This window comes from Melospiza melodia, unplaced genomic scaffold, assembly GCF_035770615.1.
Source record: "Melospiza melodia melodia isolate bMelMel2 unplaced genomic scaffold, bMelMel2.pri scaffold_18, whole genome shotgun sequence".
NCBI lineage: Eukaryota > Metazoa > Chordata > Aves > Passeriformes > Passerellidae > Melospiza > Melospiza melodia.
This window is the reverse complement of record NW_026948525.1, coordinates 3702092-3772385: the sequence shown is the minus strand read 5'-3', so window position 1 is coordinate 3772385 and position 70294 is coordinate 3702092. Positions and strand designations below refer to the sequence as shown.

Below are 70294 nucleotides of genomic sequence, written 5' to 3'. Positions count from 1 at the left end.
TTTCCCTGCTGTTCTTCCCTTGGTGTAACATCGAGCCGCTCGTGCTGGCTGCTCTCCCACACCTCTGCCAGCCTCGTGCTGCGCTTGCCATGGAGGTGGTGATTAAATCCCTGCCTCATTGTTTTAAAAGCCTTGGAGAACACTGGAAGAGGGTGGAGAAGAGGATCCTCACATTTGTATCATGTGGGCAGCTCAGTGTGTTTTTTCTTGTGTCCTATTTTGGAAACAGTTGAACTATTTTAGGTGAAATCTTCTCCAAGCCTGAAATAAGTGCATTTAAGAAAAAGAAAAAATAAAAACAACCCAACAAAACCGAAAAAAACCCACCAAACCCCAAACCAACCAACAAGCCTTGAGGCATTCCACTCGTGTGGAAAATTTCAGCTGAAAAAGTTAAAAGTTTGACATATTTTTAGGCAAGGGAAAATGGGGTCTTACAATGTTATACAACCCTAATAATAGCCCGGGCTCCTGCCTCTGACAGGAGGAAATACAGGTAAGGCTCTGTGAGAGCTGGTTTGAAACCTGCAACCTGCTCTGGAATAGGAAATAAGCTGCGTTGCTTTGTTCAGCATAAATGTCATGCTAGTTATGCATGTTTAACCTTTAATATACTTTAAATCTAAATTTAACCATGTGGAAAGAATCTCAGATGTCAAAAAAAAAAATATCTGCTGGCGAGGGAAAAAATTTTGTATTCTCAGCCAGCACTAAATTACCCAGATGCAATTGCTAATGAGCTGAATCTCTTCTCTCCAAAAGGAGTTTGCCCTTACAAAAATAGAAGAGAGCGACATAAAAGATGGCAGTGGGAAGGTGCTGGGGACAGAGGATGACGCTGATCCTGAAGACCTGGAAGTGTTTTACCCCACGGGTCAGTGGCAAACCCTGCGTCCAGGTAACTGCTAATTATAGCATGCCTCTGGAACCCACCTGCCAGCACTGACAGGAGCCTTGCAGATGCTCCAAGAGCTGTTTGTTCCCATGACAATGTGTGCTTTTGCTGGTGCTCACACAGAGAGGAGGACTCGGTGACCCAGTGCAGGGACTGGAGGTGGTGAGCAAAGCGTCCAAGGAGGGGAGAGGTTGCTCCAGGGCTTTCAGGTCACTGGAGCAGGAGGAGTGGGCTGCCAGCCCCCTGTGGGTGGGGGGCTGTCTCTGTCACTGGCTCCACAGCCCTTTCTCTCTTCATTTGTCAAGGGCCAGGTTTTATAACGTTTGTTGGCATGTGGATTCCCAGGTCTGCTGTGCTCCGGTGTGATGCTGCTCAGTGGCAAGCTGATTAGGAGCTGTCACTGGAGCACTGCACAGCTTTTTAATAATGGCTTTTCTGTTCCTCGCCTGTTTGAAAGCTAGCTTTTATTTCCATCTGTGCAAACCACAAAAACTCTCTTCCCTTTCTTTGGGTTGGTGTCTTTCATTAGACATGCCTGGGACTCTGTGGTGAGAGGAGCCCAGCAGAGCAGCTTGGCCTCTGTGTGCTGAGAAGGCTCTGGAGGGGCCAAACCCATTCAAACACACACAGATGCACATGTGCATACATATTTCAACAATTAGCCTGTCTCTGGGATCCTGAACGAGCTGTTTAATCCACTTGTGCTTTGGTGTCCTCATGTATATGCAGGTGTAATACTTTCCCACCTCACAAGGGTGAACTAAGTAGTAATTAATTTTTATAATGTGCTCTGAATTTAAGAGCTTTATCCTGTGCTCAGTATTATCATTGAAAGAATAAGTATGGGTTCCATTTGTCTTGAAATTTCTGCCAGATATAGCAGAATGACTTTTCCAAATGTAAATCTTTGTATAACATAAATGGCTACAAAAGCCCCTGCGTTCCACAGAGCTGCAGTATATACTTATATTCCATTTCTGTACCATTATGTATGGAAGGCGTGTGGTGTCCCTGCTCATTATTCAGCCTGGCAGATCCCCACCAGCTTTGTTGGAGCAGAACAATCATTAGAAACCTCATTGCAGGGTTTGTTCACAAGCACCTTCTCCACTGCTCGGGTGCCTTATTCCGCTTCATTTTTGTAGTTATTCCATGTTGGGCACATGCAGTGAAGGGCTTGTGGAAGTGGGGAGCTTGTCAGTATTCACAGAGGAGAGTAATTTTGGTTACTCTTGTAAAGACTTAAATGGTGTCCTGCCTCATGTTCTGACTACAGACCCCAGCACTGGGGACGTGGCACAAAGAGGAGCCGGCCTTGGTCTCCTGCTGCCAGCCTGGGTTTCTGTCTCCTGGGGTTCTTCTGCAGTGAAATCCCTGTGAGGACTGGCACTGACACCTTCAGCACGTGTTAGCCAAGGCTGGGGCCCTGCTGCCAGCATGAGCCCATCCCTGCAGCCTCTGGCCACACTTTCCCAGTGTGAGCTCAGCTCTGGCTGGCAGGGAGCTGACCTGGCACAGCTGCTGCTGTGGCTGCACAGGGATTCACCTTTTGGTGCTGCAGCAGAGCCACGCAGCTTGGCAGCGTGTCCATCCCACTGGTTCTGCATCTTGCCATGTTTTCCATGTGGCTGCACTCACTGGCAGCTGAGCAGAGCCTGGCTGGGCTCAGGGTTTGCCTGCTGCTGCCCATGTCTCCAGGACACCCCCACTCCCTCTCCAGTTGTATCCCTGCGGCAAACTAGGCCAGTCTCTCTGGGGGAAGCAAATTCAAGTGTTTGAATTTAGAATTTGGATCTACAGTTCTGAGCACTGGGAGGGAGCTTGGAGCTGCGTTTGCCCCATCTCACTCCTCTTTCAACTTGTTCCTGTTCTGAGCTCACGCAGGATTTTGTGCTTCTCTACAATGGTGCAGCAGCTCATCTTTTATAGATGTGTTCCCAGTTTTCCTCTGCTGAGTTTCCAGTTCCCTGTTGCTAATTGCATCAATCCACATTTCCACCGGGACTGCAGCAGTGTCATCAACCTGTAACCTGTCAAATCCCTCCCCAAATTCGATTGTTGTTGTGTCTGTAATGCTTTGGGCGCTTGTTCCTCGCTGTCTACAGTGTGAGCTGGATTTTGATCAAGTGCTTCCTTGCACTATGAGCACACTTCAAGCTGCTGGAGGTGGCTGGATGCAAACACAGAGAGACAGTTGCCCTAAGAGCTGTGCTGCCTGTGATCTGGAAGCAAGATCAGTTGTCTCTTCTGCCAGGCAGCCGGAGCTGACGGCTCTGGAAAGGTTGGTGAAACTTCCCAAAGCCCTTTAACACTTCGTTAGGCATTGCTTCTTTCTTACTTGGCACTAAATAATGCACCAGGTGCAGGCTCAGACTGAAGGGAGATGTGTGCCCCAGAGAGGCTTCCAGCACCTCTGCTCTTAGACTTTTGGGCATCATCTGTGGGGCTTTTCCTTCTGTCCATGTTTGGAGTCCACAGGAACCTGGAGGTTTTTTGGGGTTTAGTGAGTGGGATTGCTGTTTCCTCTGAATGAAGGTTCACACCCCTGCTCTGACTCCTCATGGTCAGGTAACAGAGTTTGTTTGAAGTTGTGCTTCCTCTGCAGTCTTTTTTCTTTCAGAATACACTTTCTCCATGTGACAGTACCCTTGGGAGCTGGAACATATTTTACTTTTGTTATTTGGGCACCAAATTTCCCAATATTTTGTTCAGCATTCCTGATGATGATTGGAAGTTGGATTTCTCTGGCCATCTAGTTGTATCACTGAGCAGCAGATTTTCCACCCAGCAGTGGTGGGAAATTTTCCACGCAGCAGTGGCGCCTCTGGGGGGAGTTTGCTGTGAAGATTCAGAGCAAGGATATTAGAGGCAGGGGTTTAATTGGGAAAGGAAAAGGGCATTAATCACCCCCCAGCAGTGATGAGTGGAGAGCTGGGGCTGCACAGGGCTCTGCTCTGCCCATCCCCGTGGCAGCAGTCCTTTGCTGCTCCCTAATGTGGCAGAAACCCTCTGGCAGCTTTTCCGGCTGACAGTTGGGAGTTAATGAGTCCAGTTTCCAATTCAGATGGACAAGTGAGAACCTCCACTGCCCAGATATCAAAATATTTACAGATTGCTCTGCAGAGAGGTGGCCGTGGGGCACAGAGGCTGCCTTTGCTGCAGAGCAGCTCCCTGCAGACTGGAGGGATGGAGTAGAGCCTGGCACTGTGACTGGCACGGTGCAGCATGGATCTCTCTGGGCTTTGGATGGATGTCTCAGGGCAGAGCAGGGAGCTCAGCTGGCCTGCACCTTCAGCTGTGGTTAAAGCTCTGCCTTGCAGAGCTGAACCTGCAGTGACTCCCCACTGTTTGTGCTGCCCAGAGTAATTTTCTGCAGTGCCCAATGATTTCCCAGTTAAAAACCAAGGAGCCACAGCTGCTGCTGCTGGTCAGGCTGCCAGAATGAAGCTGATGTGAGCATGCTGTTGGTGCTGCTTCTGCAAAGATGAAACCATCTCATGTTCAGCAGGGAGCCAGTGATACATTGCTTGGCATTTAAATATCCATGGCTGCAGCTCCCAAGGATCCTCAGGCTACCTTTGCTGCTCCTGCTTGTCACAGGTCTTCTCCCGTCTCATTTGCTGCTCAAACAAGGTTTTACACCTGTGGGAGCCCAGTTCTGCAGGCAGCCACGGCAGGGAGGCGTTTTCAGGGCTGCTTTGAAGGGCTTGTTGTGCAAGGACAGGGCTGAGGATGGGCAGTACCTCGGCCCAGCTTCACTGCCAGTCTGTCCTCCAGGGGATTCCAGTGGCCAAATGAGGCAGCACTGATTTGGCTGACAGGAGGTTCCTGAGGCAGGGGAGGCAGGAGGCAGCATGATCTGTGCCAGGCCTGTGCCACAGCCTGTGGGGGTGACCTGGCTCTGCTGAGGGTCCCCTCACACCTTGTCTGCTCCTGCTGCTCGCTGGGATGTCCTGAACTGCAACAACTCTTGCTAATTGCTCTGCTGAATTCATCACTGTCCAAACCATTGGCTTCTCACTGACCCAGACCTAACTGAGACAGTGGTGGGCAGGTCTCTGAAATATTTATGGCAGCACAGTCAAGAGAGGGCTGTGAAATACAGAGTGAAACCACCAGGGTATGCTCGTTTTTGCAAAGTTTGACATGTCTAATCCAGGAAATAGGAGCCTCATCAGATCAGCACGGTTTTGCTTACAGAGGGAAGGCAAATGGAATTTTAAAAACCTCATCTATACTAGATGAAATGCTTCTTCTCCACGTTTCTTTATAAAACGACTTGTTAGTGATGTGCAGATGGGAGGAATCTCGACTCTGGAGTTGTTATAATCTTGTCTGGCCAGCAACAGGAGAGCTGGAGGATGATTCCAGCAGGTAGGAAAGGCCAGGCTGCCTTGAGAGCAAATGTTCAGTGCTTGGAAGCTGAGTTATGGTCCCTGGTAGTTCTCCCTCTACTTGTTTTCAATCTGACTTCTAGCATAGGAGGCTTTCCATCTCCTTAATTTATCTCCTGCCTGTCCTTTTTATTGCCAGCTGCCTTCATGGGCTCCTCTCTCAGCTTCCTACCCTTGTGAGCTTCCCTTTGCCCCTCATCCTCACATCACAGGCAGCACAGTGTCCCTAACACTTGTGCCTAATTCCAAGTCCTTGGCAGAAGTGCCAGGGCTGAAGTTCCAGGTGCTGCTCCTGCCCGGCGTGTGGGGCAGTGCCAGGCAGGTGGGGCTCACCAAGCACACCCTCCATGCCCTGGTCCTGGTCTGGGTAAGAGGGATGGTGATGTTTCCCTCCAGCTGTTGGTGAGAGACAGGACTGGGGCTCAGGAGATGCTGGGACAGTGAGCAGACAGGGGTTCCCAGCCCCCTGCTCCAGCAGGAGGATGTGTTTGAAGGATGCCAGCTCTGGGCAGGGAATCACAGCACAAATGTCCTGCCCTGCAGCTTGGTTTCAGCATTTCTGTACAGAATTGGGACCCCCAATTCCATGAATTGGGAGCCAGCTTTTGCTCCCCAAATGCAGGTAAAACTTCTCTTCTGTCATGTGCAGAAGTGGCAGTGTCCTGGCAGCACTGGTGTGGTGAGGAAAAGCCCTACAATGCTTGCTCAGGTTTAGGAGCAGAGTGGGCTTGGGGTGGGTTTTTGGTGTGTCAGGTCAGTCCTGTCCCTTGCTGGCCATGATGTTCTGGTTTCAAACTGGTTACAAAAGACTTTGGCAGGGATGCTCCTTCTGCCAAAAACTAACTGTGCTTCTGAGCAGCCAGAATAAAATCTGAGCTTCTGTAACACAGAGCCATGGGCTAGGCTGTGGGCACTGCCAAAACAAGGGTGCAGGGCTGTGTTGTCATGAGCCAAGCCATGACTCCTGCTAGTGGTTTGTGGAATTCTGAGCCCTGCAGGGTATTCCAGGTGGTCAGGAGTGGCCATAAACCAGGGGATGAGGTGCTGAGAGTCAAGCAGTGGTTTTAGTGCAACAGGAGGAGGTTAAGTTGCAGCTTTCAGAATAATTTCAAACTTCACTTTAATGATGCTCAGGCTGCTGGTGGTGTAATAGCAGCAGACATCAGCAGTGGAACCATTCCCGTGGATAAATGTACATTGTTTGGTGGGGGAAAAGTGCTTTGAAGGAAGAGAGACTGTTTCCCAGGGAAGACATCTCTCATTCCTTGCTTTTATCTCCTCCCTGCCAAGCTGGGAATGCCGTGAGCCTGTGAGCTGCTGAGAGGTGCTCAAATGTGTGCTGGGTGATGAGGAATATCTTGCTCTGGTTTTTATGTGCAAGTAGGCTGGATTTGCTGCAATAGCTCCAATAACCTTCGAGTGGCTGTTTAGAAGGATGAACCTCATTAAAGAAGAGGTATTTAATAACAGGCCTATTTTTATCTCTCTCTTTATCTAACAGTCTGCACATTTATTTCAAGCTTGTAACAGTGCTTTGGAAAAAAAATGTTTTCCCTCCTCTGAAATGTTTTGGCAGTGCCTCCAGCCTTGGTTATCTTGAATTTCCAGTCTGGCTAGCATCTCTCCTCCTTCCAAAGCCAGCAAGCCACAGCAGGCCCAAAGCTCCAACATTTTCCTTGGGAAATGGGAAATTCCTGGGGGAATATGTTTTCAAAACATGGGACTTGGGTCCCAGGGTCACTGAAACAGTTCTGAAGGTTTGATCAAACAATCACAGCAACTGCCTCAGGCTTCAAATGTGTGATCTTGTGTGGGACAGGCACTGCAGTGTTTGGTTTTTGCTGCAGGATGTGACTGACCACACGCTCTGGGAGAGACTGGCAGCTCTGGGGTCAGGCATTCCTGCAGAGATTTTTTTGTCCTAAATTTGTCAACTTTATTCTGTAATGTCATAAATTCGGCCCTGACCTATAGATATCTTGCAGACATTGTGTGTTCAGCCCACTCTCCTGTGTTTGCTGTCATTTGCTGGTGGTGAAGGAGGCAGCCCCAGCCCTGAGGGGTTGCACCATCTTTCCACCTCCTTCCACATCTGTCCCTTTGGCATTGCTGTCTCTGTACCCAGACCCTGCCCTGACTGAAGGTTTGCTGGAGCACAGGTGTCTGAGCCTGTGGCCAGGATGACCATTTCTGAGCCCTTTTCCCAGGATACTTGTGGCCATATGCTCCAGGAGATGCTGGATTTGGGCCTTGGGATGTGTGTGGCAGTTGTTTCAAAAGAACTTGGCTCTAGGGGCTAATCCCTGGTTTTTCCTTGCTGTTCAGTCTGCATCATATACATCCCTTACCCACAGTTTTGCAGCATTATCTTTTTCCATATTTAGGGAGTGTTTTCCATGGTCTTGCTCAGGCCCTTCCTCCCTGCAGTTTCCCCTGTGGGTTAAAGCCTGACTTACTGAAACTTCCACAGAGCTGATTCTGGGCGGGCAGGGACAAGGCCAGAGGGTTTTCAGCAGTCAGCACAGTCAGATGGCTCCTGCGAGGAATATTTCACTTGCTCCTTCACAGCTCTTGCCGGCAAATTGTCCTCTTGCTCAGATGGGGCTCCAGTTTCTTTTTTTTTTCTCCTTTTTCTTTCCTAAGTTATTCAGTTTTCCACACATTTATTTATAGGGTCACACATGCAACAGGTCTGCTTTTTCCACAGATCCTTCCAGAGCCACGTGCTGTGCCTGCTCCATTCTGGTGCAAAAGCACCTTCTCCTCTGAGGAAAACTCAGAATATCCCTCCAGCTGTCTTGACTGAGCGAGGCATTTTCTCTGAACCCTGCCCTCTGTTCATTTCAGAATCTGCAGGAAATTTGGGACATAAATTAAAAAGGTATTTGATGCTCCTTGAGGTCTAGAAGCTGGTTTTGCATTTGTTTTTACTTGAATGCACACTGAGATAAATGGCTCTGCTTTACTGAAGCTGCTTCCTTTGGCATCCTGAGGAAGCTTCCTAGCTAAAAAATAAATATGGCTCTGTTTTTCCAGCCCTGCTTTACCAGCAAAAGCTGGGGAAGGAAATGTAATCTCCTTGGGTCTGTCCTGATTTTTTGTACAGCTAATTCCCATTTATTGAAAGAACTCTTCCATGCCAGATTAACGTTTAATTTTTTATTATGTGTTTACATTTTGGAAGGAGTAAGGGTGGTGGTGTTGGAAATTCTAATGAGGGACAACATTTCTGATTGAAAAGACTCAGGCTCCTCTCTCCTGATTTTTCTGCCTGATCCTTCAGACTGCAGGAAGTTTTGCTTGGGTCATTCACTTGTGACAGGATGTTATGTGAATACAGAATTGATGTGTGCAGCCTGTCACTTGGAATTGCTGCTGTTCCGCTGCTGGAGAGCTCCCGTGGTTGCAGAGTCCTTGCAAGCAGCAATAACAGGAATGTGCCAGTGATCCTGCAAAGCCAGAGGAGGAGCAGGGAGCTGCAAGTCTCCCCCATCACTGCGGGGTGTGAATAAATAGATCTAATCAACAATTTACATGTTAGCCCTGGACCAGGGTTTATTTTCCGGATGTGTCATTCAGCCCAAGCAAAACCTCTGCATCTCAGGCTGGTGGTGTTTCTAAAAGCACCTCTAAGTGATCACTGAGGCAGGATTTTGAGCTGCATTTACATTTTGATAGAATCTGCTGCTTTCCTTATCTGAAACAAAGCCTACCTGATCTTCATTAATTACACTATCATTTCACCTAACCAGGGTGCTACTAATTACAGTTATCTGTCTGTTCTTCACCAGATAATACACAAAAAAATTGTTATCCCTGGCTGTATCTGGATTAGCTTGTTGTATTCATATTGTTGCATAATTATATTTCCTGAGTCTCATACCTTCTCTCAATGGTCTTCTCACGGCAGATCTTCACAGCAGTGGTGTTGTATTCATATTGCTGTACAATTATATTTCCAGAGCCTCATACCTTCTGGGTGGCTTTCTCATGGCAGATCTTCACAGCAGTGGTGTTGTTGCTTCTCGGTCAGGGCTCCTCTCCCAGGCTCTCCCTGACCACCCTGCCCCCTTTTATCTCAGCTACCTCCATGGGCTACAGCTGCTGCCCAATCAAGGACATCACAGCTGCAGCCCATTTACAATAACTAGAATCAGGGCAGGGTCACTAATACAATACAAAGATCTTTCACTGCCATACATATATTTGCAATACATAAGTTAACTCAGGCCCCCACATTAGCTGGAGCTGTAAGGGGGGTGCACATGGTGATGGGTTTTACAGGTGGAGTGCAGGTATTTATAGACTGTCTGAGGAAATGCTGGATGAGTGGCTGCTGCCCCACTGGCTGTGCTGCCATCCCAGCAGCAAAACATACAGAAAACACTGCTTAAACACAGAAAAATGGTTACTGCAGGGTGGCTGGAGCAGGCCATCTCCACAAGAGAGGTGATGGAGTCCTGGGACATCCCAGACCCACCTGAGCACAGCCCTAGGGCTGGAGGGGACACTGCTGGAGCAGAGGTTGATCCCAGAGGTGTTTCTGGGCTCAGCTATCTGGGACTGTCTGGCAGTGCCTTTTTTGAGACAGAAAATCTCACGGGGGCTTCACAGAGGGCTGCAAGCCCTGGTGGTGGTGCTGACTGCTGCCCCACTAACATCAGCTGCAGTCTGAGCAGGGCAAGCACAGAAAGGGCTCCTCTGAAAAGAGGCAGCAGGAAATGTCTGAGCTGCTGGGGAGCTGCGGTCCAGAGGGCTTGAGCCGGGAGCCAGAGGCTGCAGGGAAGGGGGTCCATGAGGGCAGAGCCTTTGCTGGAAGAGAAGCCAAGGGGCTTTCACTTGACTCTTGTTTCATCATCCTTCCACACACTGATCTCTTCAGATGCTCTCTAAACCTTTGGTTTGCTTTCTGAAGGGGAAAGGACTTGTCCTGGAGGAGGAGCAGAGCCAGGCTGCTGAGGAGAGCTGGTGGCTGTCAGCTGGAAAGAGGGGAGGGACATGGAGGCCAGAGGGGGGACACTGGGTGAGGAGATGTTCACACTCATCTCCATCCACTGTGAGTGCCAAACACACCTGCACTCCTGTTTGTATGGCTTGCTGTACTTGATAAACTGATATATGTGAATTTGGGGGTTTTTGTTACCTTTTTGTATTCTGAAGAGAACTAAAGATGGTTCACATGATTTTTTTTGTGCCTTCTGCAGTGCAGGTGATACAGGCAGGGATGGAACAGCAGCATCTTTATACTTGTCAAGTCTCCATCCACACCTACGGTACTGCCTGAAGCTCAAAGTGATTTTCTTGCAGGCTTAGAACTCTACACCAGCAGGGAGAGCAAGAAACTCAGTGGAGATTATGCTCCAGAAAAACTGTATGCGTGGCCCAAAAGCTAAATATGGAACCATGGAAGTGCACACTGCAGTGGTAGGGGAGGTGGGAATGCTGAATGGGGAGGTTTCCTGCCCTTCTGGCACCAGGAACCAGGGGTCCTCTGGTTTTCTATGGTTCTCCTTGAGGATCTCTGGTTCTCTATGGTTCTCCTTGAGGATCTCTCGTTCTCCATAGTCTTCCTTGAGGATCTCTGGTTCTCCATGGTTTTCCACGAGGATCTCTGGCTCTCCATGGTCTTCCATGAGGATCTCTGGTTCTCCATAAGGATCCCTGGTTCCCCATGGTTCCCCCCAGGGCTGTGCTGGTGCCTTGCCCAGAGCTTGCTGTGTCAGCAGGCAGCAGTTTCAGGTAGGGCTGCTCTGCTGGCAGGGCCTTGGTGTTCCCAGCAGGGCAGGGCAGGGATGCTCCTGTCCCAGCAGGACACTGGGCATGCAGGTACCACCCTACAGCAGCTGCTCCTCCTCTGCATCACTTCCAGGGACAGAACTCCTGTCCTGCTGCGCGGCAGGGAGCCCTGCAGAGCCAGCACGGAGGGGACAGGCTGGGCAGCAGCTGGGCAGCACTGGTTTAATCCTTTTTGCCTGTTCCTGCCATGGAAGCTGTGTACTGGGTGAGATGTGTGTGTTTGGGGAGGGCTGGCCCGACCATTAGCCTGTCAGGGTTTGCAGCACTGGCAGCTGGGGAGAAAACTGTTATTAAGTGTAACGTGGCACCTTGGAGACGGAAGCATGGGGAGACAATAAATACAGCCTTCCAAAATGCCATTTTATGGTGTCATTCTTCAGAATTTATTAAGACTTAGTTGCAGCCATGCCTGCAGCCTCCTGTGCTGGAATCCATAAATTGTGTTCATTATCTCCAGCACTTGCTCTGACCTGCTGTATTTTACAAGGGGGGAGACACTGGAGGCGTGGGGACACCCCAGCTGCTTTCTGCAGCCATTCCCCTGGTGCCAATCCAGCTTTTCTGGGATTGCTGGGACACCCCAGGCAGTGCTTGGCTGCGTGGATGGACCCCAGGTGTGATGTGGTGGTTGAAGAGAACACTGAGGGACTGAGGAGTTGCCAAAATCACCACAGCTCCACGGGGAGCAGGGAAGCAGCTGGGTGAGGGGGGAGCCATGGGCATGTTGGAGCACACTGGCACATTTGTCACTCCACTGTGGGGCCACCCCAGCAGTCTTGGATGTGCTGAGGATGCTAGAGGTGGAAAAGGGTTCACAGGAGCTCCCTGAACTGCACACAGGGAGATGCTACACCCCTGCTTGGTGTCCTCTTGCACCAGTGTTCTCAAATGAAAACACAAATGAAATTGTGCTCCTTTCGCCCACTTTTTGTCATGACAAATCTCAGCAGCAGCATGTTTGTGTACCCTCATCCTTATCCTCAGCATTTAGGTCCAGGATGGAGGAAAACAAGTTCAAGCCCAACCTCCTGATAATTTATTATGTTCCTTATGCTTAAAGGCAAAATTTAAGTTGCCAAATGCAGATGTTTGCATGCTCATTTTTTAGCTCTCAAAGTACTTTCTGTGTGCTTGATTGATGGATATCCCTGTTACATTAATAGCTGTGCTTTGCAGAAAGCTGTTATTACCAGGACAATCTGGTGTGGGTTTCAGTTTTTCTTCTTGCATTTAAAATCCATTATTAATGTCTTTCTGAGGGAAAAAAAAAAGTTTCAATTCAGGCATTTTGCTTTGCTTTCTCAGGCTTCTTCTCAACTGTCTTTACAGTGGTGCTTTAAAATCAATATTACAATTGTTCTTCATATTTTACTGAGTGGTTGAGGGTTTCTGCATCTTGTTATTGATTTCTGATTGTACTGCAGGACATGTAGGTGCACACAGGTTGTTCTGTGGTGGATAACTTCATATGTGTCTTCCTAATCATCACTGAGTTGCCTTCTGCATGTTCCCTGTTGCTGGATGCGGCTGCTGAGCGTGGAAGGCACCAGGAGAGCTCTGAGTGCAATCCTGAGACACCAATCTTGTGACTTCTCATTTAATTCAGTTTGGTTTTCAATCAGACACAGGGGTCACATGAGGCTTCTGGGGTCTCCTCTTTTGTGTTGTCTTTGCAGAGTTCTTCTGCCCTGGCTTTTCAGGCAGCTTCATGTTCTGTGTTGTAGGAGCAAAACAAGTCATTGTCCTGGCTTTGTGTGGGGTGGTCATAATGCACCTTTAGCTTCCAGCACTGACCTTGGCCCTTGGGGCAGCTCTGCAGGCAGATCTCAGCATTTCAGAGGTGCAGAGTCATTGGATCCCAGAATGGTTTGGGTTGGAAGGGAGCCTTGAACTCATCCAATTCCAATCCCCTGCCATGGCAGGGACACCTTCCACCATCCCAGGCTGCTCCAAGCCCCAGTGTCCAGCCTGGCCCTGGGCACTGCCAGGGATCCAGGGGCAGCCCCAGTTGCTCTGGGCACCCTGTGCCAGGGCCTGCCCACCCTCACAGGGAACAATTCCTGATTCCCAATATCCCATCCATCCCTGCCCTCTGGCAGTGGAAGCCATTCCCTGTGTCCTGGCACTCCAGGCCCCTGTAAAGGTTCAAGTCTCAATGAAGCAATGCAGAAGCCCAGTGTGCATTGGTAACTGCTGTAAAGCTGGATTTGCAGACTGAGGCTCTTGGAGCACATCAGCACTGATGGCACAATCTGTGTGAGAGCTTGTTGGCACCAGAGGAACCTGTGAGGAGTGACAGGACTGTGGCCAGCACGGGTGCTCCAAAATGCTTCCGTGGCTCCAGGTGAGTGTACAGGGGAAGAGCTCTGTGTGTGTGTGGGCACAGTCCTTCCTGTGTGTGTGGGCACAGTCCTTCCCAGCTCTGCATGCCCTGGCACAGGCTCCACATCTGCCAGGGGCTGTGACTGTGCCAACAGGCACTCTGGAGAGGGCTGGGTGTGCACAAACCTCTGCTGGCTGGACTGGGCTGTTTGCTCCTCAGGCTTATCCTGGACAGGCTCCTGCACCTTCACACATGGAGGCTACACCTGGCTTCTGAGGAACTGGTTGTTGCAGTTTGTCTGTCCGTGCTGGGGACCAGGACAAGCACTGCCACAGGAGCTGGTCCTATGTCCCCGGGGTGACAGGGCTCGGTGGTGGCAGCACTGGCAGGAGACACGGCAGAGCCAGGGAGGGGACAGGGCTGGCACCCATAACAATGGGCAGGCTCTGACACTGCTGCTGGAACTCACTTAGCAATTCTGTTGATGTTCTGGAAACGAAAATATAATTCAGGCCACCTTCTCCTCCAAGCTGACCCTGAGAATCTGGGAGAAGAGCTACTGAATAATTAGGGGCTTTTTTTTTCTCCCCCCTTTTTGCTGGAGTTACTGCTCAGTGTTGAACTGTCCTCTACAGTGTCATCACTTCCCTTGAACTTACTGCTCCGAGTGTACTTAGCATTAATGTTATTACATAAATTGCAGTCTCATTAATCACTGGGGGCTGGAGCACATCCTTGTTGTGCTGTTTTGTGGGTGACTTGGCTGGTGGGAACCCCTGGCCAGGGATGGGGGCTGTGGCTGGAGCACTCCCCCTCTGCTCCTGAGCCTGGTTTAGCTGAGCTTTGTGTGTCTCACCCTGCAGGATCTGGAGTGTTTGCCAGCACTGCCATGATTGCAGCCTTGCTGCTGCAGAGGAGAAAAGGGAAAGGTTGGTTTGTCCCAAGGGAGTTTGGCTGGACCACATCCCTGCTGCTGTCCCTGTGATTTGGGTCTGTGGGGTCCCAAAATGCAGAGCCCAGCCTCGTGGCTTGGCAGTGAACACCCAGAGCCCGTGCTCTGTGCAGGGTCTGCTGCAGGGCTGTTTGATGATGCTGTGCTTCTGTCTCTGTGGCAGAGCTCTCAGCCTTCGTGGCAACGTAAATTCTCTTGGCTGCATACTAAAATTACACTGAGTTATTGATTTATCTTTGAGAGGATTTCCTTCCCGAGGGACATTTCTGGCTGCTGTAGTGATTTAGTTCTCCTGCAAGAGCAGAATCCGTGGCAGAGCAGAGCCACCCTCCTGCCCTCGAGCCTGCAGCTCAGGGTCGCGCTCCCTCAGGCTTCCTCTGCAAGCTGATTTCTGTTCCAAGGCTGGGACAAGGTTACATGGCTGTTATTTCAGTGTAACAACTGCAAATAAAAGGGCATTTTCAACTTTCCACTGCAGAAGCTGCAAGTCTGGGACAAGCCTTTGTGCCATGGCACCAGCATTATCTTGCACATGTCTCAAACCCAGCTCCAAGGCTGGCACGTGGGACTTGTGGAGTCATGCCAGCCTTAATACACTTGCACTCCTGGGAATGTTTTAGTTCCTCAGAGTGGGGTATGATGGGAGCAGGAGCTTGCAACACTTTTCTCCTAAAGCTTCAGGGTACAGCCTCTCTTTTCTTTGCTTTCTATTGACTCACAATGGAGCATCTCTAAAAACCAGGCCAGGTGAGTTCCTGCTGCTGGTCCTGAGGAAGCCAAGACAGTTCTTTTCTTCTATCCCCAGTTTTCTCCCCTTGGCCCTGAAAGCCCCCCCACCAACTATGGCTCAGCTGGTGAGCACCATCAGTAGAAGGACCTGACCCTTCAGGACATGGCTCAATGTTTCAGATATTCTGTGGCTGGAAAATGCCCAGCTCTGTGTCCTTGGGTGCCCATTTGAAGCACGTCCCTGTGGGTTCCTGTATCTAATCCCACTATCTAGTGGATTTGGCACCAATCTCAGCTGCATACTGATAAAATGGGAGGCTGCTCGTGCATGTGGTGTTATAAAACAGCATCCACCAATTAGGCCCAGGGAGAACGTCAATTTATTTTCCTGTGAACCAAGTGTGGCACAGCTCCTTCCTTTCCCAGTGATCTATCTGTGAGATAAAACACATCTTTAGTGTCTATCTTAAATACTGCAGTGTTGGCAAGTTCTCTTGACAGAAATTAGGCTAATGTCCCTTACGGCTGCGTTAGCTGTAGAAACAAGGCTTTAAATTGAAGCTTTGCAAAGCGCTATTCCAGCGCCCTCTCCAAGGCATCTCCTTATTCCAGCTTTTATTATCCAAATTTGTTCTCACTCTGCCTTGGCAGCAGGGCTGGCAGGCAGCTCTGCCCATCCATCCTGCTGGTCTGGCAGCCAGGGGTGGGAGCAGCACCTCCAGGCTGGCCCGGGCAGTGCTGGCCAAGCCCCGCGGAGCCCTCGGCCCCGGGATGCTCCGGCTTGGGGGGCACCACTGCTGGGACGGGGCTGGGGCCTGGGTGAGGGGAGGCAGCTGACACCCATCGAGCACAGAGGGGATCCAAGGCAGTCAGCCGCACACCCTGACAGCGGCACAGCGTGTCCTGAAACGGTCCCACTGCGAGCTGGAGCTGGGAGAAGGAAGTTTGTGTTGTGTGTGTCTCATCCTTGCAATTTCAGCGCTGAGTTACAGACTCAGAAGCTGAGGACAGGAATAGGGAGTGCTGACGCCTGGTCATGAATCCCTTCTTGAGCTTCCCAGCCCTCCCCTGGAAAATAGTTTCCTTTTATGCTCCTTTACCCTCCTCAAGTTGAGCCCTTTTAGCCTTTAACTCCTTGTTTCCAACAACAGATTAACCAGGGCTGTTTTAAACCTCCTGATTCTCACACTGGTGTCGGTCCTGATGGATTATCCCTCCCTATTGTGTCCTTTCTGTGCCTCCACATTGCCAGGTTCTTTGGTGGCCCTCTCCTGAGTCGCTGAGAGAGGAGGAAAGGCTGAGAGTGACACATGTGGGAGACACGATGGTTGATGATGTTCTGGAGGTGCTAACCTCCATCATAGTAAAGAAGCCTCTCTCAAAATGTATTAAATGCCTAAAATCCCACAAAATTAATATCATCCTCAGTTCCTTTTGTCAGGTTCTCAATTCTCCTGGTCAGCTGCCTTGTTCTTCTCTGCCTACATCCTGTATTGATCTTCTCTGAACATAGCCAAGCCTTCAGCATCCCAGATGGGCTTTCTGGAGTAACAAATAGACCTGAGGAATGACAATTATTGAATGGATTGTAGCATTGGCTTGGGGATAAATATTGTAGGGAGTTGGAAAGGGATTAAGACTGGCATTTGTAAGTAAGCTTCTCATGGATGTTGACTTGGGGACATGGTGAGACAAAGGTCACTGCAGTGTCTCTGCAGCCTGGTGTGCCATTTGAGAGATGAAATATCAGTGTGGCTGGATATGTTTGGTCTCTCTGTTTCTTCTGCTTGGACCTTTGTGGGATTAAACTCTCTAAACTGCTGCAGTTCACAGACTTCAAACCCAGTATCAGAAGAAAAAATAAATCAAGTGCCTTGTATTAAATCCTGAGCACATGGCTCCTGCTGCACCCAGGGCTGTGGTAACTCACTGCAGTGCCTGCCTTGAAGCTGGGGAGAAGGCTTTGCTGGCAAAGTGAAAACAGGTTGTGCCCACTCTACAAAAGGACACCCCTTCTTTTTCCTGCCCTGTGGTTATTTTTTCCTGGTGTGTTTGCTGCTGTTGCACTGCAAGGCAGAGCAGCCCTCCCAGCAGGGAGGTGGAGAGTGGAGCACTTGTTGGATGAGCTCTTTGCCACAGGAAGCATTTCCCTCCTGCAGCAGCAGCAGCAGCAGCAGCAGCAGGTACATCAGCAGATGCTGCAGCAGTGCCTCCATCAGAGGCCCTGTATTTCCCCCTGGAGCCCTCCTGTCATCCCTCCTTCCCTGAGATCCCTCCTCCCCAGGCTCCTCGCTGGCCTCCACCTTCAATTCCATCACTTCCAGACTTACCAGGGGGCCCAGGCACCTCATGGGAGGGCCACGCTGTGCCCTGTGTGTGACAGACACCCCTCCTGTCCTTGTAGCTCCCCTGCACGGGAGGGATGAGGTTTGGTGTGTGTTCAGCAGGCTCAGCTCTGGGCATGAGGCTGGGCCCCCTGGTGTGCCACCACCATCATCATCGTCACCTTGGCTGCCATGGAGGGTGGGTGGCAGTCACAGGGTCTGCTCTGGCACTGCCAGCCAGGCCCTGCCTGTCCCCACATCCCTGCCTGTCCCAGGGGCTCGCCTGCCCCTCCTTCCCCCTTGCTGCAGGAGCTGCAGGAGAAGCCAAGTGGATTTGGCAGGCGGTGTGAGGAGAGAGCCCAGCCCAGCCTCCCCCACAGGGTGCCTCTGTTTGAATAGCAGCGTTCAGAGCACTCAGCACCCACTGATCAGCTGGGAGAACATAAATCCCAGTGCCACAGGAGAGCCCTGGCTCAGGGAAAAGGGCCAGTTGTGAGCACTGTCCAGCCCAGTGTCCAAATGGAATGGTGCTTTCACATCTCTTATCAAGGGTTACTTAGTGGAGAGCCCCTTCCTTGTGAGGCTTTGTTCTCTGCTAGCTGTGGATTGAATCACAGGAGGAGGGATTGGATTCTGGCATCATTTTAAAAACGTTTTCATTCTATTTGCTGAGGGGACCTCAGAGAAGACCTCTCAGCACTGTGACAAAAGAGTGGCTCTAAAACCCTTTTCAGCCAAACAAGTGTTTGAGTTGAAGGCTGATGGATGGTGCTTAAAGATGTGGTTACTGCAGCAAGGTTGGCATTAAAAATCCCTGGGTGCAAGAAAGTTCTCCCAAGGTTACTGTGGAGGTTGTCTCCCTGTAATCATGGTGTGAGCAGCCCTTAACACCCTGAGTCCACCAGTGAGCTCTGTGGCATCAGCCATGGGAGAGCAGCAGCACAGCAAGCACCAGTGGGTCACTTGTCTCTTGCTAAATGAGAAACTGCAATGGGATCAGCCCTTTTGGGGTGGCATCACTGTGGCAGGAGGGCTGGAACTGGATGATCTTTAAGGTCCCTTCCAACCAAACTGTTCCACAATTCTTTCCCTGTCCCTGTCCAAGTGGGGTTCAAGCAGAAAGCAGTGCTGCTGCTTTGGGACCTGTGAGGAGCCTGGGCAGGAGCACACCTGCTGTTGGGATGTACCAGAACAGGGTGGCTTTGGAGCTTTCCCAGGAATGCCTTTGCTGCCACCAGCTGTGCTGGATGTTGAACAGGGGACAGATTCACCCTTGGCAAGCTTGAAAGCATTTCAGATGGCTTCTGTCCCTGCTCCAGTGCAGCACAGAACAAAATCAGATGTTGGAGAAGATGTCATACTTAGACATCACCATTCTGACAGGTCAATTACCAGGATGTTTATTAACATAGCTTGGAATGTCACAGAAAGGTTTGTCAGATAAACTAGCCAACTGAAGTTCTTACATGAGACTTCCTTGGTTTTGTTGAGATGCTTTGAACTCTTCATTCAATCTCTCAACAATTCATCCCATTCAGGCCTTTCTGGAAGAGCCTCTGCAAGGTCTGTGGCTGGGGGATCAGGCCCTGCCTGCTCCCTGTGTGTCTGGGTGTGGAATCCTTTGAATCCCTCAGGGCAATCCCCAGGGCTGTGCCCTGGAAGAATATGCTATAGAGTCTCCACCTAGGCTGAAAGGGAAAATTTCCCCATGGAGCCTTGCACAACACTATGAACCACCCCAGTTCCTTTCCCATATGTCCCAAACTCTGGTAGTTTCTCCTTTCCCTGTTCCCTCATTGGTTGTGGTATCCCTGGTGCTGGCTCTGTGTCTCCCCTGTAGGGCAGTGCCCTTTGCCCTGCCCTTTGTGCCACCCCAGTGCCTTTGGACCATTGGCCACTGACCCCTAATTAACCCTGTGCACACCACATGGCCAGCTCTTTTGTCTCTGATTCCCCTTTGGCGTGCTGGAATAAACCTTTGCTGGAATTTGTCATACAAAAGGCCCTTCTGCCTCTCGTGGCTGAACTGGCCATGGTGAGTGTGGTGTGTGGACTTGGCTGCTCTCCCTGAATGTTCACCCAAGCAGCTTTTCCAAGGAGATGCTTATTGGGAAATAGGCAGCAGCATCCACCATCCAAACCCCTGTGTTGCTCCATCTGGGTGCCCTGGGAGGCAGAAGGAAGCAGCAGTGCCAATTGTTTGCTCATGCTGTAAGGACAGAACTCCTCTCTGAGGGTTTCCTCTGCAAGCCCAGGAAGAGAAGGACACTTCTGTTCCTTGTCAGCCCTCTGGGCAATGATCAGACAGAACAGTGCTGAAACCAGGCTGGCAGCACCAGGGCTGGTCGCTCGCAGGCAGAGGCAGCCCAGCTCCTCCAGCCCGAGCTGGGCAGCGCCTGGGAGAGGTGGCACCATGGCACTGGGCATGGTGCATCACCCCAGGGGTTCCTCCTGCATCCCATCCCCTGCAGAGCCCCTGCTGTCCCTGGTTACCTGAGCAGTGGAGAGGCAGTGCCCAGGCTGGTGCTGCTCTGAGGAGATGCTGCACTCAGCAGGCAGCTCTGGCTCCCCGGCAGTACCGTGGGAGGAGGAGCTGCCCAGGGAGTGCATTTGTAAAGCATTTCTTCCCCAGGAAGATGAGTTTGTCACAGGAGTTTGTACTTGGGATGTGCACACAGGTGTCTGAGCTTCCTCCCTGCCTGAGGTGGGGAATGCTGGGGGTGCTGGGGCAGCTGCTGGGGGAGCTTCCAGGCCTGGTGCTGTGAAACCTCCCCACCAGCTATCAGGAGGAGGTGACACAGAGCATATTAATGACATTTTCCAGTGGCACTTAATTGGGAGGAGCAGTGAGTATCAGACAGTGAACTAATGCAAAAGGCTATAGCTGAGTGAAGAAGGGAAAGAAAAAGAAAGGAAAGAAAGAAAAGATAGGAAAGAAAGGGAAGAAAGGAAGAAAGAGAAAGAAAGAGAGAAAGAGAGAGAAAGAGAGAGAGAAAGAGAGAGAAAGAGAGAAAGAGAGAAAGAGAGAAAGAAAGAGAGAAAGAGAGAGAGAGAGAAAGAGAGAGAGAAAGAGAGAGAAAGAAAGGAAGAAAGAAAGAAAGAAAGAAAGAAAGAAAGAAAGAAAGAAAGAAAGAAAGAAAGAAAGAAAGAAAGAAAGAAAGAGAAAAAGAAAGAAAGAAAGAGAAAGAAAGAAAGAGAAAAAGAAAGAAAGAAAGAAAGAAAGAAAGAAAAAGAAAGAAAGAAAGAAAGAAAGAAAGAAAGAAAGAAAGAAAGAAAGAAAGAGAAAGAGAAAAATAAAGAAAGAAAGAAAGAAAGAAAGAAAGAAAGAAAGAAAAGAAAGAAAGAAAGAAAGAGAGAGAGAAAGAGAGAGAGAAAGAGAGAGAGAGAGAGAAAGAAAGAAAGAAAGAAAGAAAGAAAGAAAGAAAGAAAGAAAGAAAGAAAGAAAGAAAGAAAGAAAGAGAAAGAAAGAGAAAAAGAAAGAAAGAAAGAAAAGAAAGAAAGAAAGAAAGAAAGAAAGAAAGAAAGAAAGAAAGAAAGAAAGAAAGAAAGAAAGAAAGAGAAAGAAAGAGAAAGAAGAAAGAAAGAAAGAAAGAAAGAAAGAAAGAAAGAAAGAAAGAAAGAAAGAAAGAAAGAAAGAAAGAAAGAAAAGAAAGAAAGAAAGAAAGAGAGAAAGAAAGAGAGAAAGAGAGAAAGAGAGAAAGAGAGAAAGAGAGAAAGAGAGAAAGAGAGAAAGAGAGAAAGAAAGAAAGAAAGAAAGAAAGAAAGAAAGAAAGAAAGAAAGAAAGAAAGAAAGAAAGAAAGAAAGAAAGAAAGAAAGAAAGAAAGAAAGAAAGAAAGAAAGAAGAAAGAAAGAAAGAAAGAAAGAAAGAAAGAAGAAAGAAAGAAAGAAAGAAGAAAGAAAGAAAGAAAGAAAGAGATGAGATTCAGGCTCTGGGCCTCTTCTTCCCATTAGTAATCCATCTCATCCTTACCTGTGTCTGTTACATGTCTTCCTTTTGTGTGTACAAATGTTCTGTTTTGAAGTAACAAACAATCTGGAGAGCCTCAGCCGGGTCCCCAGCCCTGGCACTGGTGGCTCCTGGAGCTGGGGACGCAGCTCTGGGGAGCTCTGCTGCTCGCTGGGATTTGTCTCCTGGTGGTTTTTAATCATTATTTTATTAAGGGAGAAGGTGTGGTGCCCCCAGATAACTTATTATGGATGCTCTGGCAGTGTGATTATTTCAGTACTGCAGCACTGCCAGTGTGTTTTGCTGGAACATTCACATATTGATTCCAGATTCCTTTGTTGCCTGTACTAGAAAGAAAGTCCCTTTTCCCTCACTCCCTGCGTGGAGAGAAACAAAGAGTAAAGGAAGGTAGATGCTATCTGAGGCTTGCTCACACACCGAGGTAATTTTTGAGAGCTGCAGAGCCACTTACTGACTCATAACTGGGGCTTGTTTTCAAACCCTTGATAGATTTTGAATTCTCTTACAATGGCAAACAAGGATGCTCACTTGGGGGCAAGCCAGGAATCTGCCTCAGTGAGCTGGATCACCTTTGTTCTGCTTCCTCCAGCCTTCCCAGGGGACATTCCTGTGCCAAGGGGACAGGGTGGTGCTGCAGGGGGAGAGTCTCCTGTCCCTCTTGGGCTCCTCTTGATGGGCAGTCAGTGGCTGTCAGCTTTGTCCAAGGGGTGGGGATGGGATGGGATGGGATGGGATGGGATGGGATGGGATGGGATGGGATGGGATGGGATGGGATGGGATGGGATGGGATGGGATGGGATGGGATGGGGAAGCCACTCTCAGGAGTGCAGTGAGTTACTGCACAACCTTGGTGGGAGGTTTGCAGGTGAGTGTGTGATGTACAACTTGCCAGCCTGTAGCTGTGCAGTGAGTTGGGGCTCAGCCCTGTCCCCATGCTGGAACACAAACCCACTTGTGGAATGTGGAATGATGTGCTGGAAAGGAGCCCAGGATGAGACCTTTCTCCTTTAGTGAGGAAAACACAGCTGGTCATTTGGTTGCTCTAGAAGAAGAGAGATGGGGTTCTTTGGTTATCACTGCGTGCTGCATATTCCACCAGCAGCCCTCTGCTTTTACTAATGCGGTGCACAACGTGCCTGATCCTCCCTCAGTTGTGAGCCTGGTGGAAGCATGTCCTGTTTTCCATTTGTTTATTAATTTATAATCTTGTTTTTAGCCTCTGCAAAGCTTGATATTGGTATAGAGCCTGGGAAACGTGCACAGAGCAGAGTAACAGATAGTTGTGATTTGGTTACAAGGCAATAATTTAAGTGGACAGGTTTAGCTGATAACATAAAGCACACGAGAGAAATCGCTTTGGTTTATAAATGTCAGCAGAGCCCCTGTGAGGGAGCTGCTGCCTGGTGCTGCTGCTCCAACCAATATATTACAAGGAGATATAAAGAGATGTCTGAAAAAATCTGGCTGACCAAGATGAAAAGAATGGTGCTATAAATTAAAGTCTTCCTCGGCGTCTCTTTAAGCATCTTTATGGACAGAGTGCATCCAAATGGAGGAGTGCCAGTGCTCAGAGGGACCTCCAGGTTCTTTGGGCTGCAGAGGCAGCACCCAGGGGTGGGACAGCTTGTGGGGACAGCAGTGTCCGTCAGAGCTGGCATGGGAGACCAAAGCCTGTCCTGGTGCTTCTGCAGCTGATAAAGGGATTAAATCAGGAGCAGGAATAACACCATCCCTGCAGCATCGCCAAAGGATCAGTGTCTCCTGTTTGGAAAGTAAACGCTGTTGCTCTGCTTTGACATTTATTCCCAATAAAGACCTTGTCATTTGTGCAGTGACAAGGATTTTATCATTTGGGAGTACTTTTCCTGTTGGACACTGTCTTTTTGGCTGTGAGGCAGCTGAGTGCCTGAGGAGCAGGTGGGAGGCACGTCCCCAACAGCGGCATTGGGAGCTCTGCTCACACCCTGGGGCTTTCTCCTGATCCATCATCCCAAGGCAATGCAATAACACCTATTCCAACTGAGAGCAGGTTCAGATTGGATACTGGGGAGGAATTGTTCCCTGTGAGGGTGGGCAGGCCCTGGCACAGGGTGCCCAGAGCAGCTGGGGCTGCCCCTGGATCCCTGGCAGTGCCCAAGGCCAGGCTGGACATTGGGACAGTGGGAGGTGTCCCTGCCATGGCAGGGGGTGGCCCTGGATGAGCTTTAAGGTTCCTTTCCACCCAAGCCATTCTGTGAGTCTGTGATCTTATTTTTAATTGATTTTAATTTATTTTAGTTGTGGTTAAAAAAATCCCAAGAGTGGGATATTTTTTAATTGGTAAGGGTTCCAAACCAATTGTGGGAGCAGGAATTTGCTGCTTCCCTCTCCACAGCTGGAACCCTTCTGGCAGGTTTGTGGAGGGGATTTCACAGCTATTTCTACTCACTCGGTAGTTGATTTAGAGCTGAAAATCACTTGAATGGAAACTCTTCTTTCCCTTTATGAGGAGCAAGGGATGAGGTCTGGCAGCTGTAGGATTTGCAGCTCTCAGGGAAGAGGGACTATTCAGTAACACATCTATGAAGTGCCTACCTGTGGATACACATATTTTATTTGTCTGAGGTGTCAAGGAGAAAAAATGTTACGAAATGGCTTAAATGAAAGCGTGGTTTTGTATTTTTTCAATTGAGTTTCATTTCTCAAATGCAACTTAATGCAAACAATAAGTAAAAAATTAATTTCTCTCGGGAAAAAGGTATTAACAGAATGGTTCTGTTTTAGCAGCATGTGAAGCTGTGTAATTGCTTACACATGTATTGCTCCAGTGTGTGCTCCCAGTTGTTGAATAGTATCAAATTATAGGAATCAAAGAGAATCAACTATTTTTAAGGGAAATGTCTAGAAGCTACATACTGAAACATGATTAAAATTCAGTATTTCCAGCTTACTTGTCTAAATCAGCAATTTTAATCACATTATTCAAGCCAACCCACCCTCAAACACACTTTTGACTTCAAAATACCCCAAACTAAATAAGACAGAAGACCTTCCTTGAGCAGCTGTAACATTTTTATGTGTCAGTGTCAATCTTTTTGTTGAAAACAGAGATGTTTTTCATGGTTTATTTATTAAAGCAGCGCATTTGTCCTGCTGTGCCATGAACCTGGGCTGCTGTGCTGGGTGGGGAGGGGAAATCTCTGGAGCACCAAGAGCTGCTTAAACACATCAGGGCTGTGAGTTTTGCTCTGGGGTTCGGATGCTCCTGGTTAAATCCCATTTAGTGTGCAAAGGAGGAGCAGGAAGGGTTTGTGCCTGGGCTGATGCAGCCTCGGGGATTTGACTGTGCTGGGGGTGCAGCTCATGAGCACCAGGCCTGGGTTTGGTTTTGTTTTCTGCTTGCTGATTAGACAGATGAGCAATGCCATGGTTGACTCTCACATTTAAAAGGGAAATGTTAACAGAAGTTTAATAGTTGTGTTTTACCCCCTTGTGTTGTTATCAGGGATGCCCTGGGTTTCGGACATTTGGGAGGGTCACTCGTTCCTGTGGCAGCACCTGAGCCCCACTCACGGTGTCAGGAAGGGATTTCCACCCCTGGGCAGGGAAGGAGGAGTCGATGGACAGAACTTTGGGGGGACTAAAGGGTTAAAAGGTGAAACCTCCCTGGTGTGGGTGAGCACATGGTGGGAAAATCCTCTGCTCCCAGCGCTGTAATCTTTTCTCTATTCCAACTGCTGTTGTATTTCTGATAAGGTTTTAATAAACCTTTTAAATTTTTTGGAAGTGAGTAGCATTTCTCACACTGAGAACAGAAACAGGAGGGCTGGGCCCCCCAGTCCCCCACCCTTCTGGAGCCTGCTCCTGTGCTTTCCCTTTGGGTGATTCCCTCGATGGGATTCCATCCACCTCCTTCCCCTCCCTGGCAGGCTGCTGTGGCTGGATGCAGCTGGAGCTGTGCTGTGCTCCCTGTCAGGGGCCATTCCCGGCTGTGTGACAGCCCAGAGCTGCCACAGCCACTGCTGGGGCTGTGACCTGGCCTGCCCAGCGCTGGTGGCACGGTCAGGAACGCTCTGGGCTTTGGGGGGAGGCAGCCGGGCCCTGGCTGTGTCTGCAGAGGAGGGGATCGTCCTCCCACCTCCCGTTCAGCCCGCGATGGCATTTCATCCTTCAGAGCCTGGCCTGGAAGGGACCTCACAGCTCACCTTGTTCCACCTCCCTGCTGTGGGCAGGGACGTCTCCCACTAGAGCAGGTCAGCATTGGCTGTGTTTTCCTTGCTGGCAGAGCCCTGTCCTGGTGTTGCCAGAGCCAGGGACGGGAGATGTGATGTTGGCCTTTTCATGGAGATCCTACAAACTCCTTTCTGACCAGCACTCCACCGCCAGCAAGGGGCACACATTGGTGAGGGCACCAAATTCCTGCAGAGCCCGATCTCTCAGCGTGGGAGGATGCTCCCATAGATAGACAGAGATTAAAGGTCCTGTGTATCACAAATTTAAGGAGCAGGAGAAGGTTGGGATCTGTCCATGGAAAGCATTCCAAGTGTGGAGGAGGAACATGTAGCCTATCCTCCCCTAAAATGGGGAGATAATCACACCTGTCCTCTCACATATGCAACCAATGCAGCTTCCAGTGGACAGGACTGATGGAGAGAAAGAGAGTCTACCAGAAATACAAACCTTGTTTTAATAGGAAATCCTCCAAGATGGATTTTCCTGCATTTTCTAAAAGCATTTATACCTATTGGATGACTACAGGCTTTGAAATGTTTGTGTGTGAATTGTGACAAACATCCCAGTCTTACACAGGAGGGACCAGATCCTTTGATCAGGGAAATGTCTCTTTGGTCTTGAACAGCGAGGGATCGATCCATTTGTTCCCAAGATCAGAGATTTTATCTGTGAGTACATGTACTTATTCTACAAAATAATTACCCTTGCCTTCACTTCCCTTTGGTAGGAGATGCTCCCTGTCTCCTGCAAGCTGTTACTCTATCCCAAGTATCTTTTTAGGTAAAAGGAAGAGAGAAAGTAAAGGTTGAATAAGAAATCCTCCTCAGAAGGGGGAAGATGAGCAGCTTTGGTCTGTCTGTCCATCTGTGAGCAGCTCTGTGGCTGTTCACCTGCATCCTTGCTGTCCTGGGCAGGCAGAATTCCTGCATTAGGAGAAGAAGAAATGCCATCAAGAGGTAGCAACAAAATATTGCCTCCCTTTGATCCCAGTGCTGGGCTGGCCATTGAGATGTGTTTGGTGAAAACCACTCTGAATTTCCTAACTTTTCTGCATTTAAAACTGAAGGTTAATGTATTCTGTGTATTTTTGTTGGCAGATAGTAGTGATCATAAATTCCTTTTAATACAGTATTTCTACACCAGCACAGCCTTGATGTGCAGCATACCTGGCTGTACTCTGCGGGATGCTTTGATTTCCCTTTGGCAGCTGCATTTTATTCTGTCTGCCCTAATCAGACATAATTCCCTTTTCTCCATGTAGCCTCCAAATCCACTCCTAGTGTGGAGTTTTAGTGCTCTGCTAGGACCTGGGCTAGAAGGGAGGGAATCAGTGTCTGCTGGGCTCAGGGTTCCACCTCCACTGTGGATCAGAGCCAGCCTGGCAGCGGAGGGACACCTTGGGTGGCTCAGGGTGGCAATTCTGGGAGGGAAAAGCAGCACTTCAGGGCTGCTGCTGCATGGGAGGAGGTCAGTGGTAGATATCCCACTCCTCACTGTGCAGGATGGGGAGGAGCTGCTCCCAAGGAGGAGCACATGTCTTCAGTTCCCAGTTCCTCCCCAAGCTGGAGCAGTGAAGTGCTCTGAAATAACGTGACCTTTGCTTGCAGGTCAGGCTGTTCCTGCAGGGTCACATGTGCAGCTGAACCTGCAGACAGGAGAGAGAGAAGCCAAACTCCCGGACAGAGAATATGGGGAAGGTGACACGAGAGAAGAGAGAAGAAGAAAAAGGTACAGTTATACAAGGCTTTGGGTTGGGTGGGCTGTGGTATTCATGCCTTTTATTAGAGGCCAGGTTCCCTGGTACACTCAATTCCTGCATCTTCCAGAGACTTCATTGCTGGATGAGGAGCTCAGCAGTGCTGAAAGCAGAGGGCTGTCCTTTGTGTTCCATTTGGGATGGCAGTGGAAGCACCCTGAGTGCACTTTCAGAGCACTTCATGGCTTCTCATGCCACGACATCAAAACAGCTTCCACACAGCCTGTGGAGTTCTGGCAAAGTCTTTGGGTTGTCCTTGATTGGCTGTGTTTGGAGTGTGATGGTTCTCTTTGCGCTTTTTAGGCCAGGCTACTTCCAGGACACTGTCTTTTGGAATTTATCTGCTGCAATCTAAAAACCTTTCTCCCGTACTGCGGTGATGACATCTTGTACTGCAACATGCAAAATGATTTGAGCTTCTGCTCAAACTAATGTTGCCTTAGCTAGGCTGGCATAAAGGTGTAAGAATATCCTAATGGTTGATGCCTCGGCCATATGTGCAATGGTACGGTTTGGGGAAAGTGACATGAGGGATGAGAGAAAGAGGAAAAAGAGACATGCAAGTCATTGGGTTAGATAGCCTGTGAAATTTATGCCGTTTATTGCAGTCCAGAATCTCTGGAGCACATAATTCCTCCTCTTCCTGAGATTTCATTGCTGAGTGAGGAGCCCAGCAGTGCTGAAAGCTGAGGCCTGTCTTTTGTGATCCCTTTGGGATGGCAGTGGAAGTGCTCTGAGTGCACAATCAGAGGCACCTTCATGACTTCTCATGCCACGACACCAATACTAAATGTGCAAGGTGGCTTCCTTGAATGACATGTAGTCCTTTGAAATATCTGCAGGCAGTGGTCTGAAACTGCTTTCTGAGCCTGCTCCTTGGTATCATCTGTGAGGGGCTGAGGGCTGGCCTGAGCCCGGTGCTGTGTCCCACTGGGAGCAGCCGCACAGGCTCACGTGCAGAGCAGGCACTGCCAGAGGCCCTGGAGATCTCACCTGCTCTGCAGCCAGCATTGTCAAGGTGCTGTAAACCTCAGCTGGTGCTGACTTTCCCCTTGGACCCCTTGGTTTAGTCACTATGGGGAATTTCTTTCCTGAAGCCCGTGGGGTTTCCTGCTGGCAGCTGTGCTGGGGATGCTCGGGGAGTGTGGGGCTTTGGGGGCAGCTGCCCGGGCAGGGGCTGAGCTGGGGGCCCTGTTGGGCCCATGGCCCCCAGCAGCAGCAGCAGCAGCAGCAGCAGGCGCAGGGCCCAAAGCCCCGTGCTCCCTGGCCAGCACAGGCTGCCCTGTCCCTGCAGCTGTCACCCGAGTGGGGCCCAGGGGCCAGTGGCCGCTGGCAGCAGCCGGAATGCGGGCAGGGTGAGGATGCCCTGGCCTGGCTTTTGTCTCTGGAACAAAGCGGGCTCAGGGCAGTGCAGAGCAGGCTGGGAAGCAGAGCCCAGGGCCTTTGGAGGCTGCAAGGCTTAAAGATCAGCCCCTGCAGCAGCCCAGGTGCAGGTGGCCCAGTTGCCAAGGGCTTGAGACCGTGCAGGTGGATTTTGCATGGCTGTGGCCTGACGGCGGCTCTGGGCCCAGGAGTGCCTGTGGCTGCAGCAGGAAGGGTGGCTGAAGGTTTGCTGCCAGCTTTGGTGGCATGGCTGCAGGGGCCAGTGCTGTGAGAGCTCCCTGTGTGAGAGTTGGTGAGAGCTGAGCTCTTGGGGACAGCGCTGTGCCCCAGGCCAGGAAGAGCAGCAGTGCCCAGTGCCAGGAGTGGTGTCAGTGGGAGCCCCTGTGCACAGGGACCCCCAGCCCCGGTGTGGCCGTGCCAACACCCCCAGGGACCTCCAGCCCCGGGAACGCGGAACAAGTGGAACCCACAAGTGTGCAAAGGCTGCCTGTGCCCAAAGGAATGGCCAAGAGAAGTCAGGTTTTAAAAAGAAACAGTATTTATTTGCCAAAGATCGGCAAATCTTGGATTTACACAACATGTGTCATTATAACAATTGTTATAACAACAACAACACCAACAATGTACAGAACATATTTACATGGGATCCGATGGGCTAACAATCTTCACAACGTATTTACAGAGAACTTCAAATGGAAGGAACGTATTTGCAGAAATCTTCTAAACTTTCAAACGTATTTACAGAAATCTTCAAAAGTTTCAAACGTATTTACAAAGGTGTGGCATCTGTGCCATCATGTGTATCAGTCCTGGAAGAAAGGAAGCAGCAGAGCTGGGCTCAGCTGGCAGCACTGGGCCCAGCAGGGCTGGCAGCTGGGCCCCAGGGGCTGGGCCGGGGCTGGCAGGGCTGGCGTGGCCCCAGGCAAGGGCAGGGCAGGCCGGGGCTGGTGCTTGTGGCAGCACAATCCAGGCCCCCTGCGGGCACCGTGTCCCTGAGCGGGGCCATCCAGCCCAGCCCCAGCCTGGCGTCAGGGGACCCAGTGTGTGTGTGGGCAGGGCGTGGGAAGCGTCTGCCTGTCTTACCTGTGGGGCTGCATCTTCATCCAAGGACCATGGGCTCCTCCTCATCCTTTATGTCAACTTCCATCTCCTCTGTGTTATCCTCCTCATCCACCTCCATCTCTTCGATGTTGTCCTCCTCGTCTACTTCCATGTCCTCAACAGTGGAGGACATGGAAGTAGAGGAGGAGTCCACCTCCATCATCTCTTCCTCATCCAGGCCCAGGTCCACTTCCATGTCCTCCACAGTGTCTCTGTCAGTCTGCAAGGGGCAGCACAATCTCCCAGTGGGCTTCCTGTCCCACACCATCCATTCCCACATGGCTGCAGCCTGCCCAAGCTGGGTGCCCCCTGCCTGGCATGGCACTGTACCTCCATTGGCACAGCAGAGCACATTGTGCTGGGATTGGCGCTCCAGAGCAGGCGGCAGAAAAAGCCCAGGCAGCAGCAGCAGCTCAGCGCTGAGGGTCAGAGTGCAGGGTGAGCAGCAACTGACCCTTGGCAGCCAGTGAACTGTCTGCTGTGCTCGTTTCCAGGTCCTGGACGTTCCACCTGGAACCCTCTGGGAGCTGTGATGTCACTGAAGTTTCAGGGGTGCTGTGCAGAGGGAGATGGGGACTGCAGAATGATCAAATCCTTGAATGGTTTGGCTTGGAAGGGACCCTTAAGATGATGTGGTTCCAAGCTGAGCAAGCTCCCAGCAGAGCAGGTTGCTGCGGCCCCTGTCCCACCTGGCCTTGGATATTGCTGGGGATGGGGCCTCTCCACAGCCTCTCTGCACTGGTCCCTGTGTCAGGGACAAGCACGCTGAGAGTAAAGAACTTCTTCCCATCATCAAACCTCTTCCAACTCTTGCAGTTTTATCCCATTCTCCCTTGTCCTGTCACTACAGTTCTTGACCAAGAGTCCTCTCCCACTTCCCTGTGGGTCAGGCTGTTCCTGCAGGGTCACACGTTTGGCCTAATCTGCAGACAGGAGAGAGAGAAGCCAAGTTCCCAGTAAGAGAGAATTGGGAAAGTGACATGAGAGATGAGAGAAGACGGGAAATGTAGAAAAATGCAAGGTATTGGTTTGGGTGGGCACCGGGATTCATGCCTTTTATTAGAGGCCAGGTTCCCTGGTGCACTCAGTTCCTGCCTGTCCTGAGGCTTTATTGCTGGGAGAGGAGCTCAGCAGTGCTGAAAGCTGAGGCCTGTCTTTTGTGATCCCTTTGAGATGGCAGTGGAAGTGCCCTGAGTGCAGATTGAGAGGCACCTTGATGGCTTGTCATGCCACAACACCAATACTAAATGTGCAAGGTGGCTTCCTTGAATGACATGTAGTCCTTTGAAATATCTGCAGGCAGTGGTCTGAAACTGCTTTCTGAGCCTGCTCCTTGGGATCATCTGTGAGGGGCTGAGGGCTGGCCTGAGCCCGGTGCTGTGTCCCACTGGGAGCAGCCGCACAGGCTCACGTGCAGAGCAGGCACTGCCAGAGGCCCTGGAGATCTCACCTGCTCTGCAGCCAGCATTGTCAAGGTGCTGTAAACATCAGCTTGTACTGACTTTCCCCTTGGACCCCTTGGTTTAGTCACTATGGGGAATTTCTTTCCTGAAGCCCGTGGGGTTTCCCGCTGGCAGCTGTGCTGGGGATGCTCGGGGAGTGTGGGGCTTTGTGAGGAGCTGCCCGGGCAGGGGCTGAGCTTGGGGACCTGTTGGGCCCATGGCCCCCAGCAGCAGCAGCAGCAGCAGCAGCAGCAGGCGCAGGGCCCAAAGCCCGGTGCCCCCTGGCCAGCACAGGCTGCCCTGTCCCTGCAGCTGTCACCCAAGTGGGGCCCAGGGGCCAGTGGCCGCTGGCAGCAGCAGGAATGCGAGCAGGGTGAGGATGCCCTGGCCTGGCTTTTGTCTCTGGAACAATGCGGGCTCAGGGCAGTGCAGAGCAGGCTGGGAAGCAGAGCCCAGGGCCTTTGGAGGCTGCAAGGCTTAAAGATCAGCCCCTGCAGCAGCCCAGGTGCAGGTGGCCCAGTTGCCAAGGCTGTGGTGGGCTTGAGAGCGTGCAGGTGGATTTTGCATGGCTGTGGCCTGACGGCGGCTCTGGGCCCAGGAGTGCCTGTGTCTGCAGCAGGAAGGGTGGCTGAAGGTTTGCTGCCTGCTTTGGTGGCATGGCTGCAGGGGCCAGTGCTGTGAGAGCTCCCTGTGTGAGAGCTGGTGAGAGCTGAGCTCTTGGGGACAGCGCTGTGCCCCAGGCCAGGAAGAGCAGCAGTGCCCACTGCCAGGAGTGGTGTCAGTGGGAGCCCCTGTGCACAGGGACCCCCAGCCCCGGTGTGGCCGTGCCAACACCCCCAGGGACCTCCAGCCCCGGGAACGCGGAACAAGTGGAACCCACAAGTGTGCAAAGGCTGCCTGTGCCCAAAGGAATGGCCAAGAGAAGTCAGGTTTTAAAAAGAAACAGTATTTATTTGCCAAAGATCGGCAAATCTTGGATTTACACAACATGTGTCATTATAACAATTGTTATAACAACAACAACACCAACAATGTACAGAACATATTTACACGGGATCCGATGGGCTAACAATCTTCAAAACGTATTTACAGAGAACTTCAAATGGAAGGAACGTATTTGCAGAAATCTTCTAAACTTTCAAACGTATTTACAGAATTCTTCAAAAGTTTCAAATGTATTTACAAAGGCGTGGCATCTGTGCCATCATGTGTATCAGTCCTGGAAAAAAGGAAGCAGCAGAGCTGGGCTCAGCTGGCAGCACTGGGCCCAGCAGGGCTGGCAACTGGGCCCCAGGGGCTGGGCTGGGGCTGGCAGGGCTGGCGTGGCCCCAGGCAAGCGCAGGGCAGGCCGGGGCTGGTGCTTGTGGCAGCACAATCCAGGCCCCCTGCGGGCACCGTGTCCCTGAGCGGGGCCATCCAGCCCAGCCCCAGCCTGGCGTCAGGGGACCCAGTGTGTGTGTGGGCAGGGCGTGGGAAGCGTCTGCCTGTCTTACCTGTGGGGCTGCATCTTCATCCAAGGACCATGGGCTCCTCCTCATCCTTTATGTCAACTTCCATCTCCTCTGTGTTATCCTCCTCATCCACCTCCATCTCTTCGATGTTGTCCTCCTCGTCTACTTCCATGTCCTCAACAGGGGAGGACATGGAAGTAGAGGAGGAGTCCACCTCCATCATCTCTTCCTCATCCAGGCCCAGGTCCACTTCCATGGCCTCCACAGTGTCTCTGTCAGTCTGCAAGGGGCAGCACAATCTCCCAGTGGGCTTCCTGTCCCACACCATCCATTGCCACATGGCTGCAGCCTGCCCAAGCTGGGTGCCCCCTGCCTGGCATGGCACTGTACCTCCATTGGCACAGCAGAGCACATTGTGCTGGGATTGGCGCTCCAGAGCCGGCGGCAGGGAAAGCCCAGGCAGCAGCTGCAGCTCAGCGCTGAGGGTCAGAGTGCAGGGTGAGCAGCAACTGACCCTTGGCAGCCAGTGAACTGTCTGCTGTGCTCGTTTCCAGGTCCTGGACGTTCCACCTGGAACCCTCTGGGAGCTGTGATGTCACTGAAGTTTCAGGGGTGCTGTGCAGAGGGAGATGGGGACTGCAGAATGATCAAATCCTTGAATGGTTTGGCTTGGAAGGGACCCTTAAGATGATGTGGTTCCAAGCTGATCAAGCTCCCAGCAGAGCAGGTTGCTGTGACCCCTGTCCCACCTGGGCTTGGACGTTGCTGGGGATGGGGCATCCACAGCCTCTCTGCACTGGCCCCTGTGTCAGAGACAAGCACCCTGAGAGTAAAGAACTTCTTCCCATCATCAAATCTCTTCTACCTCTTGGAGTTTGATCCCATTCCCCCTTGTCCTGTCACTACATTTCCTGACCAAGGGTCTTCTCCCACTTCCCTGTAGGTCAGGCTGTTCCTGCAGGGTCACACATGTGGCCTAACCTGCAGACAGGAGAGAGAGAAGCCAAGTTCTCAGTCAGAAAAAAATGCAGAATGTGGCTTGAGAACTGAGAGAATAAGGTAAAAGAAAAGACATGCAGGGATTTGGGTTGCGTGGGCTGTGGGATTCATGCCCTTTATTAGAGGCCTGGTCCCTGTTGCACTCAGTTCCTGTGTATCAGCCTGCCCACAGCAACGTCTGTGAGGGACCTGCACTCGCAGTGGTGGGAATCGGCTTGCTTGGATGGGTGATGGATGAGGCAAGAGAGGGATCGTTGTGTGGAAATTGACATAGTCTGGATTGTGCTGAAGAGGGTCCTGGAATGGAGACAAAATGGGGCTGGGCACACAATGTGGGGGTGAACAGCGCAGGATCATTACAGTAAGCCAGGACCAAATTGATACAAGAGAGTTGGAACGTTCTGAGGGAGAACATATAAGGAAAATGCAGCAGTTGAACTGGGTGATGCCAGCAAAACATGCTGCATCACCATGAGCCTGCAAATGCCCATGGGCGACACCATTGCATTCGGAGCGGCGACTTTTTTTACCTTGGTCACTTTGCCCTTAGGTATTACAGTTTCAGTGGTAGGCCCCTGGGCCCTCACATCTCCCCCTTTTTGTTGTCTATAAAGAAGGCTTCTGCCATAGGCTTTTGGAGGTATTAAGCAAAAAAGGATAAAATAACCAACCCAATGAATACAAGAAACAAAGCCCACACAACAGTCTTAACTAAAGATGAAAGCCAGCCTTGCAACCCCCAGTGTTTGCAAAATCCAGTGAACCAGTCGTTGTTGCCTTCTATCTGGATCTTGTTTCCTTGATCTTTTAGCCGCTGGATGCCCTGGTGTACTGACTCCCTATGTGACAGCAGGTAGAAAAAACACCTGCCTTCAAATGCCTGACAGCCATGGCCATTGTGGCTTGTCTGTGGAAGCGCCCAGTTGAAGGCATGTGGCTCAGTAAGGAGCATCCAGATTCCTGCTGCAGCGACTACAAACGGCTGCATCCTCTGACTTTAGCTGATTTATTTTCTGGAGGCTTGGATTGCCTAAAAGTAAACAGATAAATAGATTAGAAGATGAAACTTAAGTTGTGTTCCCACTAAACTTTCTCTTCTGTAAGCCAAGGGTATGAACACAGCTTATTAGAAGAATCATATATCAATGCTTAAATATAATTTTTACAAAGGTTAATTCATATATCCTGGTTAGTGGTGTCTGAGCTATCTTGGTTTTGGTGTGTGTGGTCAACGCTGCTTAGAAGATCTTCTTCTGTCCTTCTCCTTCTTCTTTTCCAGGCAGCCACTGTCTCTCTTAGGCTTTCATTCTGTACTTCTGATGGTGGCTCTGGTGTTTGCCTCACCGTTTCCAGAAAGAGTTTTTATGTATTTTGCTGGGATTCCAACTCAGGAATGTTGCTGTAGAGACAAGGGCAACTTCTCTTCCCCAAGTAAATAATGGAAAAGGGCCCATAAATTGTTTAGATTCAGGGTCTTTGATCAACACAGGTGGCTGTTCTTTTAATTGGGCTGCAGTTGAATTAGTAAAATGCATGATGATGGGGGGAGTTGGCTCCATAAATGAGTTGTTCAAAAAGTTGAATATGTAAAAGGCCTTGGCCAGTCTCTCAATGGAAGATAATATCTGCACTCCCCAGATCAGTTGATCAAGGATCCTTTTGATGGATCAGTTGGCCCTCTCAGCTATGGACTGTCCTGTGGTGGAGTGTGGCATGCCTGTGACATGTTTTATACCCCAGTGGTGAGAAACTTGTTGGAATCAGTGTGAGGTATAAGCAGGAGCATTATCAGTTTTAATTTCCTGTGGAACTGCTAAGGTGGAAAAAACAAAAAAGTAAAGTTTTATAGCATCATCTTTTGATTTTTCACCAGCATTGGCAGAGGCAAAAATCCCACTGGAAAAGGTTTTGATTGAGACATGGATGTATTTTCATCTGGCAAAAGAGGCTGAGTGTGTGATGTCTGATTGCCAGATGTGGAGACTCTCTAGTCCTCTTGGATTGACTTCAGCTCTGACAGAAGCAAGGCCATGTTCTGACAATTTGGGCAGGTGGCTACAATGGATCTTGCCAGGTCTCGGGTAATTTTGAACATCCTGTGCAGCACAGAAATGGTTTGATGGTAGAATTGGTGGCTCATCTTTGCCTGTTTAAAGACTGTCTAAGGCGTATTGCAGTGGTTCAGATGTTCGAAGTAGGCAATTGAGGTGCTCCTGAGTGAGAAGTAAGTATATATTCACAAGGTCTCTTCCTGCAAGGGAACACTGATGTTTTCTACCTTTCCTGATTAGTTGTGCAATAATTTTCTGTGGGGTTGTTATCATTTTAGTAGGTTGGTGAGATCTGAAAACACATTCAATTATTATCAGAGGATCTGAGATAGTTGAGTCCCACTGAAACAAAAATATATGGAATTTTGGACTTACACCAAGGATTGCCAGGGAGAAAGGAAAAGTAGTGTGGTATCTGTGTGCCTGTTTAGTTTGAATCACCCTGGATACTTCTGTACAGCTGCTTCTGCCTGTGGTGTCAGTGATCACGGGAATCGAATCCTTCACTGCCTTTAAGGAGCAGGAACAGTGGCATGAGTTCTTCTGTGGTGATTCCCAGCAGTGAACTGACCCAACTGATGCTTCCACAGAGTTGGTGGAGTTCTTGCAGAGTCTTTGGGATGTCCTTGATGTGCAGTGTTTGGGGTGTGATGGTTCTCTCTGTGCTTTTTAGGCCGAGTTGCTTCCAGTGGGCTGTCTTTTGGACTTTATTTACTGCAATCTCAAAACCTTTCTGCTCTACTGCCGTGATGACATCTTGTACTGCAATGTCCAAAATTATTTGAGCTTCTGCACAAACTAATTTATGGTCCATATAATGAAAAATGATAGCATTAGGACATCTTTTCCACCTGGGCGAGGGAATTTAAGCTGCAAGGCATTGACAAGTAGTTGGGCTCTTCTCCATTTCTTTGAGGCAACGCAGTCCGTGGGTTCCTCTGTTAAGGTGCTTGTCGATTTGGGGACGGAAAAGGCAAACAAGGGGCTTTCATTGGGGTGCAAGCAGAAGTCAAAAGAGCAGTCATTTAGATGTATAACAACCATCTGCCAAAATTGATGTAACTTGGAGGCTGAGGGCAGGCTGGACTGGAGGGCACCCATGTCCTCAATGACCTTGTTGATTTTCCTGAGGTCCTGCAGGAGCCGCCTCTTGTCTTTGCCAGGCTTTTTTATGTCAAACACAGGCGCATTGCAGGGGCTAGTAGATGGTACAACGTGGCCCACAGACAGCTGCTGCTGCACAAGGGACTGCAGGGCCTTTAACTTTCTGCCTGGGAGTACCCTCTGATCCACCCATATGGGGTCGTTGGTCTTCCAGGTTAACTGAAGTGTGGCGTGCTGCTCGATTGCCCCATCTAGAAATCTTGAGGTGTTGATATGATCTCTAGCCTTGTCCCCCTTTGAGACAAGAGGTCTTTTCTCTAATTGTTATTGGTGCCCAGGTGACGAATGATCTTCCTGTACCACTGTGCCCTCAGGACCTTCCATGCAGATGGTACCTTGACTCCAGAAGCTGGTAGTGGCTCTCCCAATGCCAATAATCAATTCAGAAGCTGGAACCAGTGGCCATTCTTTTTGCCAATCAGAGAGGGAAATTATGGTGATGCCAGCTCCTGTATCTAATAGTCCTGAAAGACATCTCTTTCTCCCTTTACATGACAAAGCACACTTTAGAATGGATCTATTTCTGCCCATAATCTGTGCCCACATCACCATTGGATCAGCTGGTGTGGTGTTCATGTCCCGTGGGAGGTAGGCTCTGGCTATAACTGTTCCTTTTGGAATGAAAAGTGTGGGTAATAAGCATAAAGCCTGGACAGGTATCTCCTGCAAAGACGTCAAGGCGAGTATCTCAGGTAGTACAGTGAGTGTCTCCATCCCTTCCCCGGTGTTGGTTTAAATCAAAATGTCTCTGGGCCGTTCTTCAGGCCTGTATTTGCTTATGGGAATATGGTGAGCATAAATATCGTGGATTGGAATTGAAAAGGCTCTTAGCAGCTGCCTTTGGGTTCCAGGGCAGAGCTGTCTTCTGTCGAGTTTTCTGCAGCGATCGAGCTGTCCTGCTGGATCTGAGAAGGGCCCTGTGCTGGTTCTCCACGATGATGGGTAGAGTAGGGCAGAACAGCCTCGCATTTGGTGTCATTGCGCAGGGCCTTTCTGCATCTGTGTGGGGTTTCCTGCAGGCCAGTGGTTTAGCTGGTGTTGGAAAGCGTGTGGACGAGGGGGGCAGTGAGGACAGTGGCTGTGACAGCTAGAAGGTCCCTGCTAACACCCTGTATTTTTACGATTCTGTCAAAAATGCCTCATCTCCCCATCTCCCTAGATTTAAAGCAAGGTCCTTTTTCATGTGTATGTCAGGGTATAGCTTGGGAGGCTACTAGCACCTCTACTACCCTCTACCCTCTACCCTCACTGGTAGCCTTATGTAGGCTGGCATCACAGTGTAAGGATGCCCTGAGTGTGCATGCCTCGACCATTTGTGCGATGGTAGGTTTTGGGGTGAGGGGTAGAGAGGGTAATATGTCTTTTCAGGTGTTGTTAAGATTTGTTTCAGCAAGGGTAGGAAGTAGTACCTTCCTGAATTTTAGATGTTCAACTTGCTTCTCTATTGCTTGTGTAAGGCGGTCACTAAAATTTATAAAGTATTCCCAGGTCCCTGCAGATTGTCTGTGAAATCTAGAGTAGGTGTTGCTCCATTGGGTGTCTGCATGAGAGCTGTGTTTGCAGCACTTTTATCTCTTCTAACACAGCTCAGGAAGGTGTCTTGCGTGATTCGCAGGTTTAATGAAATATTCCTCCCTGGCTAGATGGACTAGTGTTAGGTGTGCCCGCCTGTCTTCCCTAGCATAGTGTTTTAATAGTTGTTGTATTAGATTTTTCCCCATTCCTTCTCACAGAACAAATTCAGTGGAGAAAGTAGGATGTGCATAAAATGGTGCAGATTGTGAGCCCCATTACATGTGAAGCAATGACTCCATTTAAGAAATTATTAAAATACAGTGAGCCTGTCCCATGGTCTTTCGCTGCTTTATAACGGTCTTTCATCTCCCGTGTGTGACAGCTTCCCATTGGGGGTTAGCCCCCCTCTGGTACTGCACCGGTGCTGCTTGTATTTTAGCTACCAATTCCCAGTCCCCCTCTTCAGCTGCCAGCTTCTCCATCCTCTGCCAAGAATCCTCAGGCTCATGCTGAAGGTGGGATGAACCTTCCCTCTCCTCTCCAGAAGAGGGAACTTGTTCTTTGGCAGAGGAGCGGGGCCTTGGGGTGACTGGCCAGGCCCGGTTTTGTGGGCCTTTGGTAGCCAAGATGGCGGCCTTCCGGTTACCGCCCCTCACACTTCCGGCTCCGACAGTGTGGGATCCGCAAGGGGCTGAGTTGGAGGGGGTAGGGCAGCGGGAGTAGGCAAGGAAGCGCTGGATCCCAATGCAGGGGTGGTTCCTGATGCAGGGGTAGGACCCAAACAGGGGGAAGACCCGATGAGAGAGCTGGGGGTGGGAGGGAGTTTGACATTGACAACCCCTTCCAAAGGAGGGACTCCATTTTGTGAGCTATCTGAGGGGGATCCAGGGAGGAGAGGTACTGGAGAATGGGTTAGGGTAGAATCCAGGCCTGTGTGATCACTACAGACGTGGGCAGGGGGTAGAGAAGGAGGGAAGATGTCAGACAGCAGGTGGCTTGTCTGTGCTTTACAGCAGTTTCCGTCTCTCATCCTTATCTTGGTATCAGTGGGGTCAGGAATTCCAGGGGCAGAAAAGAGTCTGGGTTGAATATTAGAACTTTGAACCTTTCAGAAAACTCTATAAATCATATGAAAAAGTGGGGAAAATTTTGCAACTCTTCTAACACCCTGAGTTTTCTAAAAATAGAGACTTTCCCTAACTCAGTCCCAGAATGCTATAAGATGAACAGAACACACAAAAATGACTGGGAACTCTTTAAAGAGCCAATGAACAAGCAACTTCCAACTTCCCTTAGCAACAGTCTTTCCCTCTAAAAGGAGAACTCCCTAACTCGAAATTATGTATCCCTCTCATCTTTGGATAATTTGTTACCCAGAGCTGCCCATGATGTAAAGGGTGGCCCACCCAGAGGACTAAAAAATCACCCAAGGATGCTGCACTGCAGGCGGCTGTCTCCCCATTGATTGCTCTGGTGGCTCTGGATGCAGAGGTTTCAAAATGTCCCCTGAGCTTCAGCAGCTGAGCCAGCCCTCATCCCTCATGCTGCTGGAGGGTGCCAACGGTGCATTCAGCAAGCCTTGATAAAACTGATAAAACATTGTATTTTGAGGGCTGTCTCACTTCACTTTAATTTGTCATTTTTGTCGTGAGGTATTATAGTTCCAGTAATAGGCCCCTGGGCCTGCAAACCCTGCGTCCTCCTGAGATATCATTGCTAGTAAGGAGCTCAGAAGTGCTGAAAGCTGAGGCCTGTCCTTTGTGCTCCCCTTGGGATGGCAGTGGAAGTGCCCTGAGTGCAGATTGAGAGGCACCTTGATGGCTTGTCATGCCACAACACCAATACTAAATGTGCAAGGTGGCTTCCTTGAATGACATGTAGTCCTTTGAAATATCTGCAGGCAGTGGTCTGAAACTGCTTTCTGAGCCTGCTCCTTGGGATCATCTGTGAGGGGCTGAGGGCTGGCCTGAGCCCGGTGCTGTGTCCCACTGGGAGCAGCCGCACAGGCTCACGTGCAGAGCAGGCACTGCCAGAGGCCCTGGAGATCTCACCTGCTCTGCAGCCAGCATTGTCAAGGTGCTGTAAACATCAGCTTGTGCTGACTTTCCCCTTGGACCCCTTGGTTTAGTCACTATGGGGAATTTCTTTCCTGAAGCCCGTGGGGTTTCCCGCTGGCAGCTGTGCTGGGGATGCTCGGGGAGTGTGGGGCTTTGTGAGGAGCTGCCCGGGCAGGGGCTGAGCTTGGGAACCTGTTGGGCCCATGGCCCCCAGCAGCAGCAGCAGCAGCAGCAGCAGCAGCAGCAGCAGGCGCAGGGCCCAAAGCCCGGTGCCCCCTGGCCAGCACAGGCTGCCCTGTCCCTGCAGCTGTCACCCAAGTGGGGCCCAGGGGCCAGTGGCCGCTGGCAGCAGCAGGAATGCGAGCAGGGTGAGGATGCCCTGGCTTGGCTTTTGTCTCTGGAACAATGCGGGCTCAGGGCAGTGCAGAGCAGGCTGGGAAGCAGAGCCCAGGGCCTTTGGAGGCTGCAAGGCTTAAAGATCAGCCCCTGCAGCAGCCCAGGTGCAGGTGGCCCAGTTGCCAAGGCTGTGGTGGGCTTGAGAGCGTGCAGGTGGATTTTGCATGGCTGTGGCCTGACGGCGGCTCTTGGCCCAGGAGTGCCTGTGGCTGCAGCAGGAAGGGTGGCTGAAGGTTTGCTGCCAGCTTTGGTGGCATGGCTGCAGGGGCCAGTGCTGTGAGAGCTCCCTGTGTGAGAGCTGGTGAGAGCTGAGCTCTTGGGGACAGCGCTGTGCCCCAGGCCAGGAAGAGCAGCAGTGCCCACTGCCAGGAGTGGTGTCAGTGGGAGCCCCTGTGCACAGGGACCCCCAGCCCCGGTGTGGCCGTGCCAACACCCCCAGGGACCTCCAGCCCCGGGAACGCGGAACAAGTGGAACCCACAAGTGTGCAAAGGCTGCCTGTGCCCAAAGGAATGGCCAAGAGAAGTCAGGTTTTAAAAAGAAACAGTATTTATTTGCCAAAGATCGGCAAATCTTGGATTTACACAACATGTGTCATTATAACAATTGTTATAACAACAACAACACCAACAATGTACAGAACATATTTACACGGGATCCGATGGGCTAACAATCTTCAAAACGTATTTACAGAGAACTTCAAATGGAAGGAACGTATTTGCAGAAATCTTCTAAACTTTCAAACGTATTTACAGAAATCTTCAAAAGTTTCAAATGTATTTACAAAGGCGTGGCATCTGTGCCATCATGTGTATCAGTCCTGGAAGAAAGGAAGCAGCAGAGCTGGACTCAGCCGGCAGCACTGGGCCCAGCAGGGCTGGCAGCTGGGCCCCAGGGACTGGGCCGGGGCTGGCAGGGCTGGCGTGGCCCCAGGCAAGCGCAGGGCAGGCCGGGGCTGGTGCTTGTGGCAGCACAATCCAGGCCCCCTGCGGGCACCGTGTCCCTGAGCGGGGCCATCCAGCCCAGCCCCAGCCTGGCGTCAGGGGACCCAGTGTGTGTGTGGGCAGGGCGTGGGAAGCGTCTGCCTGTCTTACCTGTGGGGCTGCATCTTCATCCAAGGACCATGGGCTCCTCCTCATCCTTTATGTCAACTTCCATCTCCTCTGTGTTATCCTCCTCATCCACCTCCATCTCTTCGATGTTGTCCTTCTCGTCTACTTCCATGTCCTCAACAGTGGAGGACATGGAAGTAGAGGAGGAGTCCACCTCCATCATCTCTTCCTCATCCAGGCCCAGGTCCACTTCCATGTCCTCCACAGTGTCTCTGTCAGTCTGCAAGGGGCAGCACAATCTCCCAGTGGGCTTCCTGTCCCACACCATCCATTGCCACATGGCTGCAGCCTGCCCAAGCTGGGTGCCCCCTGCCTGGCATGGCACTGTACCTCCATTGGCACAGCAGAGCACATTGTGCTGGGATTGGCGCTCCGGAGCAGGCGGCAGGGAAAGCCCAGGCAGCAGCAGCAGCTCAGCGCTGAGGGTCAGAGTGCAGGGTGAGCAGCAACTGACCCTTGGCAGCCGGTGAACTGTCTGCTGTGCTCATTTCCAGGTCCTGGACGTTCCACCTGGAACCCTCTGGGAGCTGTGATGTCACTGAAGTTTCAGGGGTGCTGTGCAGAGGGAGATGGGGACTGCAGAATGATCAAATCCTTGAATGGTTTGGCTTGGAAGGGACCCTTAAGATGATGTGGCTCCAAGCTGAGCAAGCTCCCAGCACAGCAGGTTGCTGCGGCCCCTGTCCCACCTGGGCTTGGACGTTGCTGGGGATGGGGCATCCACAGCCTCTCTGCACTGGCCCCTGTGTCAGAGACAAGCACCCTGAGAGTAAAGAACTTCTTCCCATCATCAAATCTCTTCTACCTCTTGGAGTTTGATCCCATTCCCCCTTGTCCTGTCACTACATTTCCTGACCAAGGGTCTTCTCCCACTTCCCTGTAGGTCAGGCTGTTCCTGCAGGGTCACACATGTGGCCTAACCTGCAGACAGGAGAGAGAGAAGCCAAGTTCTCAGTCAGAAAAAAATGCAGAATGTGGCTTGAGAACTGAGAGAATAAGGTAAAAGAAAAGACATGCAGGGATTTGGGTTGCGTGGGCTGTGGGATTCATGCCCTTTATTAGAGGCCTGGTCCCTGTTGCACTCAGTTCCTGTGTATCAGCCTGCCCACAGCAACGTCTGTGAGGGACCTGCACTCGCAGTGGTGGGAATCGGCTTGCTTGGATGGGTGATGGATGAGGCAAGAGAGGGATCGTTGTGTGGAAATTGACATAGTCTGGATTGTGCTGAAGAGGGTCCTGGAATGGAGACAAAATGGGGCTGGGCACACAATGTGGGGGTGAACAGCGCAGGATCATTACAGTAAGCCAGGACCAAATTGATACAAGAGAGTTGGAACGTTCTGAGGGAGAACATATAAGGAAAATGCAGCAGTTGAACTGGGTGATGCCAGCAAAACATGCTGCATCACCATGAGCCTGCAAATGCCCATGGGCGACACCATTGCATTCGGAGCGGCAACTTTTTTTACCTTGGTCACTTTGCCCTTAGGTATTACAGTTTCAGTGGTAGGCCCCTGGGCCCTCACATCTCCCCCTTTTTGTTGTCTATAAAGAAGGCTTCTGCCATAGGCTTTTGGAGGTATTAAGCAAAAAAGGATAAAATAACCAACCCAATGAATACAAGAAACAAAGCCCACACAACAGTCTTAACTAAAGATGAAAGCCAGCCTTGCAACCCCCAGTGTTTGCAAAATCCAGTGAACCAGTCGTTGTTGCCTTCTATCTGGATCTTGTTTCCTTGATCTTTTAGCCGCTGGATGCCCTGGTGTACTGACTCCCTATGTGACAGCAGGTAGAAAAAACACCTGCCTTCAAATGCCTGACAGCCATGGCCATTGTGGCTTGTCTGTGGAAGCGCCCAGTTGAAGGCATGTGGCTCAGTAAGGAGCATCCAGATTCCTGCTGCAGCGACTACAAACGGCTGCATCCTCTGACTTTAGCTGATTTATTTTCTGGAGGCTTGGATTGCCTAAAAGTAAACAGATAAATAGATTAGAAGATGAAACTTAAGTTGTGTTCCCACTAAACTTTCTCTTCTGTAAGCCAAGGGTATGAACACAGCTTATTAGAAGAATCATATATCAATGCTTAAATATAATTTTTACAAAGGTTAATTCATATATCCTGGTTAGTGGTGTCTGAGCTATCTTGGTTTTGGTGTGTGTGGTCAACGCTGCTTAGAAGATCTTCTTCTGTCCTTCTCCTTCTTCTTTTCCAGGCAGCCACTGTCTCTCTTAGGCTTTCATTCTGTACTTCTGATGGTGGCTCTGGTGTTTGCCTCACCGTTTCCAGAAAGAGTTTTTATGTATTTTGCTGGGATTCCAACTCAGGAATGTTGCTGTAGAGACAAGGGCAACTTCTCTTCCCCAAGTAAATAATGGAAAAGGGCCCATAAATTGTTTAGATTCAGGGTCTTTGATCAACACAGGTGGCTGTTCTTTTAATTGGGCTGCAGTTGAATTAGTAAAATGCATGATGATGGGGGGAGTTGGCTCCATAAATGAGTTGTTCAAAAAGTTGAATATGTAAAAGGCCTTGGCCAGTCTCTCAATGGAAGATAATATCTGCACTCCCCAGATCAGTTGATCAAGGATCCTTTTGATGGATCAGTTGGCCCTCTCAGCTATGGACTGTCCTGTGGTGGAGTGTGGCATGCCTGTGACATGTTTTATACCCCAGTGGTGAGAAACTTGTTGGAATCAGTGTGAGGTATAAGCAGGAGCATTATCAGTTTTAATTTCCTGTGGAACTGCTAAGGTGGAAAAAACAAAAAAGTAAAGTTTTATAGCATCATCTTTTGATTTTTCACCAGCATTGGCAGAGGCAAAAATCCCACTGGAAAAGGTTTTGATTGAGACATGGATGTATTTTCATCTGGCAAAAGAGGCTGAGTGTGTGATGTCTGATTGCCAGATGTGGAGACTCTCTAGTCCTCTTGGATTGACTTCAGCTCTGACAGAAGCAAGGCCATGTTCTGACAATTTGGGCAGGTGGCTACAATGGATCTTGCCAGGTCTCGGGTAATTTTGAACATCCTGTGCAGCACAGAAATGGTTTGATGGTAGAATTGGTGGCTCATCTTTGCCTGTTTAAAGACTGTCTAAGGCGTATTGCAGTGGTTCAGATGTTCGAAGTAGGCAATTGAGGTGCTCCTGAGTGAGAAGTAAGTATATATTCACAAGGTCTCTTCCTGCAAGGGAACACTGATGTTTTCTACCTTTCCTGATTAGTTGTGCAATAATTTTCTGTGGGGTTGTTATCATTTTAGTAGGTTGGTGAGATCTGAAAACACATTCAATTATTATCAGAGGATCTGAGATAGTTGAGTCCCACTGAAACAAAAATATATGGAATTTTGGACTTACACCAAGGATTGCCAGGGAGAAAGGAAAAGTAGTGTGGTATCTGTGTGCCTGTTTAGTTTGAATCACCCTGGATACTTCTGTACAGCTGCTTCTGCCTGTGGTGTCAGTGATCACGGGAATCGAATCCTTCACTGCCTTTAAGGAGCAGGAACAGTGGCATGAGTTCTTCTGTGGTGATTCCCAGCAGTGAACTGACCCAACTGATGCTTCCACAGAGTTGGTGGAGTTCTTGCAGAGTCTTTGGGATGTCCTTGATGTGCAGTGTTTGGGGTGTGATGGTTCTCTCTGTGCTTTTTAGGCCGAGTTGCTTCCAGTGGGCTGTCTTTTGGACTTTATTTACTGCAATCTCAAAACCTTTCTGCTCTACTGCCGTGATGACATCTTGTACTGCAATGTCCAAAATTATTTGAGCTTCTGCACAAACTAATTTATGGTCCATATAATGAAAAATGATAGCATTAGGACATCTTTTCCACCTGGGCGAGGGAATTTAAGCTGCAAGGCATTGACAAGTAGTTGGGCTCTTCTCCATTTCTTTGAGGCAACGCAGTCCGTGGGTTCCTCTGTTAAGGTGCTTGTCGATTTGGGGACGGAAAAGGCAAACAAGGGGCTTTCATTGGGGTGCAAGCAGAAGTCAAAAGAGCAGTCATTTAGATGTATAACAACCATCTGCCAAAATTGATGTAACTTGGAGGCTGAGGGCAGGCTGGACTGGAGGGCACCCATGTCCTCAATGACCTTGTTGATTTTCCTGAGGTCCTGCAGGAGCCGCCTCTTGTCTTTGCCAGGCTTTTTTATGTCAAACACAGGCGCATTGCAGGGGCTAGTAGATGGTACAACGTGGCCCACAGACAGCTGCTGCTGCACAAGGGACTGCAGGGCCTTTAACTTTCTGCCTGGGAGTACCCTCTGATCCACCCATATGGGGTCGTTGGTCTTCCAGGTTAACTGAAGTGTGGCGTGCTGCTCGATTGCCCCATCTAGAAATCTTGAGGTGTTGATATGATCTCTAGCCTTGTCCCCCTTTGAGACAAGAGGTCTTTTCTCTAATTGTTATTGGTGCCCAGGTGACGAATGATCTTCCTGTACCACTGTGCCCTCAGGACCTTCCATGCAGATGGTACCTTGACTCCAGAAGCTGGTAGTGGCTCTCCCAATGCCAATAATCAATTCAGAAGCTGGAACCAGTGGCCATTCTTTTTGCCAATCAGAGAGGGAAATTATGGTGATGCCAGCTCCTGTATCTAATAGTCCTGAAAGACATCTCTTTCTCCCTTTACATGACAAAGCACACTTTAGAATGGATCTATTTCTGCCCATAATCTGTGCCCACATCACCATTGGATCAGCTGGTGTGGTGTTCATGTCCCGTGGGAGGTAGGCTCTGGCTATAACTGTTCCTTTTGGAATGAAAAGTGTGGGTAATAAGCATAAAGCCTGGACAGGTATCTCCTGCAAAGACGTCAAGGCGAGTATCTCAGGTAGTACAGTGAGTGTCTCCATCCCTTCCCCGGTGTTGGTTTAAATCAAAATGTCTCTGGGCCGTTCTTCAGGCCTGTATTTGCTTATGGGAATATGGTGAGCATAAATATCGTGGATTGGAATTGAAAAGGCTCTTAGCAGCTGCCTTTGGGTTCCAGGGCAGAGCTGTCTTCTGTCGAGTTTTCTGCAGCGATTGAGCTGTCCTGCTGGATCTGAGAAGGGCCCTGTGCTGGTTCTCCACGATGATGGGTAGAGTAGGGCAGAACAGCCTCGCATTTGGTGTCATTGCGCAGGGCCTTTCTGCATCTGTGTGGGGTTTCCTGCAGGCCAGTGGTTTAGCTGGTGTTGGAAAGCGTGTGGACGAGGGGGGCAGTGAGGACAGTGGCTGTGACAGCTAGAAGGTCCCTGCTAACACCCTGTATTTTTACGATTCTGTCAAAAATGCCTCATCTCCCCATCTCCCTAGATTTAAAGCAAGGTCCTTTTTCATGTGTATGTCAGGGTATAGCTTGGGAGGCTACTAGCACCTCTACTACCCTCTACCCTCTACCCTCACTGGTAGCCTTATGTAGGCTGGCATCACAGTGTAAGGATGCCCTGAGTGTGCATGCCTCGACCATTTGTGCGATGGTAGGTTTTGGGGTGAGGGGTAGAGAGGGTAATATGTCTTTTCAGGTGTTGTTAAGATTTGTTTCAGCAAGGGTAGGAAGTAGTACCTTCCTGAATTTTAGATGTTCAACTTGCTTCTCTATTGCTTGTGTAAGGCGGTCACTAAAATTTATAAAGTATTCCCAGGTCCCTGCAGATTGTCTGTGAAATCTAGAGTAGGTGTTGCTCCATTGGGTGTCTGCATGAGAGCTGTGTTTGCAGCACTTTTATCTCTTCTAACACAGCTCAGGAAGGTGTCTTGCGTGATTCGCAGGTTTAATGAAATATTCCTCCCTGGCTAGATGGACTAGTGTTAGGTGTGCCCGCCTGTCTTCCCTAGCATAGTGTTTTAATAGTTGTTGTATTAGATTTTTCCCCATTCCTTCTCACAGAACAAATTCAGTGGAGAAAGTAGGATGTGCATAAAATGGTGCAGATTGTGAGCCCCATTACATGTGAAGCAATGACTCCATTTAAGAAATTATTAAAATACAGTGAGCCTGTCCCATGGTCTTTCGCTGCTTTATAACGGTCTTTCATCTCCCGTGTGTGACAGCTTCCCATTGGGGGTTAGCCCCCCTCTGGTACTGCACCGGTGCTGCTTGTATTTTAGCTACCAATTCCCAGTCCCCCTCTTCAGCTGCCAGCTTCTCCATCCTCTGCCAAGAATCCTCAGGCTCATGCTGAAGGTGGGATGAACCTTCCCTCTCCTCTCCAGAAGAGGGAACTTGGTCTCTGGCAGAGGAGCGGGGCCTTGGGGTGCCTGGCCAGGCCCGGTTTTGTGGGCCTTTGGTAGCCAAGATGGCGGCCTTCCGGTTACCGCCCCTCACACTTCCGGCTCTGACAGTGTGGGATCCGCAACGGGGCTGAGTTGGAGGGGGTAGGGCAGCGGGAGTAGGCAAGGAAGCGCTGGATCCCAATGCAGGGGTGGTTCCTGATGCAGGGGTAGGACCCAAACAGGGGGAAGACCCGATGAGAGAGCTGGGGGTGGGAGGGAGTTTGACATTGACAACCCCTTCCAAAGGAGGGACTCCATTTTGTGAGCTATCTGAGGGGGATCCAGGGAGGAGAGGTACTGGAGAATGGGTTAGGGTAGAATCCAGGCCTGTGTGATCACTACAGACGTGGGCAGGGGGTAGAGAAGGAGGGAAGATGTCAGACAGCAGGTGGCTTGTCTGTGCTTTACAGCAGTTTCCGTCTCTCATCCTTATCTTGGTATCAGTGGGGTCAGGAATTCCAGGGGCAGAAAAGAGTCTGGGTTGAATATTAGAACTTTGAACCTTTCAGAAAACTCTATAAATCATATGAAAAAGTGGGGAAAATTTTGCAACTCTTCTAACACCCTGAGTTTTCTAAAAATAGAGACTTTCCCTAACTCAGTCCCAGAATGCTATAAGATGAACAGAACACACAAAAATGACTGGGAACTCTTTAAAGAGCCAATGAACAAGCAACTTCCAACTTCCCTTAGCAACAGTCTTTCCCTCTAAAAGGAGAACTCCCTAACTCGAAATTATGTATCCCTCTCATCTTTGGATAATTTGTTACCCAGAGCTGCCCATGATGTAAAGGGTGGCCCACCCAGAGGACTAAAAAATCACCCAAGGATGCTGCACTGCAGGCGGCTGTCTCCCCATTGATTGCTCTGGTGGCTCTGGATGCAGAGGTTTCAAAATGTCCCCTGAGCTTCAGCAGCTGAGCCAGCCCTCATCCCTCATGCTGCTGGAGGGTGCCAACGGTGCATTCAGCAAGCCTTGATAAAACTGATAAAACATTGTATTTTGAGGGCTGTCTCACTTCACTTTAATTTGTCATTTTTGTCGTGAGGTATTATAGTTCCAGTAATAGGCCCCTGGGCCTGCAAACCCTGCGTCCTCCTGAGATATCATTGCTAGTAAGGAGCTCAGAAGTGCTGAAAGCTGAGGCCTGTCCTTTGTGCTCCCCTTGGGATGGCAGTGGAAGTGCCCTGAGTGCAGATTGAGAAGCACCTTGATGGCTTCACATGCCACGACACCAATACTAAATGTGCAAGGTGGCTTCCTTGAATGACATGTAGTCCTTTGAAATATCTGCAGGCAGTGGTCTGAAACTGCTTTCTGAGCCTGCTCCTTGGGATCATCTGTGAGGGGCTGAGGGCTGGCCTGAGCCCGGTGCTGTGTCCCACTGGGAGCAGCCGCACAGGCTCACGTGCAGAGCAGGCACTGCCAGAGGCCCTGGAGATCTCACCTGCTCTGCAGCCAGCATTGTCAAGGTGCTGTAAACATCAGCTTGTGCTGACTTTCCCCTTGGACCCCTTGGTTTAGTCACTATGGGGAATTTCTTTCCTGAAGCCCGTGGGGTTTCCCGCTGGCAGCTGTGCTGGGGATGCTCGGGGAGTGTGGGGCTTTGGGGGCAGCTGCCCGGGCAGGGGCTGAGCTCAGAGTCCTGTTGGGCCCATGGCCCCCAGCAGCAGCAGCAGCAGCAGCAGCAGCAGCAGCAGCACCAGCTGCAGGGCCCAAAGGCCCAAAGCAGCACAGGCTGCCCTGTCCTTGCAGCTGTCACCCGAGTGGGGACCAGGGCCAGTGGCCGCTGGCAGCAGCAGGAATGCGGGCAGGGGGAGGATGCCCTGGCCTGGCTTTTGTCTCTGGAAAAATGCGGGCTCAGGGCAGTGCAGAGAAGGCTGGGAAGCAGAGCCCAGGGCCTTTGAAGGCTGCAAGGCTTAAAGATCAGCCCCTGCAGCAGCCCAGATGCAGGTGGCCCAGTTTTCAAAGCTGTGGTGGGCTTGAGAGCGTGCAGGTGGATTTTGCATGGCTGTGGCCTGCTGTCAGCTCTTGGCCCAGGAGTGCCTGTGGCTGCAGCAGGAAGGGTGGCTGAAGGTTTGCTGCCTGCTTTGGTGGCATGGCTGCAGGGGCCAGTGCTGTGAGAGCTCCCTGTGTGAGAGCTGGTGAGAGCTGAGCTCTTGGGGACAGCGCTGTGCCCCAGGCCAGGAAGAGCAGCAGTGCCCAGTGCCAGGAGTGGTGTCAGTGGGAGCCCCTGTGCACAGGGACCCCCAGCCCCGGTGTGGCCGTGCCAACACCCCCAGGGACCTCCAGCCCTTGGAACGCGGAACACGTGGAACCCACAAGTGTGCAAAGGCTGCCTGTGCCCAAAGGAATGGCTAAGAGAAGTCAGGTTTTAAAAAGAAACAGTATTTATTTGCCAAAGATCGGCAAATCTTGGATTTACACAACATGTGTCATTATAACAATTGTTATAACAACAACAACACCAACAATGTACAGAACATATTTACATGGGATCCGATGGGTTCACAATCTTCAAAACGTATTTACAGAGAACTTCAAATGGAAGGAACGTATTTGCAGAAATCTTCTAAACTTTCAAACGTATTTACAGAACTCTTCAAAAGTTTCAAACGTATTTACAAAGGTGTAGCATCTGTGCCATCATGTGTATCAGTCCTGGAAAAAAGGAAGCAGCAGAGCTGGACTCAGCCGGCAGCACTGGGCCCAGCAGGGCTGGCAACTGGGCCCCAGGGGCTGGGCCGGGGCTGGCAGGGCTGGCGTGGCCCCAGGCAAGCACAGGGCAGGCCAGGGCTGGTGCTTGTGGCAGCACAATCCAGGCCCCCTGCGGGCACCGTGTCCCTGAGCGGGGCCATCCAGCCCAGCCCCAGCCTGGCGTCAGGGGACCCAGTGTGTGTGTGGGCAGGGCGTGGGAAGCGTCTGCCTGTCTTACCTGTGGGGCTGCATCTTCATCCAAGGACCATGGGCTCCTCCTCATCCTTTATGTCAACTTCCATCTCCTCTGTGTTATCCTCCTCATCCACCTCCATCTCTTCGATGTTGTCCTCCTCGTCTACTTCCATGTCCTCAACAGGGGAGGACATGGAAGTAGAGGAGGAGTCCACCTCCATCATCTCTTCCTCATCCAGGCCCAGGTCCACTTCCATGTCCTCCACAGTGTCTCTGTCAGTCTGCAAGGGGCAGCACAATCTCCCAGTGGGCTTCCTGTCCTACACCATCCATTGCCACATGGCTGCAGCCTGCCCAAGCTGGGTGCCCCCTGCCTGGAATGGCACTGTACCTCCATTGGCACAGAAGAGCACATTGTGCTGGGATTGACACTCCGGAGCAGGCGGCAGAAAAAGCCCAGGCAGCAGCAGCAGCTCAGCGCTGAGGGTCAGAGTGCTGGGTGAGCAGCAACTGACCCTTGGCAGCCAGTGAACTGTCTGCTGTGCTCGTTTCTGGGTCCTGGACGTTCCACCTGGAACCCTCTGGGAGCTGTGATGTCACTGAAGTTTCAGGGGTGCTGTGCAGAGGGAGATGGGGACTGCAGAATGATCAAATCCTTGAATGGTTTGGCCTGGAAGGGACCCTCAAGATGATCTGGTTCCAAGCTGATCAAGCTCCCAGCAGAGCAGGTTGCTGTAACCCCTGTCCCACCTGGGCTTGGACGTTGCTGGGGATGGGGCATCCACAGCCTCTCTGCACTGGCCCCTGTGTCAGAGACAAGCACCCTGAGAGTAAAGAACTTCTTCCCATCATCAAATCTCTTCTACCTCTTGGAGTTTGATCCCATTCCCCCTTGTCCTGTCACTAAATTTCCTCACATAGTGTGCTCTTCCACTTCCCTGTGGGTGAGGCTGTTCCTGCAGGGTCGTACGTGTGGCTGGACCTGCAGACAGGAGAGAGAGAAGCCATGTTCCCAGTCAGAAATGATGGGGAAAGTGGCATGAGGACTGAGAGGATAAGGAAATAGTAGAGACTTGCAAGTCTTTTTTTTGGTGGGTTGCTGGATTCGTGCCTTTTATTAGAGGCCAGGTTCTCTGTTGCACTCACTTCCTGCATTGCAGCCTGCCCACAGCAACCTCTGTGTGTGACCTGCACACGTAGAGCTGGGAGCGTGCTTGCTTAAACTGCTGGTGAACGAGGCGAGAGAGGGATCTTTGTGTGGAACTAGAAACACCTGAGTGGATTGCACTGAAGAGCGTCCAGGAACGGAGACAAAATGGGGCTTGGCACTCAGAGGGAAAATTGGGGGAAAAAGCAGGGGACAGTGGAAAAAGCCAGGACTAAAACTTTACAGCAGAGGTGAGGACATTCTAGGGGGAATACATATAAATAAAATACAGCAGTTGAACCGGGTGTTACCAATAAAACGCCATGAGCCTGAAAATGCCCATGGGTGAGACCGTTGCATTCAGAGCAGTGTCTCTCTTTTTCCTTGGTCACTTTGCCCTGAGGTATTAGAGTTCCAGTGGTAGGCCCCTGGGCCCTCACTACTCCCCCCTTTTTGTTGTCTATAAAGAAGTCTTCTGCCATAGAGTTTTGCAGGCCTTTAGCAAAAAAGGATAAAATAACCAACACAATGAATAAGAAAAACAACACCCACACAACAGTCTTAAGCAAAGATGAAAGCCAGCCTTTCATCCCCCAGTGGTTGCAAAGTCCACTGAACCAGTCGTTGTTGCCTTCTATCTGCATCTTGTTTCCTTGATCTTTCAGCAGCTGGATGCCCTGGTATGCTGACTCCCTATGTGACAGCAGGTAGAAAAAACACATGCCCTCAAATGCCTGACAGGCTTGTACATGGACAAGAATTTGTGGCTCGTCTGTGGAAGCGCCCAGCTGAAGGCATGTGGCTCAGTGAGGAGCATCCAGATTCCTGCTGCAGCAGCAACCAACGGCAGCATCCTCTGACTTTGGTAATTTAATATCTGGAGGTTTGGGTGTACTAAAAGTAGACAGATGAAGAGATTAGAAGGTGGAACTTAATTTGTGGTCCCACTAAACTTTCTCTTCTATAAGGCAAGGGTGTGAACACAGCTTATTAGAAGAACCATATGTCAATGCTTAAATATAATTTTTACAAATGTTAAGACATAGAACCTGGTTAGTGGTGTCTGCGCTATCTTGGTTTTGGTGTGTGTGTTCAACGCTGCTTAGGAGATCTTCTTCTGTCCTTCTCCTTGTTCTTTCTCGGGATGCTGCTGTCTCTCTTAGGCTTCCATTCTGTTCTTCTGATGGTGGCTCTGGTATTTGCCTCGCGGTTCGCAGAAACAGTTTTAATGTATTTTGCTGGGATCCATCTTAGGAGTGTTGCTGTAGAGACAAGGGCATCTTCTCTTTCTCAAGTAATCAATGGGAAAGGGCCCATAAATTGTTTAGATTCAGGTTCTTTGGTCAACACAGGTGGCTGTTCTTTTAATTGGGCTGCAGCTGAATTAGTAGGATGCCTTATGACTAAGGGAGTTTTCTCCATAAATGAGTTGTTCAAAAAGTTGAGTACGTAAAAGGCCTTGGCCAATGTCTCAATGGGAGATAATATCTGGACTCCCCCTCTCAGTTGATCAAGGATCCTTTTGATGGATCAGTTGGCCCTCTCGGCTATGGACTGTCCTGTGGTGGAGTGTGGTATGCCTGTGATATGTTTTATACCGCAATGGTCAGAAACTTGTTGGAATCAGTGTGAGGCATAAGCAAGAGCATCTTCAGTTTTAATTTTCTGTGGATATGCTAAGGTGGAAAAACTTAAAAATTAATGTTTTATAGCGTCTTTGATTTTTCACCATCATGGGCAGAGGCAAAAATCTCACTGGAAAAGACATCGATTGAGACGTGGATGTACTTAATCTGCCGAAAGGGGCTTAGTGTGTGATGTCTGATTGCCAGATGTGGAGACTCTCTAGTCCTCTTGGATTGACTTCAGCTCTGACAGAAGCAGGGCCATGTTCTGACAATTTGGGCAGGTGGCTAAAATGGATCTTGCTGGGTCTCAGGTAATTTTGAACATCCTGAGCAGTGCAGGAATGTTTTGATGGTAGAATTGGTGGCTGATCCCAGCCTGTTCAAAAACTATCTAAGCCATATTGCAGTGGTTCAGATTTTTGAAGTAGGCAATTGAGGTGCTCTTGAGTGAGAAGTAAGTATATATTCACAAGGTCTGTTCCTGATAGGGAGCACTGATGTTTCCTACCTTTCCTAATTAGTTGTGCAATAATTTTCTGTGGGGTTGTTATCATTTTAGTAGGTTAGTGTGCTCTGAAAACCCAATCAATTATTATCAGGGGATCTGAGATAGTTGAGTCCCACTGAAACAAAAATATATGGAATTTTGGACTTACACCAAGGATTGCCAGGGAGAAAAGAAACGTAGTGTGGTATCTGTGTGCCTGTTTGGTTTGAATCACCCAGGATACCTTTTGTACAGCTGCTTCTGCCTGTGGTGTCAGTGATCACGGGAATCGAGTCCTTCACTGCCTTTAAGGAGAAGAACAGCGGCATGAGATCTTCTGTGGTGATTCCCAGCAGTGAACTGACCCAACTGATGCTTCCACAGAGCATTTGGGTTCTGGAAGAGTCTTTGGGATGTCCTTGATGTGCAGTGTTTGGGGTGTGATGGTTCTCTCTGTGCTTTTTAGGCCGAGTTGCTTCCAGTGGGGTGTCTTTGGGACTTTATTTACTGCAATCTCAAAACCTTTCTGCTCTACTGCCGTGATGACATCTTGTACTGCAACATTCAAAATGATTTGAGCTTCTGCACAAACTAATGTATCACCCATGTAATAAAAATAATAATGTTAGTATGTTTTTTCCGCAAGGGTGAGGGAATTTGGGCTCCAAGCCGTTGACAAATAGTTGGGCTCTGCTTCATTCTTTACTGCATTACAGTCCACTGGTACCTCTGTAAAGGTGCTGTCGATTTGGGGACAGAAAAGGCAAACAAGGGGCTTTCATTGGGTGCAAGGAGAATTCAAAAAAGCAGTCATTTAGATCTGTAACAACCATCTGCCAAGCTCGAGGTAACATGGAGGCTGAGGGCAGGCTGGACTGGAGGGCGCCCATGTCCTCAATGACCTCATTGATTTTCCTGAGGTCCTGCAGGAGCCGCCTCTTGTCTTTGCCAGGCTTTTGTATGTCAAACACAGGTGCATTGCAGGGGCTAGTAGATGGTACAACGTGGCCCACAGAGAGCTGCTGCTGCATGAGGGAGTTCAGGGCCTTTTACTTTCTGCCTGGGAGGGGCCACTGATCCACCCATATGGGGTCTTTGATCTTCCAGGTTGACTAAAGTGTGGCGTGCTGCTCAGTTGCACCGTCTAGAAATCCTGAGGAGTTGATAGGATCTTTCCGTGGTTTGAGAGGAAGTAAGTTTTCTGGGATGCTGTCGTCACACCAATAGGTTTTCAGATTTTAATATTGGCACCTGGTTTGGCTGCTGGGGACATTGTCACGCTTCTGAGAACACAGGGGTTCAAAAGCAGAGCATGCCCCGGGGGAAGCTCTTTTGGGTTTCTGGTGGGAAAGAGTTCGGATCTCTCCCCTGTCCCAGCTGCTGGCTGGGCCGGGGGAGGGTAAAAGCCATGCGGCCGGGAGAGGTAGGCCTGGCGCCGAGTGTGGAGGGGTTAAAGAGAGAGAAGCACCAGGAGGCATCGGACAGACCCCCCCAGGAGACAGAGAGAGAGAGAGCCTGGACTGCCTTGAAATTTAATATCATGTCCTGGCAGAACAGCCCGGCTTGCGGACAAAGGGGGGGTGCAGCGAGAAGGTGTCCAGCCGCTTGTGGGAGTCTCCAGGCAGGCAGAGCCTGAGTTTTTAACCCCTTTTGGTACAATAAAACCTTTACAGAAAAGTAACCTTCCCTAGAAGAGGGATAGAGTGGAAGATTAAGAAGGAAATGGGCAAGTGTGATGAAGGTCTGGGCAAGTGAAAGACGTTGGGAGAGAAGAATCTTAGGTGGGAAGAGATGATGAAGTGGCCTTAGCTGGACTCTTCTTGTTATAGCCCTGGACAGAAACATGTTTCCTGTGACAAAGAGACTGCATCCAGGGGGAGACAATGGCTAAGAGCCAAGAGGGTACATTGTTGGTACCCCTCGGCCCCAGGAGGTGGAATTTGGGGGAGACAGGTGTCCCAAAAGTGAGACTGTGCTCTTTTTGGAACGGGACAAATCATCCTGAAAAGATGACCCTAGAAGCAGCTCTGGTCCATGTGCAGTGGTGAGAGCACTGGAGATGGAAGGAAGAGGTCACGATGGCAGATGTTCTCTGGGCGGTGCCACGAGTGACGTGGGAACACACGAGGTTTCAATGGTGTTTGCTGGGGAAGCCTATGGCACAAGAAGGACTCCACTCCTCTTGATGAACTGAGTATTGATTATCTCAAGGGGGGTGCTGGACCAAGAGTTGGTGATTTGGGGATAGATGTACTGGAGATTTGGTGGGGGGAGGAGGAAAAGTTTTTGGCAGGTCTTCATTTTCCCTGTGTGTTTCTTTTTACTTATAGTTGTAGTTTAGTTAATAAAGTTTTCTTTATTTCTAAGTGGGACCCTCCTTTACTTATTACTGATCACATCTAACAGCAGAAACAAGGGAGAGTGTATTTTCATGGGGGCACTGGCATTGTGCGAGCATCAAACCATGACAGATCTCTAGCCTTCTCCTCCATTGGGACAAGAGGTCCCTTCCCCAAAGTGTTATTGGTGCCCAGGAGACGAATGATTTTACTGTAGCAACTGTGCCCTCAGGACCTTCCCTGCAGATGGTACCTTGACTCCAGAAGCTGGTAGTGGCTCTCCTGATGGTTAAAATTACCCCAGCAGCTGGAACCAGGGGCGATTCTTTAGCCAATCAGAGCGGGAAATTATGATGATGTCAGCTCCTGTATCTAATAGTCCCAAGAGACGTCTATTTCTCCCCTTACATAACAAAGCACACTTTAGAATGGGTCTATTTGGGCCTGTAATCTGTGCCCACAACACCATTGGATCAGTTGGTGTGGGGATCATGCCCCGTGGGAGGTAGGCTCTGGCTGTAACTGTTCCTTTTGGAATGAAAAGGGGAGGGAGTAAGCATAGACCCTGGACAGTTATCTCCTGCAAAGACGTCAAGGCGAGTACCTCAGGTAGTATAGTGAGTGTCTCCATCCCTTCCCTGGTGTTGGTTAAAATCAAAATGTCTCTGGGATGTTCCTCAGGCCTGTATTTGCCTGTTGGAATATGGTGAACATAAATATCGTGGATGGGAATTGAAAAGGCTCTTAGCAGCTGCCTTTGGGTTCCAGGGCAGAGCTGTCTTCTGTCGAGTTTTCTGCAGCGATTGAGCTGTCCTGATGGATCTGAGAAGGTCACTGTGCTGGTTCTCCACGGTGTTGGGGAGAGTGGGGCGGAACGGCCTCGCGTTTGGTGTCATCGTGCGGGGCCTTTCTGTGTCTGTGTGGGGTTTCCCGCAGGCCAGCGGTTTAGCTGGTGTTTGAAAGCGTGTGGACGAGGGGGCAGTGAGGACAGTGCCTGTGAGAGTTAGAAGGTCCCTGGTGATAGCCTTTATTTTAACAAATCTGTTGAAAATGCCCCATCACTCCACATATAATGCACGGATCTTTTTCAAGTTTGTTGTTGAAAAACTTGGGAGCCTACTAGCACCTCTACCACACCCTGACTGTTAGCCTTATATAGGCTGGCACCACGGTGTAAGGATGCCCTAATGGTGCATGCCTTGACCATTCGTCCAATGGTAGGTTTTGGGGAAAGTAACGTGAAGGATGAGAGAAGGACAAAAAATGTACAGACATGCAAGGCATTGGTTTGAGTGGCCTGAGTAATTTATGCCTTTTATTAGAGGCCAGGTCCCCTGGTGCACTCAGTTCCTGCATTTACCTCAGACTTCCTTGCTGGGTCAGGAGCTCAGAAGTGCTGAAAGCAGAGGCCTATCATTTGTGTTCCCTATGGGATGGCAGTGGAAGTGCCCTGAGCGCACATTCAGAGACAACGTCATGGCTTCTCATGCCACGACACCAAAACTAAATGTGCAAGGTGGCTTCCTTGAATGACATGTAGTCCTTTGAAATATGTGCAGGAAGTGGTGTGAAACTGCTTTCTAAGCCTGCTCCTTGGGATCATCTGTGAGGGGCTGAGGGCTGGCCTGAGCCCGGTGCTGTGTCCCACAGGCTCACGTGCAGAGCAAGCACTGCCAGAGGCTCTGGAGATCTCACCTGCCCTGCAGCCACCATTGTCAAGGTGCTGTAAACATCAGCTTGTGCTGACTTTCCCCTTGGACCCCTTGGTTTAGTCACTATGGGGAATTTCTTTCCTGAAGCCCATGGGGTTTCCCGCTGGCAGCTGTGCTGGGGATGCTCAGGGAGTGTGGGGCTTTGGGGGCAGCTGCCCGGGCAGGGGCTGAGCTGGGGGCCCTGTTGGGCCCATGGCCCCCAGCAGCAGCAGCAGCAGCAGCAGCAGCAGCAGCAGCAGCACCAGCTGCAGGGCCCAAAGGCCCAAAGCAGCACAGGCTGCCCTGTCCCTGCAGCTGTCACCCGAGTGGGGCCCAGGGGCCCGTGGCCGCTGGCAGCAGCAGGAATGCAGGCAGGGTGAGGATGCCCTGGCTTGGCTTTTGTCTCTGGAACAATGCGGGCTCAGGGCAGTGCAGAACAGGCTGGGAAGCAGAGCCCAGGGTCTTTGGAGGCTGCAAGGCTTAAAGATCAGCCCCTGCAGCAGCCCAGGTGCAGGTGGCCCAGTTTTCAAGGCTGTGGTGGGCTTGAGAGCGTGCAGGTGGATTTTGGATGGCTGTGGCCTGCTGGCAGCTCTGGGCGCAGAAGTGCCTGTGGCTGCAGCAGGAAGGGTGGCTGAAGGTTTGCTGCCTGCTTTGGTGGCATGGCTGCAGGGGCCAGTGCTGTGAGAGCTTCCTGTGTGAGAGTTGGTGAGAGCTGAGCTCTTGGGGACAGCGCTGTGCCCCAGGCCAGGAAGAGCAGCAGTGCCCAGTGCCAGGAGTGGTGTCAGTGGGAGCCCCTGTGCACAGGGACCCCCAGCCCCGGTGTGGCCGTGCCAACACCCCCAGGGACCTCCAGCCCTGGGAACGCGGAACAAGTGGAACCCACAAGTGGAACCCACAGGCAAAGGCTGCCTGTGCCCAAAGGAATGGCCAAGAGAAGTCAGGTTTTAAAAAGAAACAGTATTTATTTGCTGAAGATCGGCAAATCTCAGATTTACAGAACATGTGTCATAACAATTGTTATAACAGCAACAACAACAATGTACAGAACATATTTACAAGGGATCCGATGGGCTAACATTCTTGAAAACGTATTTACAAAAAACTTCGCACGTAGTAAACATATTTACAAGGAACTTCTAAACTTCAAACGTATTTACAAAGGCGTGGCATCTGTGCCATCATGTGTATCAGTCCTGGAAGAAAGGAAGCAGCAGAGCTGGGCTCAGCCGGCAGCACTGGGCCCAGCAGGGCTGGCAACTGGGCCCCAGGGGCTGGGCCGGGGTTAGCAGGGCTGGCGTGGCCCCAGGCAAGGGCAGGGCAGGCCGGGGCTGGTGCTTGTGGCAGCACAATCCAGGCCCCCTGCGGGCACCGTGTCCCTGAGCGGGGCCATCCAGCCCAGCCCCAGCCTGGCGTCAGGGGACCCAGTGTGTGTGTGGGCAGGGCGTGGGAAGCATCTGCCTGTCTTACCTGTGGGGCTGCATCTTCATCCAAGGACCATGGGCTCCTCCTCATCCTTTATGTTAACTTCCATCTCCTCTGTGTTATCCTCCTCATCCACCTCCATCTCTTCGATGTTGTCCTCCTCGTCTACTTCCATGTCCTCAACAGTGGAGGACATGGAAGTAGAGGAGGAGTCCACCTCCATCATCTCTTCCTCATCCAGGCCCAGGTCCACTTCCATGTCCTCCACAGTGTCTCTGTCAGTCTGCAAGGGGCAGCACAATCTCCCAGTGGGCTTCCTGTCCTCCACCATCCATTCCCACATGGCTGCAGCCTGCCCAAGCTGGGTGCCCCCTGCCTGGCATGGCACTGTACCCCCATTGGCACAGAAGAGCACATTGTGCTGGGATTGGCGCTCCGGAGCAGGCGGCAGAAAAAGCCCAGGCAGCAGCAGCAGCTCAGCGCTGAGGGTCAGAGTGCTGGGTGAGCAGCAACTGACCCTTGGCAGCCGGTGAAGTGTCTGCTGTGCTCGTTTCCAGGTCCTGGACGTTCCACCTGGAACCCTCTGGGAGCTGTGATGTCACTGAAGTTTCAGGGCTGCTATTCAGTTGGAGATGGGGATGGCAGAATGATCAAATCCTTGAATTGTTTAGCTTGGAAGGGACCCTGAATATCCTCTGGTTCCAAGCTGAGCAAGCTCCCAGCAGAGCAGGTTGCTGCGGCCCCTGTCTCACCTGGCCTTGGACGTTGCTGGGAATGGGGCCTCTCCACAGCCTCTCTGCACTGGTCCCTGTGTCAGGGACAAGCACCCTGAGAGTAAAGAACTTCTTTCCATCATCAAACCTCTTCTATCTCTTGCACTTTGATCCCATTTCTCCTTGTCCCATCACTAAAGTTCCAGACCAAGAGTCCTCTCCCACTTCTCTGTAGTCCCTTCCCTTACTAGAAAGGTACTGAGGTCTCCAATGACTCTTTGTACAATGTTCATAAGCTGAAATCTGCAAGTTGAAGCTTGTAGGCCCTCTGCAGTTATATAGTGGCGCTGGGGTTGTTCCTCAATTGCAACACAAAATTCTGAGGTATCAATTCATCAGATGTTTTTATTGTGGTGGAATCTGAGAATTTGGGTCAGCAGAGCCCTTTATTTTCAGGGGGAGTTGTCTGTGAGCCTGACACAGAATCCAGCACTTTGTCTAATCTTTTCTTGAGTATAGTAGGTTTTTTCATTCCTTTCCTCCTGCCATTAGCCATTGCTAGAATGTCACAGTGAAAATAGAATTGAGGCCGTTTTTCACTCATTACATGTTCTTGTTTGTTTTGTCTTTTCTGCAAGGCTGGGCAAGATTGATCTCGATGCAAATTCATTCACATCTGAGGAGCTTAAAAAGGCCTTGGCTAAAATGAAGGAAAGTGAGAAGGCAGAAAGGAAGGTGAGTTTCCCATTTCTAAAGCAATGCACATTGCAGGGATCTGAAAACACCCTGTTACACTCTGCTGAAACACAATGGTTAAAATGATTGCTTGGAAAACACTGTGCAAACTAATTTTGTGGTGAATATGGACCTGAAATACCTTTATTAACCTATTAGTTATATTGTTCCCTGACTTTTCTGTACGACTCAAAGATTCTGTGAGTGGTCTGGGTTGGATAGGACCTTTAAAGCTGATCCAGTCCCACCCCTGCCATGGGCAGGGACACCTTCCACTATATCAGGTTGCTCCAAGCCCCATTCAAGCTGGCCTTCGACATTTCCAGGGATCCAGGGGCAGCCACAGCTGCTCTGAACAATGTAATTTATCTGTTTCACTGCAGCTCAATTCACAAAAATGTCTGCAGACCCCAAAAGGAACTGGATTGCAGCTGACGGTATTTACAGAGGGTATTTCCTTTTACTCTCCTTGCTTTGGGTTTCCAACCTTGTGCTCTGGATAGCAAAACCCAAGTGGCCATGGTGAAGCAGGGGCTGACGTTTCCTTACACAAGCTCCAAGTTGTCCATTTAGTTACAAAACAACCCACAACCCGAAGTAAATAGGTGGGAAGATGTGTGACTCATCAGGTGCATCAGAGCCTCTTTCCCTTCTCCCCCTCAGCAGTATTTCTTTAACCCTCGCTCCTCCTGCTGTCTTGGTCTTGGCTTACTCAAACAAAAACTGAAAGAGGAGTCAAGGCTCTAAAGTTCTGGTGTCACAGAAAGGCTTTTTCTTCCCTTATGTGGCAGCACGGCATGATTTCATTTGCTGGAGATTATTTCCATAGCAGCATTGCTGATTGATTGCAGGGCTGCTGAAAAGGGCTGCTGGAAATGAGGATCATTGAAATGCAAAAATTAGTGATACTCTATTAGGTGAAAATAAGCCATATTTTAAAACCCCCTGTTAAAATAGCTTTTGTCCCAGCAACTGGGCTAAAAGCAGCTACATCTAATGGACCTAAAGTATTCCATTTGCAGTCACTCCTGCAGAGAGCAAATCCTTCCCTGAAAGCTCAGTATCAGAGGAAACGGAGTTACACCGAGCCTCTCTGTGCTCCGCCAGAGGCAGCTCGGGGAGGGATGGGTTGGGTGTGGTACCTCTGGCAATTTATCATTCCATTGACACAGCTTTCACCTCCATTGCTCACTTGGTTTTCCTCCAGCCCTCTCTGATCCCTCATGGGGAGCAGGACAGTGCAAACCCTCCAGCTGAGGCTCACTCCGCATACAAACACATCTTGGCATTTGCGACAAATGCCTTCCAAAGGGGGCTTTCTGCCTTTCTCCTGTCCTTGGGGCAGCCCAGCTCCAGCATGGCCTCTCTGCTGCTTCTGTCCCCTGCAGCAGCAGGCTCTGTCCCCAGTGCCACCAGTGCTGATGTTCCTGCACCTCTGGGGCTCTTTGAGATCTCTGACAGAGCCTTTCCTCCTCATCACATGTTTTGTGTCAGCTCTCTGCTCAGGGCAGCCCTTGGGGTGCTGTTACTGCGAGGGAGATGAGCTCAGGACAGGCTGTGTGCTGGCCAAGCCCCATGACACAGCACGTCAGCTGCCCCCAGCTTATCACTGCTCCTTCTGCCTCCCTTTCTGACAGCTTCTATCCTCACACCTCTCCCTAGGAGATAGACCCTTCCAGGAATTTGCTCAATGCTTGGAAAGGCAAAAGCATCTTTGTCTGTGTCTGAGAACTCGTTGGAGTCACTGGGCACTTTGGGCTGGATGGGACCTCTGGAGCTCTCCAGCCTCATGTCCAGTTCCAGAGAGGTTCAGCTGTAAGATCAGGGAGGTGCCTCAGGGCTTTTTGCAGCCAGGTTTTGAGAAGATCCACTTGCAGGCAAGCAGAGAACAGCAGTACTGCTGCCTGTGGGGTTGATGTTGAATTGGATGGAAATGGCATGTAGAAATAGTGCACAAATGCTGTAGAGATGTAGAAGTGGTGCACAGAGCTCTACTGTTCACTCATATTGTGTGTATATCACAGCTAACTGGGTTCCTGGGCTTCTCAGAAGGACCCTGCCCCTGCACCTTTGATGTAGAGCAATAAATCCATTGACACAGACAACCAGGTTCCCTTTGTGAATTTTGGGGCTGGCATTCCTTTCTGTGTCTGTCTTGTCTCTCTTCATCTCCTATCTTGTTATCTCACATCTGGTTTTTCCTCCTTTTGTTTCCAAGGCCCGAGAGAAAGAGGTGAGGAAGAAGTTCCGGCCCATAGAGCAACTAAAGGAGGAGTTTGAAAAGCTGAACATGAAGATAGAAACAGATTATGAAATTATGGTTAAATTAATCAGCAAATTCAACAGCTCTGCCTCCATGCTGGATGAGAAAGTCGCGGCGCTTTATGATCTCGAATATTATGTTCACCAGGTAACAAGAATGCCTCAGTAACTACCATGTAAAATCTAGGGGATACGGTGTCATAAACGGGGCTTTATTTTTCTTATCAGTATCAGGTAATACAAATTGCTTAATTACCATAATCCTGGGACAATACCAGACAGCAGAGGACTAGTGCAGGCTTGTTTTATATCCAGGTTGGAATTAATCATCGCTTGTGCCAGGAGCCAGCAGTATCCTGGTGGTTGCCTGATTTGTTGTCTGTCCTCAGGCTGGTTTTCTTATCATCTCTTTTTCCTTTTTTATCTCCTTAATGTTAAAAAATGGGGTTTTAGCTGCCATTTTTGGGTAAGTAGAGTGGTGGTTGCTCAGAAAATAATTATTTTCTCTCTGCTTCCATGGAAAGCTGCCGTGGTTGATGGTAGGTGCCTTTATATCAGTTCACAGAGAACGTCTTTGTACCAGGAAAGGTGACAGCCACCCAAAACCCCCTATTTTGTCTTGGTGTGAGTAAGCAGTGGCAAGCAGAGCCTTGCTTTGCTAATTAGCTCTTTGTGAGGGTGAACATATTTCCTGGCATCTCGCTTCCTCGGGTTTGTGCTCACACTTTTCCCCCCTTGTCGCAGACATTTCTTCACAGAAATCCTTTCTTTCAGATTTCTGCGTCTTCTGGAGGCCAGAGGCCTCAGAAGAGAATGTAAACAATTATTATCAGATGCTGTGGAATGCAACAGGGGTTTCTTGATTGGCTCATGCTTCTTTTTTATAATTAAGGGCCAAACACAAAGTGCGAGCCGGGGACTGAGTCCTTGGGCACAACTTTGTTATAGATTTCTTTTCTAGCTATTCTTAGCCTAGCCTAGCAGCTCTGCAAACCTCTCTCTTTATTCCTATTAGTATAGTCATAATGTATTATATATAATATATCAATAAATTCAGCCTTCTGATCAAGAAACAAGATTCACCGTCTCTCTCTCACCAGCAGTGACCCACTCACGCACAGTAATATCTGGTGACCCCTCGTGTCAGAGCAGAAATTAATTTGATAAGACCAGAGGAGCAAAATTGCTGCACTGGGTAAAAATCCTGTATGTGTAGCATTTGATGGTTGCTTTGAAGCAACCACAGAAGTGGATTCAGGCCAGGAGCTGAAGAACTGAAGATCCTGATTTGGACAGAGTTCACAGCCAAGGCTGCCAACAAAGAGAACCTTCTTCTGGAAAACCTTCAGGAAAGATGATAGAAAAGAGCAGCAGACCTGTGGAGCTGACCAGAGCAAGCTGGACTCTTTCAGAAGGTACTGTTCATTTTTCTATCCCTGATGAACCAGCCCGTCGTAGGTTGTGGCTTTTCATATGGCAGACACATGCCTTGCCAGAAGAGATTCAATTTACTCCTTCAGAGGGGAATCTCATTGCCCTCTGGCAACATTGGTGTAGAGAAGATGGGTTTTTTCTGTCAAAAACAGATCTCTATGAGTTCTTTAGATGGGCAAAGCTTTTTGGGTTTTTTACTGATGTCCTGTACGCTTTGGATGTTTTTGTCTGGGAGTGCATGGACTCCATTTTCCAGTTCGTCTGGAGCCCGGGACGTGTCCTTCCTTCTATCTACCCAGCATTTGTAAAGCTTTTCCCAGTTCTGAAACGCAGAGCAGCTATCTTTCAATGGATTTCTAACTGTTATGGACAGACCCCGTTTCCACCGTCCCTGGGAGAAGACCCGGTGGGGGAGGACATTCTGCTTCCCAGCCCCCACTGCTTTGTGGCGGGGGGGGCTGAAACTTCGCCGTACGAAGAAGTTTTTTTTACTCTTTCTCCGGAGCCTGCGCAGAGGCAACTTTCTCCTTCTCCCCCTTCTCTCTCTTCGGGGGGGATGGGAGGAGGCGGCGCCGCTCAAGCCACAGCTGGCCTCTCAGACTCCGCCTCCTTCACACATGGGGGTGGCACCGGTCTCTGAGGCTTCCTCCATGCCCCTGCCAGAGCCATCACTCCAGGCGATCCCGTCTCCGACTCTCCAGGCGGTCCCACCTATGGCTTCACCAGCCTCCCCACCCCTGTCAGAGCCTGCATCTGACACTGCAGAAGAGACAGCACTTCTGGTCCCTGAGCTGTTGCTAGGCAACAAGGATGCGTCTCCAGCTTCTGGCTCAGGGGAGGAGGAGGCCCCTTCGGCCCCTCCGCTGCCTCCATCGGACTCCTCATCGCCTCAAGCCGAGACAGTCCCTGTTCAGGACGGTGTTGGAAACGGCGCTGAACCCGCGGGACCCTTGGGGCAGCCCGCGGCGGATCCCATGCTCAGCGTGATTCCCTCCCCAGTTCCGGCTTCCCCCTCGCCGCTCGGACTGGCCGCTCCAGCGGCTCTGCCGTTGTCGGAGGCTCTGCCCTCCGGGTCGGCGTCAGAAACTGCCATGGCACCGGCGGCTTGTTCGAACTCGGATCATCCCGGACTGGCTACTCTAGCAGCTGCCCCAGCAGGGGGTCTCTCCTTCTGTGGAGCGGGGGCTGCCTGCCAGCTGACTCTGGGGGCAGCCTGCCTGTCTGCGTTCAAGATCAGCATTCTCGGCAGGTTGGGGCGTGTTTGGTCGGTTGCTGTCCCATGGGGGCTGCCATCTCTGCTGCCCCTCTTGTGCCCTAGTGGCGAGGGGCAGGTGGGTTCTGCAGAAAGTTCTGCCTTTGGTCCCCAGCCCGGTGGGGGTGGTGCCGTGAGGCAGATGGGAGACACACCTGATGCATTTGCATTGCAGAGGCAGGGGGCACAGCGGGAAGCAATCATGGCTTGCTTGCTGTGGGGAACAAACATTCCTAGATCCAAGATGAGGATTTTTGGGGCTGCTTCTATTTCCCTGCTGCTGGCATGCCTCAGTGGTTTTGGGGAAAGGAAGCATGTCACTACTCGGTTTGGCCTGGGTCGTTGGGCTCAGATAGTTCCTGGGCTGGGCCCACTGCGTGGCCTCCTTATGTTTTTGGGGATTCTGGTTTGTCCTACCAGCCCTGGTCCCCCTTTGTGAGCCAGTTTTGGGGTTTCTGGTCCAGCATGGGCCAGGGCCCCCAGGGCCTTTCCTTCTCTGGCACTGCTCTGCTTGGCTGCTGCTCTTTTGCTTTTCGATCAAAAAAAAAAAATTTAAAAAAAAAATTTAAAATTAAATAAAAAAGATTGAAAATAGCGGGCAGCAGCTCTGAAGCACTGAAGCATTGAAGGGCCAGAAAAGGACATTCCAAGATTGTTCAAATTGTTTGAAATTGTTTTAAATTGTCTTATGACTGTCTGTGGAGAGCATTATTAATAATTGGTTAGCTGAGAAAGGCCACACTGATATAATGCCACTGGTTAAACTGAAGGAGAAAAGTCAGCAGTCAGCAAGCTAAAAGGAAGAGTCAGCAGCGACCTTGCTGCAACATGAGGATAGGGAGTTGAGATTAGTCCTGAATACATCCTAAGAATATGTAGAAAGTATCAAAAGTAGAACCATAGGAATGTAGAAGTTGGCGTAGGTGCTGATATGCAAGCTGACCAATCCTGAGCTCAACTTTTGCAATATGTATGAAGCTCATTATTAACTGTATTTAACCCGCCGTACTGATCAATAAAATCGAGCCTGTGATGATCAAACTGATGTCCTGGTTCCCTTCCGTCGACAAATGGTGGAGAATGCGGGCATAACCGAATCTCTGCCCTTTTTCTCGGATTAAAAGAAAAAGGGATTACGCCACGGTCCGGAAGTTGGGTTTGGGTCCCAGCAGCCGGGACGGTGCCGGAATTTGAAGCACCCTTAAGGTTCACAACGGTGACTTAAGCCAATACGTGTCGCAGGAGCCTGGAGAGCTGCAACAGCGCGCGCTGATTAATAGGTATGGATAGGCAAGCGGCATATGATTTATTTACCGCCTATTTAGAGCGGCGTGGGATAAAAGGGATAGATTTAAAAAAGGAGTTACCAGGGTTATTAGCTTATGGCCATGCTAAGGGTATCTTTTCTAATCCTCATACAGTTCATGAGTTATCAGAGTGGAGAAAGTTTGGGGAAATATTGTGGGATACAGTACTAGATGATGATAAGTCAGCAAAGAAATTCGGGAAGTTATGGCAGGTGGTGTATAACACGTTACTTCAGCAGGTCTCTGAGAGAAAGGCAGCAGGAAGGGCAACAGAAGCTCATAAGAGGAATATAGGGTATGGTCGTGAAGATGATCCCCTGGCACCCTCTGTAACTAAGGTACTTATGCCTAAGAGTCCCCAGCAAAGTGGTGTGGAGGATTTCTCTATAGGCGCAGTGGAACCATCTGCACCTTTCCTGTCAGAGGGGGAGGGCGAGTCGGATGGTGGAGGTAGGAGCAAGCCAGCTTTGCCTCCGCCACCAGCTTCAGGCGGGTCGGATGGTGGGGGGAGGGGCAAGCCAGCTTTGCCTCCGCCGCCAGCCTTGCCTCCGCCGCTACCCCTCCGTGAGCCGGCTCAGGTTACAGCCTCGGTGGGGGGGTCACCTTCCCCGCCCGAGCCGGCTCCAGCGGGGGGGCTGGTTCCCCCCCGCAGGCTGGCTCCGTGTGAGTCGGCTCCGGTTTCACTGTCAGCTCCAGCGGGGGAGGGGGGGCTCCCGCTTCCCCCGCATGAGCCAGCCTCTGCTTCACTGCCCCCCCCGCGCGAAACCTCGGTGTCTGCACCGAAGCGCCAGCAGCATAGCACCCTTAAAGAGCCAGATCCCATCCCAGGGGCACACCGTGATCCATGGGGGGAGATGGCTAAACAGAGGAGGGAAGCTTGGGCTGCTTTGGCGAAAGAAGTAATGCAAATGGGGGATGGTGAGGCGGTGGAAATAGCTTCTAGTCTTGCATGTCCAGTTACATACACACCACAGTATGATGCACAGGGGAACCTTACGCATAATATAGCAGAATATACTCCCTTAGATTGGAAGTTGTTAACTCAGCTACGTTCTACGGTTAGTCAGTTTGGAGTAAAAAGTGAACCTGTTAAGCAAATGTTAGATTATCCTTTTAATACTCAGGTTTTATGTCCTAATGATTTAAGAGGAATAGTTCGGTTGATATTCACTCAGCATCAGCAGTTATTGTTTAATGCACATGACCCATTACATGGAGTAACAGTAAAGGAGCTGATGGGCTTAGAGGCATTCTTACGTACAGAGGCACAGATGATATTGGGAGCTGATAAACTTAGAGAGTCTATGTGGTTAGTGCGTGCTGCAATAGATATGGTTAAAGAGCCAGGAGGGTTACCGGCTTATATGGGTATTAAGCAAGGAAGAGAAGAATCATTTGGAAATTTTATCGATAGAACAGCTACTGCTATAGATCGGGCTGGTGTTGCAGGGCACTATTGAAGCAGGTGTGCCTTGCAAAATAGCAATCCAGCAACCCAAAGAGTGTTAGCTACTTTAGGGGCAAATTAGACTATTGAGGAAGCATTAGAGCGAATGGCATTAATGCCAACAGCTTCACAGGCATTTATAGCAGAAGCCTTAAAGGAATTAGGATTAGGATTGCAAAAGCATAGTCTACTCAAAATCAGGTGTTAGCTGCTCTTGCTCCTCTCCAAAGCGGCTCACTGGCAGTCACGTAAAGAGGCTGGAGACCATTCATCAAGTGTTACCGATGCGGCAATGAGGGACAGACACAAGTTACTGCCGTGACATCGGAGACACCAGCAGCTGCCGTGACATCGCTGCTACCTCCTGTCTGCAACCTGCAACAACACGGAGATTCGGCTTGGACTTATCAGCAGCAGTAGACGTCACACTAATGACGAACCGGCCTGAGAGGATACCCACTGGAATAAAGGGTCCTCTTATACTAAATGGACAAACATGTGGAGCATTATTGCTGGGACGTTCCTCTATAACTATGTTGGGATTATTTGTTTTGCCTGGTGTTATCAATGCGGACTTTACAGGGGAAATACAAATTATGGCTTACACCCTTTATCCTCTGATTAAAATTACAAAAGGACAACGCATTGCTCAATTGGTACCACTGTCACAAATGACATCAGGAATACAATCATTTACTGGGCAAGCACGGGATGAAAAAGGTTTTGGCTCTACTGGTGTTACACTTTTAACTGTGGATTTACAAAATAGACCAAAACAAAAGGTTGAAATTACCTATGGGCATCAAAGCATAACCCTTTATGGATTATTGGATACAGGAGCAGATACTAGCATCATTTCTCCAGAAGCCTGGCCACAACATTGGCCTCTATTTCCTTCATCAAACATGCTGACAGGAGTGGGAGGATTTACATTGGCAAGCAGGTCGCCGTCTTTGTCTGTGTGCATTGAGAATCAACAAATATCTGCTGTGTTTTCAATTGTTCAATTGCCTCCTACAGTTTCCTGCTTAATTGGAAGGGACATTTTAACACAATTGGGAGTGGTGTTAACTAATCAGCACCCTTTGGGGTAATTGCCATTGCTTGGACTTTCCCCATTCCACTCACCTGGAAAACGGATACACCGGTGATGGTTAAGCAATGGCCATTAAAAGGGGAGAGTCTTATGCATGCCCATGAATTGGTACAGGAACAATATACAAAGGGACACCTGCGACTATCCACA

General features: G+C 50.2%; 1 protein-coding gene across 1 annotated transcript; it reads left to right on the top strand.

Annotated features, from left to right (window-relative positions):
* Positions 1-27225: 27225 nt before the first annotated feature.
* On the top strand, positions 27226-63777 carry LOC134433488 (nucleotide exchange factor SIL1-like). Its single transcript, XM_063182340.1, has 3 exons — positions 27226-27321; positions 61250-61346; positions 63565-63777. Exons 2-3 carry the CDS (start codon positions 61317-61319, stop codon positions 63775-63777), a joined length of 243 nt encoding a protein of 80 aa, XP_063038410.1. The 5' UTR covers positions 27226-27321; positions 61250-61316.
* Positions 63778-70294: the final 6517 nt, after the last annotated feature.

What these genes read in the sequence shown, in the direction of transcription:
- LOC134433488 (XM_063182340.1), top strand. Translation starts at nt 61,317, where the DNA reads ATGAAGGAAAGTGAGAAGGCAGAAAGGAAG. An exon ending in GTGAGAAGGCAGAAAGGAAG is followed by an intron (nt 61,347 to 63,564) that starts GTGAGTTTCCCA and finishes TTTGTTTCCAAG; the next exon opens with GCCCGAGAGAAAGAGGTGAG.